Below are 62,358 nucleotides of genomic sequence, written 5' to 3'. Positions count from 1 at the left end.
CCAGGTACTAAACAAATATTCAGTCATTTGGATGAGAGTAGCTCCAACGGGAAAGATAAGGAGATGCTTCCTGGTGACTTCTCCCACATGGTGCCCAGCATCTGCCCTGTGGTGGTGAACCCCTCGGAGCCATCTCACAACTCCCCATTCAAGGGGGAAGACCCTCACAGAGGAGCACCCTGGAGATGCCTTTGTTTTTCCACCCCTCTGAAGTTGCTCTCCTCTTTCTCAGTCTATCTTCTCTCCCACACCAAGATTTTCATGTGGTTTGGGACTTCTTATTGAGTCTGAGAAAATGTCTCTTAAGAAGAGGAAAAAGAAAAAAAAGAAAGAAATTTCGTGCAAATGAGTTTAACCCAAGCAGCGTGGCTCTGCCTCAGTTTTCTTAAAGAGCATTGCTTGGCAAGCAAGAACCATTGCAACGTATCATGCTACAGACTACAGTAGACTCTCCTTTCAAATCTCAAAGACGCGGGTGAGATACCTAATTAACAATGTATGGAGGCACGCTGTTGGTATGGCTCACGCAGGGACTCGGTAAGATATCAGAAGGGGGCTGCTGGGAGCCCAGCATTACATGTTTGAACCTGTTTAATATTCCGAGCCAGATTCTCCGTTCATGTATCTCAGCAGGTCTTTATCGCCGTCCGTGGAAGATATGGTGGTTTTTATTAGATCAGGCCTACATCCATGTATCAAGGAATACACGTGAGCCATTCTGAACCACGATCAATCATCAGAAAACAGGCATAATTATAATTTTATAATTATGAGAATAATTGCAAAAGATTAGTAGTTTACCCAGCTGGAGACTTTGCAAAAGCCTGAAGGCAATTAAGCTGCTATATTTTGAAAGTATCTAATCAATTTAATTTCTTTTCTTAGATAAAGCAGCGTGAACTTCAGTTCACATTGTCGGAGGCGGCCTGTTGGGGGATGAATAAATGTTTCTGGTACATCAACCCAGCCCTACCACAAGTCAGGAAGATTCTTCTTACTGGTTTCAGTAGGAGTTGATCAGGTTCTGTTCAAGGAGAACACAAGACCTGTTTAACATGTTTACATTTACTATTTTGGGCAGGACTGAACTGATTTAACTGCCACCTCAAATCAAACTGACATTCTAAAAACAGGTTGCAGACACTTTTTCAGGTTGGCCAAGCAAAATGCTAAGAGAAAACAGTGCAAATTGATGTAGAATTAGCTAAGAAAAACCTAAAAAATAGGATGGGAGGAATCACTTAAGCGGTGACAGAGGGAGGGGAAAAAAAAAAAAACCAAACCACAACAATACATGCTTCCTAGAAGCACAGGTCATTCCTGTTTCTTGAAAGACTGCCCTGATACCCAGCTGAAGTTTAGTGGATCCAAACTACACTCCAGACAGGAAAATCACAGAATACTAACAGTCTTGAAACAGCACGTATTTGATGACACTATGGGGCACAAATCTCTCCGAGAATATTGCACAAACCTCAAACATGTTCTTGATATTTTTATGGGCTCAGCAGTGGTATAATGTAATTCCTGCATCACTGAGTATGCTTAGAGCCACACCTGTAGGAGCTAAGGGCAATCTAAGGGATAACGTAAGCCTCTCCCTACTCAGGATCAGAACTCTGCTGAATTTCACTCCTTCCCAACCCAAACTGGAATTAAGCAGCACAAAATCCACGGGATCTGTTTCAAAGATCCTGATAGCTAGAAAGTCTTAACTCAATAAAATCTGCTACACTGCTCTCAGAGTGCGACCAAAAATCATAGACTTTCAAAAGTGGGTCTGGAGTATTTCACAGATGCCGAGATGTTCATCAACAGTTTGGGGAGTCACGATCATCTTCTCTTTGCACCCTGGGGAAACCCCAGTTCCTGTGCGGTAACCGGTAACAGGTGCTGGTGGCTGCAGCCTGGACCACGGTGTGGAGAGAGAAGGAATCAGGCTGGGAAAAGTCCAAGAAAGATTTACTTGTGGTTAAAAGCCACATCCAAATCCATCATTTGAGTAGCCTTCCATATGGCACTCTTGTGCATGTGTGGGGTCACCGGCAAGAAGTCAGGGGTCACAGTACCCCGATCAATCTCCTTCGTATTCAGAGTCGGTTCGGGTACCTCTGCCCGATGCCGCACCCAGCTGCATCCTTAAACGCTGCCCCTGCATATGTGCCGCCCTTATGTCTAGGCCACAGTCACACCAAGTCTGACATCTGTCTTTTTAATAAAGTAAAAGCTTTTGGATAAAAGACTCCGCATGCCTGATGGCTTTGCTGTTTGTCCAAGAGGCAAAAGGTGAGCTTCAGAGTAAAAGTGTTTCCCCTGCCAAGACATTCCTTTTTTAAGATTCATGATACATCAATCTGATTTCAATATTTCTATGGTGTATAAAAGCCACCCACCACTCCGTCTCTGCTTCGCAAAGCTAATATGACTCAGATAATTAACTCAAAGACAAAAGATTATCAAGCTACAGGATGCTCACCAGTGGAGTCATTAAACCCTTTAAACACAGAACCATTGCTCTATTGACTGACAATCTTTAAGCGATTAGCTGAATTCAGTTCATGATCTTTTCCATCACTAGCACAAAACGCATGACTGCAGTTTCCCAGTCCTCCTGAATGGCTACATTAGCCTCCTCTGAAGTTTGAATCACAAGGATTTGTGAAGCTTCTGCTGCTATTTATTAAAGTGTTTTATGGTTCATACTATTTCAGGTGGCATACCTGCAAGCAGAGACAGAAGTGGCACTTCTGCTCTAAAGCTGCTTTTAAGTCCTTCAAAGCATTGCTGAATAGGAGACGGAGGGGGGGGAAGGAAAAAAATACTTTTCTAGTAGAGAGTGACTCACAGGAAAATTTGTTTACTGCAACCCACAGCTACCATCAGAACAGCAGACATTTTGGTATAGCAAACCCCCACATTTAGGGCTTTCTCCTGCCACCCCATTGCAGCACCACAAATCAAACAAAAACGAGCGTGGAGAGACATCATATTGATCGGATTCAGCACGCTTATCACTAGTTTGGAGATATAAAAGGAAATCACTTCTGCTAAGCTATGCAGATGGCAAACAGATAAACACAGATAAGGGCTGAGTGTTCACAAAAGCAGGACAAGGACATTCAGCAAATCAGTCCTATACAACAGTTGTACCCGTACAGACCAAGACCAAGCTACGCATCAAGAGGGAAAAAGTGTTCCCTCTATCTAGAGAAAGTGGTGCTGTGGCTGGAAAGCCCGAGACTGGAAAAGAACTAGAGAGGATAATAATGAGTGAACAACACAGCACGAGCTCCCAGTGTGACCAGGGGATCAAAGGAGATCGGGGAAAAGAAATAAGGGGTCGTTCGATACCCTTCCACACACAATGGGAAGGACAGATGTGGAACTCATATCTTTTCCAAAAAGCTTTCACAAAAGTTGGGTAGACTACCAGAAAAGAGCCATGAACAGATCTGAGGATGGAAGGAAATTTCCCGCAGTAAGAAACACCAAGATCAATCTCTTTTGCTTAGAACAAGACTACCACTAACAGCACCTAAGCACTTTCACAGGGAGAAAAAACACAGCGCCAAAAAATCAAGTTTAGTGGAGCAAGGAATTACATATCAGTGGTATAAAGCTGAAGCCAACAAATCAAGTCAGACATTGGGATCGCATTTTAACAGTGAAAATTTTTAACTAGTGGAAGGAATTACCACGAGAAATATTGGATTCTTCATCTTTGATGTCTTCCAGTCAAAGTTCAGGAGTTTCTATTTTATAAACACAATTCAACAGTCCTTCCTCAGTTTGAAATCTTTAAAAGTGAAGTTATATTCTGCATGGCTTTGCATCCTCTCTTCTAGCAACAGTTCACTATATTGGGTAACGTAAGAACCAAAGGCAAAATGCTTGGCCAGCTTCCAACCTGATTTTTGCATCTTTGGTTTTGGATAGAAACAAACTCAAAACATTGATTGTTTAGATCAAATCCAAAGGAGTGAAATGCCGAGGTATCTTCTAGGACATGTTGAAGTGGCACAGAGAAACCAGTGGATGGGTTGTTTAGTCTGGGTAAAGCATCCCAGGGGGACACCAAGAGAACAGAGCATGTTAAAAGAAGGAGCAAACAAGACCACAGCTGGGTAGCAGAAAGAAACTTGCCGGACTATGAATCATAGAATCATTATGGTTGGAAGAGACCTCAAAGATCAAGTCCAACCATATACCTGATGCCCACCATGTCTACTAAACAATGTCTTGAAGCGCCACATCTAAACGTTTTTTGAACACCTCCAGGGACGATGACTCCACCGCCTCCCTGGGGAGCCCGTTCCAATGCCTAACAGTGAAGAAGTTCTTCCTAATGTCGAGCCTGAAGGAGATCTCCTGGTCCTACTGCTGCCAATGGAAACTCTACCTTTGAGTTCAACAGGAACACACAAACATTGCTTAGTTTATCTGGGAAAAAGTCAGCATTTGGACAACGTTGTGATATCATTTATGTACTGCTGGGACAGTTGCCTTATGAGGACAGGAATAAGATATAAAAACCAGAGATACACAACAGACTGGACACTCCTACCTCTTTTGTCCCATAACCAAAGAGAGAGCATTGGATTCATTTAGAAAGACAATCACACTTGTAAGCAATCACTGTAAATGCAATATAATAATTAGCATATCACTATTTGGAATTCATTACTCCATAACACTTAATCAGTTTAAATCTTTGTAAACTCTTCAGTGCTTGCCTGAAATGAGCAGCACCTGCAGTTACTGTAGCCCTGTGTGGGTTTCAGATTAAAAGTATCACGAATGCTATATTTGCAGGTAAAAAAAAAAAAGAAAAATAAAACCACAGGTGGGATCAGAGGGAAATTCCATTCCCTGCAACATATAGCTGTGGATGAATGCCCTGTCATACATCGCTTTGGGGCCTGTCTCCTCCTTCCTCTGCTGATAAACCCAGCCAAGACCACTCTACTGGTAAAACAGGACATTGGGGGAGATGGTCTGTAACCCGTTTGAAGACGTCAGTTCCCTCCCTTTCCTCTTCTAGCAACTGTTCTGGCTTGATGTAAATCTTTGCAAGTGGTACTTTGTGTGTAGCAAGTAGGAAAAGAGTCATTTTTCATTTTCACAGTGCAGCACAACGATATTACCAATTGCAAATTTAATCTGCAATGTGGACTGCTTATAGCTCTACAGCTGAGTCACTGTGATTGCTTGGATCTGCTTTTGTAATTTGGAGAAGGATTTATTAAAAAAAAAAAAGAAGGGGGGGGGGGGGCAGGACTGAACTGGGTTTTTGGGGGTTGAGAAGGAAGGGGGGGGGGGGGTGGGCAGGACTGAACTGGCTTGTTGGTGCTTGGCAAACACCCGAGTCTTTTTCTCCTGAATGGAGGATTAGTGGGCATTAATCCTTCCTGAAGGCAGTATATTCAGCAGATTCCCATGGGGAACGTGGTCCGCTGTGACTACTGAGATGTTCTGCTTCAGAAAAACTTGACAACTGCCCTTGTCTAAGTGCCAGGACGCCTGGAGCCAAGCAGCGATGGGCCAGGCTGTCCCTTGGGAGAACATGGGACCCCAGCGCCCAGGGCAGCAAGGGAAAATCTGCTCCCTCCATGGCTCCACCACTGATGCTGGGGCTTCAACATGCTTGAACCATCCTCAAGAGATAGCTTCTCTTCGAAAGGACAGATCCGCGCATCAGCATCTCACGTGTGGGAGTGCGAGCACAGGACCTACAAGCACAAGGCAGGCTGGCAAGGATTTTCACAACTGTTAACCTATACTAATTTTTTATGCAATTTTCATTTCAGTTTTTTAAGGCTTGAAATTGGAATCCCACAAACTAACGGCAAAGTTGTACTATCAACAAAAATCCAGAATTAAGCCTGTTTTCATTCCTTCTGATTGGAACAGGAAGGTAATATTGTGAGTGTTCAGGGTTTTTTTTTAATAACCTCTCTGTGTTCAACTGCATCCAGGTTTAGTTTAAATATATTGCTCCCTCTTCACCTTCAAGCTCAGATGATGGTGTTTTTTGCTCAATAAGACAGATGTGGAAATTATTCATTACCTGATGAAATACTGGCAGCTGAGGAAATGCATTCATGAATGCTTGAGGGAATTTGTTTACACGCACTCATTCATTGTCAGTGTTAACCAGACCGAATGTCTTTGACTTTACTTCTTTTTTTTTTTTTTTCCCTAAACAAGACATTTGGAGACATTTTGAAGGTTAATTTAACTTTTCTCAAATGTCACCCAAACTCTGAACGATAAAGTTTATCTAATTTCTTTTTCATCCTCCATCACAACAAACTGTTAGCAATGTACTCCCTTAAAAATTCTCTGGGCCAGAACCTCCACAAACCGAAGGCACCTGAAAGCAGGAGCTGAGCTCTTGGTCATGCTAGAATAAATCCCACTTCCTCGGGTTTCTTTGGTTTCTTCAGCTTCACTGCTTCCCCAGAAGATAGTGACAGGGCAGCCAATTTCACCTACACCTCCATGCACTTACGAGGCAAGGATGCTGAGAAAGAAGGGGTAGGCAACCCATAACAGAGCTTCTAGGCCACCGGCTTGTTAGGTCCTTTGGGCAGCAATTCTCCATGGGGTTTGACGCCCATGGACTTTCTCACAGCTACTGGAGCCGACCTGAATCTGAGGTGCCTTGTCCACCAGGTTGGCAGAAAGATAACTATTTATTTTTGTTAGGGTTGTTTCTAGCTAGATCATTTGAGAACCACTAGCATTAGCACACAAGGAGGCAGTGAGGACGTGCTGTGGGGGATAGTTGGAAGCCAAACTGCAGCAGCCCTGACCGATCAAATCCGCACCAAGATCACTGCAAAGGTGCACATATCCATGTGCAAAAATGCCTGTGCCCTGGCAAGCCTGATGAGACACTTCTGCTTGACACAAAACCGGAGGCACCAGGAGCAAACTCTTCACACTACCCAATCTCCTGCCTCCCTCGCACGTAGCGGGGATCCCACCGAGGTCTCAGCCCTGTAGACACACAAAATGAACCGAGACATGGGTGCTCCAGGTGAGACCCGTCTCTGGCTAACCTGCAAGAGAGAGACAGTCCAGCCTCAGTGCCACTTCGGACTTCCCCAAAGTGAGCCATCGCATCTTGCATCGAGCACGTCTGTTACCGGACCAGCACACAAGACATCAGATTAGCTGATGGGGGTACTCCATTGACCTAACCAGAACTTCCCACCACGAATCCTGAAGAACGGTTTCACTGCTGATGAACCTCTACTGAGGATGGAGAAGTTTGGTCCAGAGACTTGTGAAACCTCTCTGCCCCACAATTCAGGTATTACTATGCTTGCCGTTATACACCTTTCAGTAGTCAAACAACAGCAGGTCATCACCATTACAAGAAAAAACCTCAACCTTTCCAGGTTATACAGTGACCTTGAGCTGACTTCTTCCTCAGTCAGTATGGACTGGGGAGAAGAGTGAAACGGAGTGACCTTCCCAACATGTTGTCAGCATCTGTCCCAAGGCGTAGCCAAGTCAGCTTGCCTGAAACAGATGAGGACAGCCAGTCAACCTCAAGTTTCAGTTATTTACACGTTTGACAGAAAAAAAACCTCAATTCTGACAATTCTTCCCACAGCTAATTTCCCAACAATATTTCTTTTGTTGCTGAATGTGACTTTGTTTTATTTGGAAATACCAGCCACAAGGAACGAGCTCTGAGTACAGGAGTGAAACAATAGCAGGAGGCAGGAGGAAGGGAGGGAAGGCATTCAAAGTTACCAGAAGTAAAACCACAATTTTCCAATCAGCTCAAGAACAAGGGTTCATTGACACTTTGACAACCAGCGTTTCGATCAGCCTGCAAAGACTATTTTACTTAATTTGCTGATGAGCTCAGGAAAAACCTTCCTTTTCACTCAGTTCCTTGGCCTAGCGCTAACCACACGTATTGCCGCAGCTTGTGCCATCCACCCGTGGTCCCTGGGGACCCTCCACCCAAGGACATATGGTTATATGATGCCTGCTCTCCTTTGGTGATAGCATAGAAAAATCCTTTTTTTCCAAGTCAACACTAGTCTAAGACGACCGAACGTATTACAAACGCAATAGGGATAGAACAGTTTTGCCAGGATACAGCTTTAGAGGAGAGGCTGATACTGTCTCTGTAATTATGATTACTTAATAAGCATTTAAAGCAGCAACATAATCACTCAGCACTCACTATAACTGTGCCTTGGAATTTCAAAAAATTGATAAAATGAAAACACCAAGTAAAGGGTTGTTGCAACCTATGCAGTTTCCACACGACATACAGCTCCTTACCATTCAAAGACTAATACAATGGGCCAAGAGAGACAGAGAACTTGCCACGGGGAGGTTGGACCCCAGAAGATGTGGATCTGTGCCACAACCACTCCTGTTCCCCTCCCGGGTGGGAAACTGAATCTGAGGTTTGGCAACTCAAAACTCCCGTGGCCCTTGTTTAACTCAGTACAAATGATGGCAACGTGGTTTATCCCCTGCTCACCTGCACTCCTCGGCTGCCAGGGAAGGAGGGAGAGGAGGAAGGAGCATGAGCACATTTCCAAGAGGACAACATCACTTCGCTGGCTGTGTTTTTCAAAGCGAGCCAGACATTGCCCCTCCATGCATCAGGTCAACCTCCGTCACCAGCAGAGCTCTAATTCAGAGGGGTACTTCAAAATACCGCTTTATCCCACCCATTATCCTTTCTACAAAAGGTCGTGCTACCATCTCTCAGACCCCATCCTCCTGCATTCCCTGGGACATTTGCTTCAGGAGGATGAGGTTTAAGAGCAGGCATGCAGGGAAGCTACCGTAACGTGGTAGCGTGCAATAAATTGAGCTGTCTATATCATCGATACCAAATCCACGTTTAAGCATGTGAGTATTTAAACGCAGAGAGGCTGAGCACCGAGACGCCAGTTCAGCCCATCACCTCCCGGCAGCTCCTGCACCGGGGGACCCTCCGCTTCTCCTGCACCCTGCCAGCCCCCAGCCACAGCACGCCCTGCGCCCACGGCAAAACAGCCCCCAGAACGCGAGGGAAACCCTAATCTGAGACCACAAGCCTGAAAGCAAGGGCAGGGACACTCCAGGCACCTCATTAAGAGGCTCCATGCAGGGCTGAAGGGAAAGGATGCCAACCAGACCTCTACAGAAAATCCTACCGACCACCTCTGCCAGCCACAGCAGGGTTTTTTGCTTTGTCACATAGGCTGCGATTTACCCGGGATGCTCAGATTTTCCCTCATCTTTTCTTGTGGCAGCGATGGATTTTCCTACAGGTTTGCTGAGCTCACCGAGTAGCTCACTCACTCGTGTTAATGAAAAGGGTACAAAAAAGTGGCATCGTCCAGATTGGTGCACCTTAACCCACCGAGCAAGAGGGTCAGTCCCACCACCCCGACCTCAGCTGGGAGCAAGTCCCAGGCAATATGAGTAAGAAATGGATTTCTTTACTCAGCTTTAAGTATTAGATACCTTTCTGAAGCAACTTCTGACCTTCTAAAAATGTCATTTTTATTCATTCAAGCAATTTGCAATACTAAATTTTAAATATTATTCAGAGGAATTCTTTGTCCTTTTCAAAATGCTGTTGTATTCGTCTAGGCTTATGGATTTTTTTTTATTCATATGCCCCTTTTTAATTCTATTTTACCATAGTACTGAAAGCAAAGTGCATAACCTTTGACTACACTTTGAATTCGTCTTTAAATGCATCGGTGCATAACCTTTGACTACACTTTGAATTCCTCTTTAACTGCATCACTCCAAGACTTCACTCCACATTGAGCTTGCTATGGGGCTCCAAGACTGTTTCTTTACTTTCTTTAAAGTAGACTTATCTGAGGTAGGAGTCAGGGGTCTGCTTCCCAGCCCCCCTTGCAATTCAAACAAGAGCCCCATGATCCTGCAACGTCCCCAGCCATTCTCCAGGCTGCAGGAGGTCACGGCACAGCTTAGCCATGCCTGGGTGTCCGTCTGCTCTCCAGCGCACCGACGGTGCGATATTACGGATGCAAATACGGCCGTGCAGATTCACACACGGTGGCTTTTCATCCAAGCAGGTAGGATCCCAAGACAACCCCACCTCAGAGATGTATCTGCCTAAACACTCGGGACCAGCACTGCTGCAGCTACTTCGCTTTTGTCATCTGAGCTACTGAGACAAAAAGCTTTGCGCCTCTGTTTTTAATGCCAGCTACAAACTTTAAATCCCTGCCTGCAGAGTCGATATGCTCCCAACCCTTTCACCGCCCCATCCTCATTTGTACACAGGCAGCAACATCACGCCAAGGACCAGCCCAGGGCTGCACGTTTCAGGCTCATCCCTGAAATGCTCCCTTGTCCCAGCCATTAAGAAAGGAGGGGGTTTAAAATCAGCCTAAATCCAACAAAAAACAAAACAGGCTATGTCCAGAATGGTAAAATTCCATTACTTTTGCATTTCCATTTAAAGTGAGAATTCTTTTCTGGGTTGTATATTAGCATTTGATCCGGTTACACAGCATACAGAGAAAGCATACAAGATAGAGCTTCACCCTACAATACAAGCTCCTGCCATAGTCTTCCCTCCCACGCAAATGCATATGCAAAGCTGGTGACTGCTCGGGTAATGACCTATATTTATCATGTACCTTATTTATCGTGTTTATCATGCACTTCCCCTCTTAATCAAAAAAATCTGAATATAGGCTCGAACAGATGTCATGAAACATTCATCATTTTTTAAATGATGGAAAAAACAATGCTGCAGCTTTAACATGGAATTTCTCTCTCTGCAACAGGAGACCTCCCAGGTGCTGGAGGGGATGGGAGGCATTCGGCCGTGGTCCGTTCTCTACCCAGGACACATTCAGAACCTCGCGCTGCTTACTCTCACAGATGCTGAACTTCGACGTCAAAAGCAGACCTCGTTTTTCACAACAAACAAGTCTAACGCTTCAGGATTTAGACTGTGACTTTAACGCACAACAAGTTTACGAGAGGGCTTGCTGAGGGTTTCCAGCCTGCACGTTTCCACTCCGACGCTCATGTTGCACAAGCACTTTAAATTAGCTTTAATTTCAGTAACTCAGTGAGTATTAGCTCAGCCAGTTCCTACATCCAGACCCTCGTGTGGCTGCACAAACACCTTTGCTAACCAAAGGAGAGGGGGTTGGAGGGGGAGAGCCAGCGGACCACGCTTTCTGGCAGCAACAGCAGTTCATGGAGCTGCTTGTGGACCCCTGACGTTAGCTTAGTATCCAGAAAGCAGGCAGCCTTTCAAATTGTCAAAGCTTTCCTACATAATTATCTGGTAAAACGTACTCCGAGGCCAAAGCATGCGAGGGTACGGTGGATGAAAAGTCTGAGCCAGCGTTACACCAACAGCAACCCGCTATTCGGATCCGCACGTGTCCTCCGACAGCAGAGCACACGAATGCGGTTGTATGAGCATCCAGGCACCAGAAAACCCACAAATGTGTCAAAGTTAATCCCTCCGAAACCAGCACAAGCCAAAATTAAGGTTGTGTGTGACAGTTACTTCACTCTTTCTTTCTGCGTGTGGACATAACATGATATAGAACAGAATTACTGCCATAAAATGTATTTCTTTCATATAGCACACAGAATAGACTACCTTAATTAATTGTTTTTCACTAGTTACCTTATTCCAAGAGTTCAGTGCATGGCCACACGCCTTCTTTACTCCACGCTTTTCAGATGTACCGCCTTAGATTTTTATTTTGTACCCATCGTTGCACCACGAGTTTGCACTAGAGACATCAATGAAATCCTCTCCCTGACACCCTTGTGAGGAAGCTCATCCTTCCAGCCCTACAGACACAGAAGAAGAGTTTCACCTCATCTGATCTAAATTTATAGTTTCAAATCAAAGCTCCTGATGGCTTCATGGGCAGCTGCAAGTGCTCAGCACTCTTTACAGCAGATTCCACTTGCATCATTGAAGGGACCCAGGGCTGGATAAGCCTTATTGACCTCTTAATTGGGTTGACTTAATTAAATTATCACCAGATAATAAAGGGGGTAAGGTATGGCTGATGCCATACCCAGCTATCAGCTGTAGGACCAGCCTGCAGTCAGGCTCTGCCGTAAGGAAGAAAATACGAAAGGGTATTGGGAGACCAGAAACTGATGCAGAGCATCTCTACCATTCACCCTCAGTGGCATTTCCAAACTGTGTGTTTCCCTCATCCTCGGTTCTTACCGAGTGTCCTCTGACCCATCAAAAACAGAGTAGCGTGATTCTGTAACGTTGTCAGAAAGCATCTTCTGGCTTTTTTGTCACTTTGTCAGAGGAAATTGCTTTGATTTGTGAAGTTTTCAGTAAAACTTGCATGTATACTTTCTATATTTTCTCGTCACAAGTTTGCAGGAGCAAGTTCCAGAAGGAAATGTTGGCATTTACGGAGTGGCAGCAGCATCCAAAAGGACATTGCTGTTATTTATTTGTGAAATGTAAATAGGGGAGCACAGAGCAGGCAACTTTCCATCGCAGTTGCTTGCTCTGCACAGATGGCATTTCAATCCCGTCGGCCGCACAGAGGGGAGCGTTACCTGTGACACAAAGGCACGGGATGAAGCAGGATGGCAATAAGGGAATGAAAAAAAAAGGGAGAAACACAGTGTGAGGCAATAGGGAACACCGAGGTCCTATGCCTCACCAAGCTGACAGCACCCATGTGCTGCCTAGGAGGATCTAAACGATTTGAAACAATTCTGAAAGCACACCAGCCCAAAGATAAACGAAACAGTTCCACGGGCAAACAGTAATGCCGTGAAATAACATCACTGACCACAAATAACTCAAATTTTGTGGTTTTAAATGCCCCAGACACATCATCTTCTGTTGCAAAAACTCTGAGAGCAGGAGGGGTGATTGCATAGGTTAGACGTTCGTTAAGCACAGCTCTTCACAAAAGCTTTCCAGCTGAACTGCTTCGCATGGCAGAACAGCAGCCTCCGGTTGCTTCTTCAGCGACTTGTCTCCATGGGCTTTAACACCAGGCTTAGCAAGGAAAGAAAAAAATAAAGGAGCCTCAGAGCAGAACAACTGTGTAATTCTTCATGTGGCAGCAAAAAAACAATTAGCAAGCTCTCGTCCTACATTCAAAGCAGAAGAGCAGCTTGAAAAAGTGCTCATGGAGGAGCAGACGATCTTTTTAAAACTAAAAATTTCATTCTTGAAACACTTCCAAGATTTACCATAACTATTGTTACACAGATAGCCTGGAGTAAGCTACTAGTAGGATATCGGTTTCTCTCCCTTCTTTTAAACAAGATCCGGGGGTTAAGTTTTTGCTTTAAGTACCCAATTTTGGGTGACTGCCTCGGCCAGTGTTTCTTTCTGGCAGCTGGGCCAGGACTGCACACCCTAGAATGAAGGCACACAAAATAATTCACGACTTTTCAAAAGCCATTCTTTCACCTCTTTCAAGCTAAAGCTTGTTGGTTATGTTCCCCGTGACTAACAATCCCAGTAATCCCTCATTTTTCTGCTGCAACCTTGAGAAGCATCCTAATTCTAAATAATCTTCTATAAAACTGGTAAAAATAAGAATATTTTGAATGCAGAAGTTACGGCAGGATGTTCTTCGAGTGTGCCTCCTCTGTGCTCTTCCACTTGGTTACCCACCTTAGACAGATCAGCGTACACTCCTTTTGAAGCATTACACCATGATACAGTATACGGCATTTGTCCAAAGCGCTCTTAAATTGCAGTCAAAGTACAGGAAACTTGGTCAGACCACCACTACGACCTAACACAGATGTCATTCCGATTCATAGCAGCTCGAATTAATTCTTCAGTAAAACACACTTCTTTTGCTGATTAGGTTAGTAGCAACATGCTTAGTCCTCACTAAAAACAAATCCAGCTTCTACTCGACCGGTAGTTCAAGACCACACAGAAGACAACACGGCCTGATCACAGCTGCGATACATCCACTTCGGTTCCTATCATTACGTGCGCTCCGTCATTTACGGTGGTGAGCACCCGTGTCACAGAAAGGAGTTGAGATCTGCTCCAAGTGGAATTTGGAGCCAAGAAAGTTATTTTCAGACCATATAGACAAACACAAATGATGTGTGTGTGTTTTTTTTTTCCCTCCAGCTGTGCTTGTCACATTTTCTGTGAGGTCCCGATGGCAACGTGTGCTCTAGGTTTAACCTCGTAATAAGCCCAGGCTCTTTTAAACTCATTAATAAAGTAATTGCAGAGCACTGGAGAATGACGACAGACGACGCTGGCACAGGAACAGGAGCCAACGCGGACAGCTTCCATCACCTGGTTCACTGGCATAAGCCAAGCATTTTGACAAGGTCTAGAAAAAACAGGTCACGTTTGGAAGACACAAACACCTTCTCAAGTTTCAGCTATGCAATTTTCCTCCATTCTGTTCCGTTCAGTTTTATCCCATTTCCCAGCATCGAAGTGAAACCGAGTGAGATGAAATAAAACACAGAAAAACACATTCCAAATACACTCTGACTTTATTGAAACCATGTTTCCTTTCGGCAGTCCTGCTGCACCTTGACATCGCAAATATTTACGCTTTTCAATTTATTTCAGTTGGAAGTTTATTGCTTCATTACTTCCTTATGTGTAAGGACAACCTTACAAAACAAACCATCAGTGCTGACAGGTTTCTTTCTAAATTCAATTACCAATTCCGCTGCACATCGATGGTTCAAAGGAAGGCAATACATGTCACAGGCTCCTAATTCAAAGGTGTCTTTATAATCCTTTTTTATTTCAGGCAAAAACCTAATGGATGAAACAAACCTGCAACTATTCAAGTAAATAGCCAAGACCTCATTAGTTTAAAAATTAGTTACAGACTCTGACAGCACCGCTTGCTGAGTGACAGTTGATTGATTTTAAGCACTGAGGGTAGTAAACTATAAGATTAAAGTGCCGAATAAAGAAGTCGTGGAATACAACTTACTTTTGATCATCTTGTTACCATTTCTCCCTCCTCAAAATATTTATTCCTTTTAAATTACGTAATGACACAAAAATGGCCAAGAAGTATCAAATCAAAGATGCCGTATGCAGCGGCCTGTAGCGTGGTAACTGCAGCTAAAGTCAGCAAGGATCTAGAACAAAGAAAACGAAGGTGAAGGAAAACATCTACCAGTGCTTTTGTACAACTCGTGTTTTGAGTTGAATAGCCTTTGAAATACTTCAGGAACACAAAAATTTCTACGCTACCCAGCTACCAAGATTGATTCCATCTTTAGCTTATTTTTATGAGCAGTGGAAGATAAACTTCTCCAAATACAGATGCATTATATTTTCATAATCAAAATCAAAGAAAAGCAAGGCAGTAACTCAAGCACCATCCTAAAGCTAATGCCGGGGAAAAAAATAGGAGGCATGCTACTCTGGGGTGTTTTCAGCCTTTGCTACCTTTCTTTAGCTAAGAAAAGAAAAAAGCTGGCTTTTTGAAATAGTTAAACTATAAAAGCTAATACTTCAGAAGAGGTCAGGATTTTTTGCAGAACTCTGGCAGAGATATCTACAGCAAACACTAACTGCTCGCAAATAATGTTTGCTAACCACGTCCTAAGACACTCCAGGGACTTGTAGTCAGAGAAGCTGAGCGACCAGTCGCTCAGTAACGTGGAGATGATACTGCTCAGGTGTCTGAACACAGCAATAATCAGTAATGAACGCAAGAATTCGGGGCACCGGCTTTGAAAACAAGCTTGGTCAAGCCTGAAGAATGAACTCGAGTGACTTGTTTCCTCTCCGATGAACATCACAAGGACAGAAGTTTTTCCCTTTAGAAGTTGTCCTATATCAGGCGCAGTGTTACCTTTAAATGAGATCCAGTAAGCATTTTCATATTCTTCAGGCTAAAAGCTGGATCTCATCCTTCCTACTAACAGGCAAAACAACTCCTGCTTGCACTCCAGAACCAGTTTATGCACTGATCATCTTGACAGGGGGAAGACTGGCCGCAGGGATCCTGCCCGAGTCCTCAGCCAGCTACGAAAGCAGTATTATTCATTCACTCCATGTGTTTTATCCATACCTCATGATCTATTGGCAATAAATGTTCCATACATGCTGTAATAGGAAGTAATAAAGTTGTTGAACTACTACATGATGAGCCCACTGAAACAACTGATGATTTCAGACATTATATGAATTTCGTCAATAACGGAGAATTACAGCACAAGATCAGAAACAAGGAGATTCTGCCTAACCCTGTAAGTCCTTTTCTATTCCTCTCCTCCAACCCAACAGGTCAGCTTAAAGCTCTGCTGCGGACGGTTTATCATAACGTTTGACTTTGATTTTGTACTGAAATAGAAGTGCTTATGTCGTATAACTACAGCCCAGAATTTGTTTATCACAGCACTGAGAGGTTTCACTGCCCCAGCAATTCCTGCACAGCTGACCAGTTCCAATTTAGAAGTTCCGCATGCCATTTTATGTCCCTAGTCTTAATTTCAAAGTATAATTATTCCCTAACATCTAAACTTTATTAATATTCAAACAGTAAAGTCTTCCTTTCACACCCACTACCATCAGTTAGGATTTGGATTCCTTTGTCCAGCTGCTGAAACCACCCAGGAGCACCTTCTTCTTTTGGGTTTAAAAATATCATGTTGGTTTAGTGCGGCCCTTCACATTATGCAAGTTAGGTGAAACAACAGGGTTTATAGAAACTACACAATGCAATCTGAAAACACAGGGCTTGAGCCATAATTAGCATTTTATAATTGCTTTCAACAATGCTGTCTTCCAACAGCCTTGTGTTTAAATTCTTCCTTACATATTTGCTTTTGCTGAAGGAGTTTTCTTTACTTCACTCGGAGCGAGTCCTGTGTTGTGGAACTCAGTATCTTAATCATAAAAATCCAAGAGATGCTGACTGATTTAGTTTCACTGTTTAAGCTGAATTGGGAAAAAAAAAAAAAAAAAGGCAAAAGCAAAGGCACTTTTTTAAATGTTAGATGAGAATGATGAAGCGCAAGGCAGTACTGAATAGGACTTAGCATCTTTGTTTCACAAAGGTGCCTCATTTGGTCTCCGTACTAAATATTGCAGTTTGCACAATTATCAAAAGTTTGATACCAAATTGTAATTGCGTCCATTGTACTGAAGAAATCTATTGCACTCAAAGCTAGCGATATTTCAGCTTCCAACAGACAAACCTGTATGATCCAATATTACTAGGGTGTAACAGAAACAGTTTTCAGGTACTTCAATATTCCAGTCCTGTGCCTAAATTACTTCAAGGCCAGCACGTATTTAAAAACAAACTTACTTGGGTTACAGATTTATTGATCAGGAACTTGCAAAGGGAAAAATAACTTCAGTGAGAGCTAAGAAATCTCAAACATCCATTCTCTGGTTCAAGTTGCAGTGATAAGCATAATCTTAACGTGTAAATTGTTGTAATATTTAACCCCAAATTCTTCCCTTTGGAATCAAGAGCAAATTACTGAGATGACAAGATATTTGTAACACCCAATTCAAGAGTTCCCATGTTTTTTCCCCATATATTGCTTTTTTTTTTTACTTCATAGTTTTCCATTACTAGATTTTATCACCTTAGATGACAATCATTACGTGGGTTTAAAACCAGTTCAAAGAGAGGGACAGTATGGTATCCCTCAACATAAGCTGAAAATGTACAAACGGTGTCTGGCCCCGTACTCAGTAACAACAGATTCCTCATCAAAGGAGGAACATTTTTACTAAGGTACATCTTTGAACCTTAACTTTCAAATGTTTCTTCACTCTACAAGTATTTGGGCTTCACTCAAATTAAAAGGAGGCCGGAAAGAGGTGTGTGAGTTTGGTTTAATTATCTGAAGCACTACCATGCATCGTTCAGTTGAGAGTTCAGCTTCAATCATATCTGCGGTGGCACCTGTATTAAACTTAGTTTAACAGACATAAGAGCAGTAACGTCCACCAGAAACATGAGAACAATTTCCATCTTTTTCTTTTTTATTTAACCACATAAGTACATGTCAACAGTTGGCATAAACTTCATAAAAATACAGTACCTTTTTGTGCTGTAACACTAGTCACAATGTTTATATAAAGATTTTTTTCCTGCTTCCTTGAATTCAATTAACATTTTAAAAAGCAACTTCCCAAAAGCCCTTTTTGTGAGAGTTTCCTTATAGAAATTTTTGCAAAATCTATTCTGTAAAAGTTAAAAAGCTAATGCATTTTCAGCCATTCTCCCTCACCCTCTCCATAAAACAGATTTTAAAAAAATAAGTAGTCTTAGAATACTGATCAGCTGTTACACTACTACTTTTATCACAGGTTCCCATTTAATTGATACTATTACAGGCGTGACAGATACTGTTCCTATAGCATCTAATATTGCTAGATGCTATTAGGGCTAAAAAGACCAGTCGTATCAACAGACTGATGTCTGACCAAAAAAACCCAAGCCAAAACAAACCCCAAACATGAACGATACACAGAGAAACATTAGACTTTAGAGGTCTTATAACGTAGAATCACAATTCCTGTGATGCTTCCCAATGGCAATAAACATACAAAAATTCTACCAAGTCAGTTACACGACTGAAGGGAGTCCTTGCACTGGGTATCTTGGAAAGCGAGCTCTCTATTACCTATAATAATGGTGTGACATCAAGATGACAGAAAAACTGCAGAACCGGTCTAATATTGTTGGAGCAATTATACCCACGCAACTGACTATACCCATATCACAACTGGGTTCAATTTCATTTTTCTTTAATGCTGATGATAAGATTCAGGCAGGATCTAATACATGGGGAAAGAAAACAGGGCATAAATTTTGAAAGCAATTTCTTATCAAGTTAGGCGCTGAAGGTCTAGTTAAGGCAGTGAAGGATTTATTTTAGTATCTTTCTAAGGCTATGACATATTTTTCCTGAATAAAGCGTTTTCCCTTAAAAATTTCATGTATATTATGCCAGCTTATTCTGAATGCATAAGAATGCTAAAAATCCTTGGACACTGAGAAGCTAAACTATTGCTCACTGCAAATATTACCCTTATTAGTCTTCTTTTTTAATATCAATAAGATTCCAAGAACATGCACCTAAATAATGAAGTTTCAAGTCTGCCTACAAACTTTTCCGTTTCAAAAGCAAGCTTAAAAGCATGTGTTAAGCGATCCAAAATGACAAATCTTCTTAATCCTCTCAAAGAAAAAAACCCAACACCTATTTCTCTCAGACATGACTAATGAAACTACGTGACTTTTAAAGGGAATTTCTAGTATCACCTTGTCCAGAAGGGAGACGGGTAATGAAACTGATGTGAGAAATGTGATGCCAGATGCTATAGCACCATTCCTTTGTTCCTAGCTGTTAGCACCAAAGCTTTAAACAAACTCGCTTTGCTAAGACATTCTGACAATCCCATTTCACAATATCATTGGTTTTGAGAACGGAGTTACTTTCCATAGGTACTTTTAACTCTTTTTGGATCAGTGTTAAATAAAATGTGCAAACATATAATCATTTGCATAGCAAATCTCAAGGGACTGACCCTGAAATAGAAATCCAAACTGTTAGGTTTAAGATATTTCTATAATCAGAACTCACTTAAAATGGTAAAAAATAAAATACATATTTTTCCATTTTAAGTCTAGTAGAAAAGGTATTTCTGATTTAGAATTCTTATAGTTACTAGTTTAAAAAGTTGAAAGACTGATGGTTCTTTCCATTGAAATGTTATTCCTTTGGAATCTTCAAGACTCTGTAATTGCTGTTTTCAAATACTGTGATGAAATATGGCCTGGAAGCCTTGCTCATAAGGGTACATAAAGGAATTTTGCCACTATTAGCAGGATCTTCGACATCCCAAATTTCAGGCATACTGCAACCAGGCCTAGAAAACATATGAATATGGAAAGAAAAATTAAGAAATGTCATCAAAAACCATACAGCTTGCTGAACTCAGCTTTATAACCTCCCCTATGAATACTTGATTGTGCCATCTATATTTTTTTGTCTTTATACTAGAAATTTTTATCAGATTACAAAATCAATATATATAGTAGTAATTGAAAAAATAATATTGAGAATGTGTAATGTCTGCTTACATAATTACATAATTAGTAAGAACTTATTTGGAGGAGGAAGTATATAAACCAACTCAAATTATACTATATACATTACCAGGGATCCTTAAAACTTCCTATAAAATGGAGGGTGATATGCACACTCCTAACATTTCTAAAGAAAACTCAGGAAATAAAACACCTTTTTTTTAAAAAAAAAAAGTAATAACTCCTTGCTTTTTTATTAAGGCACATAACCGACATCAATTCCCTGTACAGTTATCTTTCAAAGTTAGAATTACTGAAAATTTCCTAATTTTATCAAAGATCATAGCAAAGGAATAGAACAGATTAATTTCTCTTTATTTTAAATGCAAAGAAAATAAAACAAAAAAATCCAAACTAATCATGTTCTAAAGGCCAAAAAGAGAAATTGGGGAAAAAAAAAAGCATAGCTTCTTCTTGAGGACAGCTTAAACGTGACAAAGTTTTCAGTGACCAGCAATAGTCATAATATTTTGGTGCTCAGACTATCTTTTATCTGCACCTTTGATTCATACTAGGCTTTTATTATACACACACACATCTGTTCTTGCCATCACGGAATAATCACTTGTTTCCTTTGTGAATCTCTTCTGTATTTTACACTGAGGTTTAAAAATATGTACAACACAGCTTTTCAGTTGCACACAAAAGACCACAAGGTTGCTAATGTCGGTAAAGTTAATTATTACTATCTGGAGTCACTGGACAAAAATGTATTTTGGACACTTTTAATAAAGCACAGATCAGCATTTCAAAACTGCTACTTGATATGAATCTTAGATTACATATTTGAGCAGCATATCATTCTCATGAGAAAGACAGAGACTACTCACTTTTTTCTGCTTACACACAAGGACTCTTCCAGAATGTAGTAATTCACTCCTAATTTTATCAATTCTCTTTTTACTTCCTTTGCAGGTTTTCGACTGTACATGGAATACACTATTTTAGTTCTGGCCCTTCAAAAAGAGAAATATAAAAGTTAGCTAGCAACATAGCATGAAAATGTAAGCTTTAACTTTAGACTGGACAGGAAGGCTTTTTATTTCACAAGAGAACTAGGCTAAATCAAAGTTTAAATTAATAGTGCTATTTGCTTTAATGTGATTATTTCTTCACAAATATAATGATTCCAAGAACAATGTATACAGCCCTTTGATTTTTCTGTAGCAGGAGACAACTTTGTAAGAAGATCCAGTTACTGTGAACAGAACACGTAAAGATGTCAAAGCAATGCTTTCACCATATAAAATTCAAGGCTAGAAACAGCCTTGCTTGGACTAGAGGTGTTCAGAAGAAATCAACTGCCCAGTCTCTCCACAAAAGGTCATACTCATTGTTCAGACTTTTTAAAATGCAGAGTGCAAGACCTGATGTCTGCCTATGCTGAATCAAGGAAAATCATCACTTATAAACCATGATCCTGTTTATATTACCCAGTACTATCTTCCTTTGATTGTGCAAAGCATGACATTGTTAACTCCTGTTCATTTTCTGATACTCTATTATCTCTAGCTTATTTTCCCCAAATACACCCTGTCCTATATTTCTGTAGTTAGAATAGAATCGAATCTTTCAGTCGGAAGGGGCCTACAGTGATCATCCAGTCCAACTGGATGATCAAAAGTTAAAGCCAGTTAATGCCAGACACAGAACTAAGGACATAAGGCATGTAAAATGAATCCCCTCATTTTCTCCTTTATTCCTATCTATCTGGTTGTTTTCTTGTTGTGTTTTTTTTTTTTAAACAGTTTTACCAAACTGCTAAAAAATGATGCTATGATATTAAAATTAAAAAAGGAAAATCATGGCCTTTTCAGAAAAATCAATTTCAATTTAGAAAAATATCCTGATTTTGAAAATAACAAAGTACAAAACTCAGTAATTCCATTACAAAATTTCAGTTTCAACTAGTTTTAATATTTCAATAATTGGCTACATTATCATGAAAAAAAATGGCAACCAGAGAAAGATAATAGGAATAACAAAACGGGCTATCTTGAGAAAAAGGTCAAGTCTGTCTACAGTGTCAGGAGTAACTATAATGAAGAAAGGATATAATAGTACATATTAATTCAAATTCCATGATTATATTCTGATTTTTTTATATGTAAGTTTGAAGCCGTATAATCCTTTCTGATGAACACAAATACTGAAGAAATACTGCCTGTGTTTTCAGTCTGACTAAAAAAATCAAGTTCTACAGAGTTTTAACAAATTTTACAATATAACGTGATGCCATTCCTAATGTATATTACTGACATTAAGAGAATTAATAGCAAATAAAAATAAATCCTCAACATTGAAATCTACCTTAATCCTGCATCTTCATAGTGAGGATGATTTACAATAGGACGAAGCGTAGACAATTTAACACTTGCCATTGTAGGCATTGCTCCTGCAAAAACAGCATCTGAAATACAGAATGAAAGGCATGTTTGAAATGAAGAATGAAGCAGTAAAAGCAGAGAAGCAATCTTCAAATATCTAAACAGTAATTCTGTAGAAAAACATAGAGAGGGTAGGGTACTCTTTTTGATAATGCCTTACATCAGGAGATGTGCAAATTCACTTTATTTTTTTTAAACTTTGAACTCAATATAAGTCATTAGATAACTAAACATCTAAGAATGGAGATTTAATACCTCTTATTTTTCTTGAATGGGTAGAATAACATATTCCTTATGACAACACATTCTTATTTGTCACTTCTTACACCATTGTTAAATGCGCAATAAAAACTCGGTCCACTTCAGCTTGAAAGTATTTTCCTGCTAAAAAGGTAACTACGTTGTTTCCCACTAGTTTTCTGACATTTTCACTCATTTTAGTAAAAGGACAGGTGCAACCATAGCACACATCCTTCGAATTCTCTTCTAGCAAAACCATGATCATGGACCCACATACAGGACCAGTGTCATTTAAATAAAAATCTATTTTAATTCGACTTTGCGAAAACACTTGTTGAAACATTACATCAGTGGCTAGAAACTCCAGACTGGTAGCATGGAGTCTAAAAAAAGCAAGTTTTGGGTGTTTTTCTCATTTGAGATAGCTTCTGTATGGACAAGTATATGTGACTAAACCATGGCTGTAGGATGGTCCCAAGGCAAAGCCACAGATAGCAATATCTCTTCAGTCATTCATACCAAGTTCTATAGTTACATCCCACAGTAAATGAGGAACTTCATACATTATTAAATAGTTTACCTTGTCTGGTATTGACTTTTATCCACTCTAAAAGTTCCTCCTGTGGCAAGTTGCTAAATTCTCCCATGATGTTCCACTGAGTTTGAAGGTTTGCCGATCCCTCTATTGCCATCAATGCTAAAATAGCAAAGACCAATGTTTTGGGCTGGATTTTACAGAAGAGCCATCCAAACAACTGAAATGCAAGAATCGATTAATTTCTAGACAATTCTGTAATGTTGTACGCAGCACAATTAATTTTTATTTCTCTATAAGGAACCTAACATATATTACAATAAGAAACATCTCTGCTATTGGTTCTCCACTAAATTTCAGTGAGACCTCATAAAAAGTATTCATGTTTACTGAATGTAGGGCATTATACTTGTAATTCTACCAAAAAAAGAAAATTGACTTTAATGTAGCTTTTAAAGTTGTAGTTCAAAAGTCAAATTCTGTAAGTGAAGACGATTCAATAATGCTAACTGCACTTTTATAGTATTTTATCTCCTATTTACATCAAGAGGTTCTAACTGTAGTATATAGATTAGAGATTGTACTGCAAACTTCCAAAAACATATCAGAAAAGCAGATTTTGGGGATATAAGGTTAACGCTGCTTTATATCCTACTCTTCCCTTTCTTCAACTGAAAAAGATAGCCTTTGCATTTTTTCCTAAGGATAGTTTGCTGAAGGGTCTAAGCAAATACTCGTAAGTATGTGAAACGGGTACTTAAGAAAGAAGTAGCAAATTTGCTACGTTGAAGTTTAATTTGAGCAAGAACACTTTATCTCATCCGTATCTGACGTGAACCTTAAATAAGACAAAGTGACAATTTCAAGCAAGGAAAATTAAATCTGAGTTAGGCATATTACTTTTTATTTTGAAGGCTAAAATGTTTTTAGCATGCAAGACTTCAAAACTATACTTCTGGAAAGAATTAATACACAAAAAATACGCAAGGCAATAAGCTCTAAAGAGCTGTGATAATACAGTGTAAACAGAAGTCAAACACTGTTCGGATAAAATTAATAGTCAATAAAATCTTGCAATGGCACAGAAGTGTGTAAATACAGTAAAACCCAGTGTATGTCTCCCTATGCTCAAGCTCAATACACAGCATATTAACTCCTATAATAATGCAATTGGACAAGTTGCATAAAACAAGAAGTTTGCTTTATTTGGGGAATGGGACCTGTGTAACCATATTTTTTGACCGGCAATATAATCTGGTTTATTTTTAACTGGTACACTCAGATTCAGCAATTACACACACAGAATCTGCTTTAGGACAAATATCTGGGTAAAACTATAAGTACTGAGATAGCTACAGGATTAAAAATAGACCTTACCTGTTTTGAACACAGCAAGGAAGCCATAACACATAGATGTGGTGTCAAAAACAGTTTTAGTCTCATGATTAAAATTGCTAGGACACTGTACGCCAACAGCTGCAATGCATGGTATACCAGCTGCAAAAGAAAAAAACCCAAACACACACAGAAGCATAATATTTGCATACTTTTCATTCGTGTCTTAAACATACAACTTCATTTGCAATACAGCTTAAATTATGAGCTTGTCTGAAACAGTCAAAGTAAAGACCTTCATATTTCCCATAGTGATAAGGACTTTCTGTCATCTTCTTTCTAAAGCATATGTAGTATGCTAAGGTATGGAACAACAGGAAGGATAAACATTAACAATAAAACCAAAAGGAGCTGGAGAAATGGCTAGCTATGCAAAAGATCCTGAAACATAAATGGGCAACGACATATGTAAAATTTCTTGTATAACCTCTTTACAGAAGTGAAGTGACCTTGCTATTTAAAATCTAAATTCCTAAGTATGGAATGAAAGAAGCAAATAAAATCATCCTTGGTACTCGGACAACCACAGGCAGCTTGCTTTAGTATTCTCAGAAAAGGTTAAAGAGCATCAGAGATGTCACACACCACTCCTAACTTTTCATCTATGTTACTTGTGGAAGTGCTGTGGTAAATCACAGAGGTATTTTTGCAATCACTGTTTTTATCTAACTGATTGATTACCATACTTTGAATGGCACGAGATTTCGCTCATAGCAGAAAGCACAAAAACTGCTGTTAAGAAAGTTCTCCACTGTCCTTGCTGATATAATTGCAAATAAAGAAACCACATAAGAAATCTGCCATTTAATTATATTTCATAGAATCATAGAATAGTTTGGGTTGGAAGGGACCTTTAAAGACCATCTAGTCCAAGCCCCCTGCAGTCAGCAGGGACACCTTCAACTCGATCAGGTTGCTCAGAGCCCCGTCCAACTTGACCTTGAACATTTCCAGGGATGGGGCATCTACCACCTCTCTGGGCAACCTGTCCCAGTGCCTCACCACCCTCATTGTAAAAAATTTCTTCCTTCTAGCTAGTCTAAATCAACCTTCTTTTACTTTTAAACCATCACCCCTTGTCCTATTGCAACAGGCCCCACTAAAAATTTTGTCCCCATTTTTCTTATAAGCCCCCTTTAGGTACTGGAAGGCTGCCCTAAGGTCTTCCCCCAAGCCTTCTCTTCTCCAGGCTGAACAACCCCAACTCTCTCAGTCTTTCCTCGTAGAAGAGATGTTCTATCCATTTGATCATGTTTGTGGCCCTCCTCTGGACTCACTCCAACAGGTCCATGTCCTTCCTGTGCTGAGGATTCTAGAGTCGGACACTCTACATTTTTTTGCACATGTAGAATTATTTTCATTATGGCGTATTTCAAAACAGAATTTTAACTTTATCTGTCATGTAAAACCCCAGTAAAGGAATCAATCTCCTTGAGTCTAGGTGGGGCAAATGGAAGGTCCAGTCTAATGTCAGTGTCTTTCTGTACTGCTACAGTAAAAGTCCAAGACTCCTCTCTTGCACTGTCACCCCACCATTAGCTAGCATAGTTTTTTGTTCAACATTCCAGAGTTATTCCGGTGACATACCAGATCCAATTTAAGACAAGGGAATAAAATATGCAAATACTTAGCCTCAAATAAACCACGTTATCAGCATCAGACCATTGCAACCTGTATTTCAATACTGAGTATTTGCATTAACATACAAATAAAATTGTGTGGAAAAAGAATCTTACCTCACCATGGTTAAAACGTTCCTCTCTGAATAAAAAACAGAAAATCACATTATTTTTGTACTACAGAAGCACTGGTTTTTACTTTAAAGCCACCTATAGTGGCTCTAGACAACTGAACTAATCCAGTACGCATGAGTCAGCATCGGCACAAATTTTTTTTCCCTGCTATAACAAGCTTGGAAATATATTGCAAAACAGTAACCATCCTCCTCAATCCCTTTATCTATTTGGAAATCTGAAAATTAATATTAGTAGGTTTTTTAATTACTTCCATGAATTATTTCATATATAGAACAACTTATTTAGAAAATGAAACCTCAGTAACATAAAGGAGGCAGAGCACTGGTACCAAAAGAAGAGTCAGTCATTTACTCAGGCACTACATAGACTGGTTTAGGATTCTCAGAAGGAAATTCAAATGTGAAAAGTCAAAATCATGTCTACTTGTTGTTCTCCAAAAACATCTGTGAAGACAGGATGCTGAATCCTGCTCACATCTGTTGCAAATTTGATAATGGCCATTAGACTATGGAAAGCAGGGAAATGATCAGTGATAAACTAAAAACCAAACCAAAAAAAACAACCAACAAAAACAGGAAGCAAAAAGGTATGCCAGGGAAATGATAACATTCAATTGGACAAACTGACTGCTCTTGAGCACAGCATCAGCAAAGGATGCCAAATGGCTGCGACAGGTAGAGCATGTCTTACAGATATTTAGAAAACAAAATTAATACAGTTGGGATTCCTTCCCAAAGATGAAACTCAAGTATCTTTATAACCTGGAAAAAAAAAATGGGGAGGAAAGAATTTGCATTCACTATTTATAGGAGAAAACAGGCACATAAATAAATACTGGTTTAAGAACAGAGCAGAAAAATAAATTATTAAATAGAAAATTTGGAAGTAAGAGGGTTAAGATGTCTAAAACTAAGTTCAGTAGTTAAACTTAGTTTTAGATATCCTATAAAAATACCACATATAGTACATCTGAGCCATTCAGTTACGGAACTATACATAATTTACCCTTCAAAAAGGACCAACACAATGTAGAATTCTGAATTATTTAGCATCTAGCAAATCAAGTAAACTTCCAGCAGAAAATTGAGGTTTACACTAAAAAAAGGCAATATTTACCTTTCATATTGGCCTGCCTGAGATAAGGCCCACATAAGATACTCAATTGCCTGAAGAAAACAAGAGCCAACAAAAGGTATGAATAAACTTTCAAAAGCATTCTAAAGTAGTTTCAACATTTGATAAATTAAATTACACCTGGGTCCAAGATAAAAGACATGCAATGTTTTAGCTAAAAATTCTTTTTTGAGGATGTTTAATTAGCCAGGCAGTTAGCAGTTATCCCATCTGGTCCTGTATAAGCTGTAAGTTGTTTTTACACAATTATACATAATCAAATTTACAAAAACAGTTATAAACTTCAGTTATAAACTTCAGTTTTAGTACTCACTGGCTAAGTGACAGAAATTTTTTTGGCACTTAACATCAAAGTAAGTTTTACCACTGACTCAGATTTTTGCAAAGGTCCAGTCCTATGTAAAGAGAATACAGAATTTTAAGCCAGTATTTTTGAAAGCCTGTATTTTATCTAACTGTATTGGCTTTACATGGCAAGGTTTTGGCAGCAGGGGGCTGCAGGGGTGGCTTCTGTGAAGGAGGGCTGCAGAGGTGGTTTCTGTGAGAAGAGTCCAGGGGCTACCCCCATGTCAGACAGAGCCAGTTCCAGCCAGACTCAAAACAGATCTACCACTGGCCAAAGCTGAGCCTATTAGTGACACCGGTGGTGCCTCTGTTGATAACGTGTTTAAGAAAAAGGTAAAAAACACTGTTCAGCAGCTTTAAAAGACAGCAGTGAGAAAAATGGGAGAGAAATAACCCTGAAGACACCAAAGTCAGTGAAGGACAGGGAAGAGGTGCTCCAGGCACTGGAGCAGAGATTCCCCTGTGGAGAAGACCACAGAGACAAAGGTTTTCCTCCTATAGCCCACAGAGGACCGGAGAGGAGCAGATCTCCACCCTGCAGCCTGTGGACGACCCCACGCTAGAGCAGGCAGACATGCCCTGAAGGAAGCCGCAACCCATGGAGAGCCCAGACATGAGCAAGCTCCTGGCACGAACTGCGGCTCGTGGAAAGGAACCCACACTGGAGCAAGTTTTCTGGCAGGAGCTGCAACCTGTTGGGACCTAGGCTGAAGCAGTCCACTCCTGAAGGAGTGTACCCCGTGGAAAGGACCCACGCTGGAACAGAACTGCAGCCTGAGGGAGGGACCTACTGAACCTGGGTAGGGTAGGGATAAGGGGAAGGTGGTTTTAGTTTTTTGTTTCTCACAATCCTAGTCTATTTTTAATTGACAATAAATTAAATTAATCTTCCCCAATTCAAGTCTATTTTGCTCACGACAGTAAATCAGCGAGTGATATCCCTATCCTTATCTTGACCCATGAGATTTTTCAACTCTTTTCCCCCCGCTGTCCTGATAAGGATGGAGAATGAAGCATGGCTTGGCAGGCAACTGGCAGCCAGCCGAGGTTAACCCACCACACTGCCTGCTTCCCATTTCAAAATAAATAGTGACCCCTTCAAAAAATCTAAAAAGTAAATTCAAAGTAAATGTGATTCATTAAACCAATCACTTACCCTTTGGATGATTACCCCAAAAACCACCAGAACAACTGGTAATAGCAAAGTCTTTGTGTACCTTACTGGAGTCTACAATGGAAATAAACTGTATTAATTGCTTTCCATTCACCTATAATTACTTCAATGGTCATTTTAAAGAAGACTTTATAAAGAGTTCTTCCTCAAGTAAAGTGTAAACGTAAATATTCAACAAGAACAAAGCAAGCTTAAAGAAACTCAAATTTAAACTCCACCCAGCAATCACACTACAGGTCATAATACTAGGGTCACTAGTAAATTATTCCCAGTTCTTTGGCAAGCCATCCAAAGACTAAAAGTAGATTGTATCTCATCTGAATTTGAGTACTATGGGTAACCTGTAAACATTCTAAACATGTATCTAAATACTGATGAACTAAAAAAGTCCACTAATGCCACGTTAAGAAACCTCAATGCTCTTCTGTAGTCTCAATCTACCACACAAGACCTCAGCAGCTCTCACCACGTTTTCCATATACTCAAAACCAGTTCCTGACAGCCATGTAAAATCTTAAGTTTGCAGAGCTGTAATCTTTCATTCATCCCTGAGCAAGCACTTCTTTCATTCAAGCAAGCACATTTCTTAGATCCAAAATCAAAACCTTGTTTTGTTTTTAGCTCATTTATAAGCAATAAAAGCAGTTAAATTTAGCTTAAGTTCATTAAGGTGTCTAACTGCACAAGTAAGCACTTGAACTTGTGAGGGCAGTAGGAGGTTATGGCTCTCAGATGTTTTAAGTTATAAATTAAGATAAAACAAGAAGTTCCCTCTTCCATAATAATCCATTTTGATCAAATTACCTCTTTTTCCATGAAGTCAAACTCTGCAGCACAGGTATACATTAATGTATCAAAATCCTTGTAGCCAATAAATTTAGATTTCAATATATTTCCAATATGAGCCTGGTAGAATATACAGGGAAAAAAACCCGTAGTAAGCAAAAACTGTCCTGCTTTCCACAACAAAGCAGTTTAAATGTATATGAGAAATATTTGTAATTAGAACAGAAGTTTATTCCATTTACAATATTGTTATAAGAGCACCAAAAAATCTAATTCCAGTATATTAAATGACATCTTTAAGCATAACACAGATTGGACTGACTTAAATATAAAGCAGAAAGCAGCAGAAAAAGGGTGTCTGCAACTGGGTTCAACAAGAGTACTTTTGCATACTCGTATTTTAAGATATGAATTTCCCGTCTTCTGCCCCGTGATGCACATCTGCAGATAGGTTTTTAACAGTAGAATATGATAATAAAGGGGCTGAAGTGAAGCAAGGAGCCCTAGTTATAACAAGCATTTCAAAACTGTCCTAAAAATTAGCTTCAGAGGACAGTGAACTAAGAAATCGAGTAAATAAAGATGTAGGTATTCAAAATAAACAAAGCTCTATAAATCCACTCTTAAAAACAAACACACAGAGCATTTCCTAACTTAATAGTAAAAACATCTGTCTTTTCACAAACTTCACTAAAAACATCTCAAAGTGATAATACATAATGAACGAGAAAGCAAATACGCAATCCCTCTCCCATTTCTACAAAATAAATCTTGGAATTTCAGGAGAGTATATCAGTAAGATGCTAAAATAAAAATATTAAGAATTAAACAATTTTTGAAAGACACCAACCAGATACTCAGGTAAGAGAACTTACATCATCAGCTATTCCAAACGCTAAAGAAGTTAGGTATTTCAAGGTGACTGTCCCAAACAACCAGGCACATCCTTCAATGACCTTAAAAAATATATTCAGAATGAAATAAACATGTCTCAACAAACTTTTAAAGAAACCTTTTCTTTTTTCAAAGGCTTATTAAATTTAGCTACTAGTTACAAACTCCTATGTTATCACCAGTAAGTACAGTAATTTCTAACCAATTACACTTTCCAAATTTCAGTACACTGCAGTGTTTTAAGTTTTTTTGTATTTTCTATTACAGCTGAACTAATTTTGTGCAACTGATTTCTATTATGACCGTACTGCTGCACATGAAGTTGTAGCAGAGGAGGTACCAAAGTTAACTTTAAACAGGGGCAGCCTAACTGGCAATTCCATTTTCCCACCAATAGCCTCTCCATATTATCAGGTTGTACTACTCTGGCAATTCAAAACTTTGGAGGAATTTGCTGATTTATAGTACCTTCTCAAGATAATCTCAAGTTAGAACTTAAAGGAAATATAAAGAAAGTACATACAATTGCTACTTTTAGTTACTATCATGTTTATCCCTGTACCAGAAAAATTAAATTCTTGGCAATCTAGTTTAATCTATCTAATTCTTTTAGAAAACTGGATCAACTGAATAGGACAACCTGGTTCAATATCTTGTATCTGGGACCAGCAGCAGATTCCTTCAGAGAGAATTTAACAAAATACAAAATGACCTTTATCCTAATGTAACCAGGGATTTTATGTGACAACCGGTTGCACTCAATCATCTTATTTAATGGCTGCAAATGAACCTAAATACCTAGGAGGTATCTAATCCTTTTCTGAATGCCTTTTTTTTTTTTTCTTCCACAGTATCTTTCTTCTCTCTTACAAGCTTATTGCTGCTAGCATAAGGGGCACTAAATAAACTGTAATTATATCTTACTTCTATTCACTGGCTTTGTCATATTTACCTTTATTTTACAAGATGTAGAATTCTAACCTATTTTAAAAATCTCAGCTATTTAGCGATTCTACATTAATTATCTTCATACTCTCTATACTTAAATTTGATGGTAGTACATTTTGGCATTTTGGGAAAGGCTTTTTTTTTAAGACAAATTGACTGAGACTGCATGCAATATTTATGATGCTAAGTATGAGTTTACAAAACAAAAAAAATAATTTCTGCTTTCTCTGCAGTTCCTTCTCCATGACTTCCATCATGTATTTTCCTTTTTGATACTTGCTTAGTAATGAATTGATGTGTTCAGAGAACTCTTCATAAGAATAAAAGATTTCTCTGCTGAGTGGCCAAGACCTTTTGAGAATCAATTATTTTATGTATACACTTAGGGTGATGATGGTCTTCTTTTGAAGACTTACCATTTAATCCCACTCTTTGTTTCTTACCTTCTAACATTCACACCTTATCGCATGGAGCTTATTTTCTTTTCTAGTTCCAGATACGTATCTTCCCCCCAAAGTTCCTAAATTTCAAGTGCATTACATTCACCCACACACCCTTATCTATATCCTTCAAAGAAGTCAAATACATTTGCAAGGTATGACTGCACATGCATACAGCCTTAACAACTTCATCACTATTCAAGTTTTTATTCCTTTACAGAAGTTAGACTTACTGGTCTGCAGTTCCACAAATGCCTCGGATTTCCTTTTTAAAAACTGACATGAGATTTGCCTACACTCCCATTTTCCCTGGTACTACAGCTAACTGCATTGGCAGGTTATACATGCACTGCAGTTTGAGCATTTTTTTTTTAATTCCTTTATATTCTAACTACTGTACGACAACTCCATGAATTGCATCCAGTTTTGCTAACAGGTTACCCTTCATTTAATAAGAAGGCTTGTCTTAAGCCAGGCATAGTCTTCGTAGGCTCCCATTTCAGGCATTTTACAAATTAATGTTACATCTTAAGCAGTAAGTTGCTTCTCATGTTTTCTGCAATGTTATGTTTTATTTGTCATAGTTTTGGGAGTGTCCTCCATGTTTGGACATGACATCTACTGCCCTCAAATCCCACCCACACACCCTACAGTGTTTTACTCTGACTTGCTTCCTTATGTAATTATAAGTTGTTTGCTGTTGCTACAAAAAATAGCCTAAAAAATTATATAGGACACATTTCAGTGACTAGCTAATGCAGTACCTTAATCTCCATTTCTGCAAGCACTGTTAGCCGTCTACTTGTCTTTTCTAAATTGTCCTTTAAAATAAAGGGATTTTCATACAGATCTTAAGTTTTGTAAACATGCTGAAGTTGGTATTTTAAAATTAAACGTGTTGCCTTTTGAAGGCTCTTTCAGCTTTCTGATATAAATGTATTTTTATGCCCTTTTTCCTCCTTCAGTAACATAAGACTAATTTCTGAGAATACAGACAATTTATTAAAGGGAATAGTTCAGCTATATTTCTTGATTTTCATCTATTAGAAATTAAAGCAGAAGTTATTTCTGTATTTCACTAAAACAAAAAAAAAATTGTAGTTCTTTTCTGACACTGAAAATATATGGAATTACTTACCCATATATAGACTTCTCTTCTGCTGCTTTTCAAGACTTTTGGACTCAATTCAAGAATTCCCTAATAATAAAAGTGAATGTACATTTTCAGGTAACATATAGTAACAAGATATTCCAGTACCCTGGATGAGAAGTTTTTTTTTTATTTTGGTAAGCACCTATTGTACCACACAGCTATTTATTAAAAAATCATCCATAATTAATACGACCTGAAATATGAATGAATATATAATATTGAGATTTCACCCTGCACTGGCAAAACATGTCAACAAAAACACCCTCTTACTGCATTTTGCAGTTTATATACAACTAATGGAAGACCACTCTTCTCTTTAACAAGTAAGATTCTGCATTACACAGTTCTAAGCTTCTTTAAATCACAGCCAATGGGAAACTGAATTATGTCTGCTTCCATGAATGACAAGAGACATCTGAAGCAATAAATAAATTACTGGCAGCATAATGCAAACAATTTTCAAACACGGCAACAGAGTATGGGGGGCGGGAGGAGTTACTGGTAGTTTCCTGTTTCACATTATGTTCCTCATTTTATGACACAAGGAAGACTCATTTTAAGCTAATTTGATGAACAATGTAATTAAGAAAAACTGAGAATGAACTTAAAAGCTTCCAGAAACCCAGTCCATATGTGAGACTGAGGACACTATAAGCACCCAAATAACAGACAATAAATATTTTTTCCAAAGCAGAAAACAGGCAAGAAACACAATGTATCTGTACTTACTATACAATTACAAAAGCTGCTACAAGAAACTAGAGTGGGTTTCTAACAAGCAAACAACACTACAGCTAATACCAGTAGCCAAGGCAGCTTATTGTTAGCATAAGTGAGAAATTATCACTCTTTTGCTGATGGACAAAATAAAACAAAGAAACAAAATCATTGAGATCAGTCCAACCTTCTAGGTCAGACAAAAAGAATCAGAAATGGAGATGATTTTTAGTATGCTAAACGAGATCTGTTGACGCAACCTTATCTCCTATTTCTTATGTATATAAAACCCTTAAGAAAAACTACATGAAACTGAAAGAGGTTGTTTTTCCTATTTAAGGAAAAATTAAGATAATGAATGATGAGATGATGAGTCTTCAGTGAATAACTTCACTAACATGGCAGTATGACTCAGCAGTTTCAAATAGTCTTAAACCATTGTTATATAATGTTTTTGTCATTTGTTCTGCATTTGCAGTTTCACCATCAATAAAGAAGCATTTAAAACAAACTCCTCCTTCCTTATGTTCTTGTTTTACAATTACACTGGTCAAAATTTGTGGTAAACTTTATATATTTATATCTTTATAAAAAGCAGAGAACTATAAAAAACAAGAGAACTGAGACTTAACTGAATTTCTCTTATGAAGAGGTCTCGGTGTAAAAACATGATTTTTTAAATTACTATTTACCCGTTCTCCAAATATCTTTAAGGCCTAATTTTGTTTCTCATGTGAAAGATTTCTCAACTGTCTGGTAATGTAGCAGCTTCATATTTTACATCAATACATACATAACAGTATAGCATTAGTCTTAGCATATCATATGATTTTTTCTTAAACAACTTACCCAGATAACTACTAAAGATGCAGCATAATATGATGTCAATAACATTGAATTACCAAACATCAGAATAAAACATACTACAAGAGATACCTGAAAGAGGAAAACAAAAATAATTAAATTTAAAATAGAAAAGGTAAGAATTGCCCAACTATAGAAATTATGTTGTCAACAGCTTTAAAGCTACATACTTCACAGCAAGTGCAAGCTTGATACTCAAGCTTACAGAATTGTTCTGAAAACACTGATTATAAGGACTTTATGGCAATAGTGTAGACTATTATGTTAATTTATATTTTAAAAGTACTTATAGATAAAAACATTTGATCATAGGACTAACTCATCTTATGTGATACAACACCTACATTTCTTTCAAATTATTGTATTATTTTTCTACCCTGTTTGTTATCTTTCAGAATCCTGGACAAACATAAAAACGTTGAATAAAATGTTTGTTGTCTTCTTTCTTCCCAACTGAGCAGCATATATTTAAAACATAATCACCACCAAAGTCAAGGAAGCAGAATTCTGACTGTTTGATCATATACACTTTACTGTATGAGGCTGAAAGTCAAGGCTGAAATACAAGTTTTATCTGCCATCCTGATCTCCTATTGTGCTTTCTTCTTAATGAAAGCAAGCTGAATTACATTTTCTAAACTGGAGAGCAAAATCAATGATTGATCTCCACTGTCTTCTATATGCAGGAATAAGGAAACATAATGCAGTTATTTGTAAAATACTTGTGTACTCCCCATCTCGTACAGTTAGAGCTTCATTTTCCACAGAAAAGTGAGGGGGGGGAAGCAAAAATTGAAAACACCACAAAACAATGACTGGCAGTTTACCCAGCCTCATTAAGCTTTCTCTGTAATGTAACACGATTATTTATCTATCTGAAAATAGGCTTTTTATGACACTTTGGCACCAAAACTATGATATAGCTATTGACATAAGCCAGAAGGCTTAAGTATTTCATCCTGTTTCTGTCAAAAAATTTCTACACCAAGATGCTTATCTGCAAATTTTCCTGGTAAATCTGACTGGGAACAAGCATTTGGCATCCCCAGTTTATATTAGAAATGAGCTGCATAGAACTTACTACTGCCTTTAATTTATCATTTACAGTATTTCAAAATATATTTGAAAACATACGAAATACAATTTAGTTCAAAGCTTCTTTCCTGTGGTAAACATTCTCTTTTTGCCTACTGAGTTTGCATAGTACAAATTTAACAAAAATGTATTTTTAAAGACAACCATATTTCTTCAAAAAAGTTGTTTACATCTTCCTGTATATTTAAAACTGTAATCTAGCTTCAAAGAGTAAAACTCTTGGTGGCAACACTTGATCAATATCTTAACCTCAAAAATGAAAATCAGATACGATATGCTGAAACTTACATGCCTTTTACTTATCTCCTTCCTCTGTTGACTTTCTCACCCATTTTTGAAAATAGTTTTTCCTCAGACTAATATTTTATTTTCTTTGTCCTCTTTCCTAAGTATCTCCTTAAATAGTTCAACCACAACACCTTTGCATGGTCAAGATTACAGTAGTCTTCAAAACCCAATTTTAATTGGGGTTCTTCTCCGGCAATGATAAAGAGTCTATTCTCCAACTCTGACTTACTAACATCTCATTTTTTTGTTTCTGCTAATCTACAGCATAAGATTAATGCTGCCTTTTCAACTTTTTATTGCTCATGGTCTATTACTTGGTATGCTTTCTAGTCTGCTGTTTGAGACAGTATCTTCCAGTCCATGGAACGAAGACAGACAGAAAGGAGACACAATTATTTCCACAAATCTTTTAGGTTGGTAATTTTTCTGGAGTTCAAAAATTCCTGTGCACCACAGGGATCCTAGTTTCTGACACTGTGATATAAATTTACATAAGATCAAATATTCAAATCCAGGCCCCTCCATCCCTTATTATTGCATCTTTTCAACTATCTGGCAAATAAGGAAAATACTTTAGATGAATGGCCTCTTTTGATGCTCTGACCTGTTTGAAGGGATTTAAGTTTTCAAAAAAAAGTATTACCATATGAGCAGAGAGTATCTTCTGTAATTTGCAGGAGTCAATATAACCCATAATACACACAGCAAATAGTGAAGCTATCTAGAATCAAAAGCGAAAGATAAAGTTAAAACAATTTGCAGTGGTGTACTCTTTCTAGCAGATTACACATTCGTACAAAAAAGAGGTTATTCAAACAATCCTTAACTTTATTGCTACTTTTTTTTTTCTAAGTACGTACTTAGGCATTTCATAATGGTTCTTTCAAAAAACCTATTGCGGTGCTCTGAATAACAATTATCTAACATATTCAAATATTTAAAGAAATAAGTATTCAGCTTTATAAAAATGCAAGTCACCAAAACACAGCACTAACGCATCATCTTTCATCCTCAGATGTAAAAAAAACCCAAAACCATAACCAAAAGAATTATTCATTAACCTTAACTTTTCAGCAAATTATGGGAACATTCTTAATTTGCTGCTGAGGAAAATGAGATTCACTGATTAGGCAACTTGCTAAAAGTCACATGGGAAATTAATGACATTATGAATTTAACCTGTAATTCAGATTTCAGGCCCAGCATCTTAAACAGGTTATAGTGATGAGTTTCTCACAATATTTTACAGAATTTAATGGCTTCCTCTTCTGCAGTTAGAAAACTTGCATACCACAGCATATTACTGATTGTTCAAAACTATCAACCCAAACTAAGCAACATCTGCTTCAAGACAGACAAGTGAAAAGGTAGAGACATAGATGGATTTCCATCAACAGGCTACACTTCAATCAATTTAAACATTACAAAAGTGTGTTGTATGACCATATCCTACCGCTCACATTAGCATTTACTATATTCCAACATTAGCTAAAGTTACATCAACTCTCCAAACTCTCAGACAGTAAGATTATGCCACTACTCACAGGCTCATCAAAATTAAATAGGAAATCATGCAAAATCATGCCAGATATTACATGCCATGCAAACACTGCTCCATTTGAAAAATTTGGAATAGCCTAAAGAGGTGAAAGATCAATGCCTTTTTTATTTTTGTACTTCAATATACAAAGTTTTTTCTTGTTCTGCACTTGTTCTAATGTACTGCTCTTAGGCTGGAGGCTGCTTTTAAGGGAAAAGTAAATTTTTTAGTTCTAGAAACAGAATACTGAGTGGTGTAAATCATCAACTTTTAAATTTAAGACTAGAAAAAATATTGATGTGATAAATGGTGTGAATCTTTCCTGATAGCAAGAGTGAAATCTGGCTAAAAGGAAAGCATCAGTACAGTTGTTAATTCAACGGCTGTCTATACAAAGCAGTCAATTGGCCTAGACAAGATGAAAAGGCTATTTAGAGGTGAATATGGTCTTACCTGTGTTAGAAGAACAAACTGAGCAAACTGCCAGGGAAGCATGAAAAAGATATTAGAAACACACAGTGCAATCAAGCTTCCTGTATTAATATTCGGAATCCTTGGAAAAAAGAGACAGAATAGGCATCAGTAAGCAAAGTTCCACAGGTGTTTGCATATTATTGAAAAGTACAATAGAGAATGCAATGAAAACAGTTACCTTTGTTAGCTAGCAATATTGATCAGCTACAAATAACACTGCTGAAGTATATTTAATATCCATTTTCCATCAGTTTCCAAAAACAATACTTCTGATGCTTAATGCTTCTTAACTACCTGATGAGTCACTCACTACCAAACAAGTCTTCTCCTGGCAGCATATAATATAGCAGGCCAACCTACGTCACTTGCAGTGGTGCACCTTCTTGGAACAACTCTATAGTCAGGTCACAACCACTTACATTTCAGCTAAGATGACACCTGTTCTCAGAACAGTCTGCATTTGAAAGTGACCTCACTCCCCTCTCTCACATTTCTTCCATTTTTACATTCTGCAACTTTCCTGTAGGCAATCCTAAGTGAGGCTTCAGGGCAGGAGACAATGACAAATACAGGAAACTCACCTTTAACTGAAAACAGCCCATTCTCTATGTCCGGCTGTAAGTGCTATTTATTTAATCCTGTGTTAGCCTCGAGTTCACTTCAGAAACATGTCATGTTTCAAATTTCACTAAGTGGCCTCTAACAGACAAAACCACAATAAATACTCTGCTGTAAAACCCAAACCCAACAGATTACAGCAGTCTCACCAAATTCTGTAAAATTTTCTTCAGCTTCTTTTACAAAGCCTCAAGATTACCTTCTATTGGAAGTCATGCTGAGTATGAGTCTAATGTATTAAGTAATACATTATACAAATGTGATACAAGTCATACAAATAATGGAGAATTTAAGTTCTAGTCTCTGTTTCAAAGATAGTTCCTATATCTCATTGGAATACTGCTATACATAAAACAGAGCTGCTCTTGAAGCAGGAATTTTAACTGAGAAACAGAAAGTTAAAATGTTTTATCCCCTTCTGGGAACCTCGCTCTGAAATGCTTCCATTAAATACCTATTTCTCATCAGTAAGCAAGCCCAAGTACTATTTTATGTGCCAAGCTTTGAAGAACAGGAGTGAATCTATCTAATCAAGAAGTGTCACAATTATAGGTACAGACTATACGTGCTCTGCTCATCCTAACTTAAAGTGTCATTTCCTCATTTTTTGTTTGACCTCACAATTTAGCATTAAATGCATAAGTGTCTTTCTAATATGAAATCAGCAACCACTCTACAAAACTATTTCTCAAAATATTTTTCTAGACAGCATGTATCTTTGCTTCACCTAAAAGCCACAAGTTACTGACGAGCATAAAATATTTTTGGTTTAATCATCAATAACTACAAATCAGTATGACCTAATAAAGGAAAAACTGGGGTTACCAGTAGAAAGTTCAGCTAAATCATAAATACACTGCAAATCTGATGCAATGGAGTTGGTGGAAAAGCCCTCAAGTATTAATGATCATGCTTATTCTTCAAAACAGAGGCAAGACAGTAACACAATCATGTTGCAAGCCAGAAAAAAAACACGGAAAAGCGGGGCTAATGAACTCAAGAGCATCCCTGCATTAATGTAATTAGGCTGCTCTAAATCACTGAACTAGTTAATTAGACTAGTTAATTAGTCATAGAAAACTGCAAGAACATACTAGCTTATGGGTGCCTATAGCATCCCCCGTTGCATAGCACAGGCTTATTCTAAGTGCAACCAACATACCACTCTCCAAGAGGGACAAAAGCAATTGGTGGCATATCAGCTTGTTTCTCATAGGAAGGAAGTGACATCAACCAAAAATTCTGATTTTTAGTTTAAATACGTATTTGCCAACACAGTAATTCGGATATTTATTTTAGTCATGTCTTCAGGTTGCAAAGTTTTTCCTTTTAATAAGTAATATGACTGCAGTTCTGGTGCAGCGTCTGCAATTTAACAGCCACAGGAAAGTTTCTATGTTAAAGACATCATTGCCACAGCACAGAGTCACTTAAATAAGTATTTAAATAAACGTCCTGTGACATTCAATTTTTTAAATCACTGTAAAGAGCTAAGTATAAATTGAAAGGTACCTGAGAATGTAGGTCAAAAACAACATCTGAAGCACAAGGAATGGGTATGAGAAACTTTCACGAAGAGGTGGAGTCCACATGACGCGAGTGCACTAAAAATAAGAACTGGGTTAGATGATAACATTTGCTGCTACATTTCCATAAAACAATGCCTTTATATTTCAAAATGAATGACCACAGATACTTCAATAAAGCAAAACCCAAGCTACATGAGATTTTACTCAGAAACTTACAAAAAAAAAAAAAACCAACCACACAAGCCAGGAAGCAGAAAGGAAGAGGAAAAAGGAGGTGGCTTCCAGACTTGAGGTCTATGATGCATTGTTTAATTAAAATAGATCACTGCTTTTCCAAAATTAAATGTGGCAGCTACAAAACATCCAAGAAAAAAGCCAGGACAGCAGCTGCCTGTCCCTGCTTCTGCTGAAATTAACAACTCATTCAGGTCATTAAAATTATTCTCAAATTAAGACAGTGACTTGCCACACTTAGATGGAGAAAGTGTGTGGGGAGAAGATCTGAAGAAGAAAGCAACATACTCTTCGTTATGCTAGAATTGTCTAGGTTATAAGCATTTCACATTTCTACTAGCAACAGCATAGGAAGTATAAAATCTAAAGCTGCCCTCCAAAACAGGCCAGTAAAATCAAACACACAAAATTAAGCTCTTGCAGAGCTTATACTAACATATATTTCGCTTTTTAACCCTAATAAAGCAAATCATAATACAATGAAGTCAACTGAATAGCTTTTTCATTAATTTCTTGGGGTTCATGTGAAATGGCTCAGCTATAACTGTCATCTCCAGTGTTTATATTCAGCTCTTTATAAAGTGCTTGCAGATGGCACTAACCATCAAAAAAATAATTACAACTTTACAGGACAACTTTGACATACAAACAAATGGGTTCAAAATGGCTATCAATAGATCTGCACTAAAAAATGGAAGTTCTTTACAACTACAGGACAAAAATGTAGTTCACCTTAACATAGACCATAATGAATCTATGACAGCTTATAGGATGCTGATGCCAGGATGTTCCTTCTCTTTTGTTTCCTGCAATCTTAAAACCATTGTTTAAAATACTGTTCTACCAAAGAAGTTACTAGAATCAACATTATACAATTCCTTGCTTACTGTCTTGCTATTTCACAAATATGTTAAATTAATAGTGTAAAATAAATGCGAAGTACAGAAGCCCACCACATTAAACAGTCCTTGCTGTCTAAAAGTACTCTAAAAGCTGCACCCTGATTACCATTAAAATAAACCTTTCCTAAATCTATATACTAATGTGCTGCCTTCAGCTGACTGTGCAGATGTGATTAGTTAAAATTATTTTTATTAGCAATAAATATAATCACGATTATTCTAAAACAGTGTAGTCTTTTTGATTATTTTTCAAGACTACAGCAACATTTATTTACCAAATCTTTTGATACTGGAGGAGATAAAGACAGCAAAGAAATGATGTGCACATACAACCATAAAAAGAAATCACTACCTCAAAAGTGGATTGACTAATGTAGCCCATGCTATTTTTCTATATTTGGAATGTAATACTAAATTCAATCATCTGTGGGTCATTTATCAAGGCTGTAAACTAACTTTGCTGCAGGTATAAATACATCAGATCTGTCTAAGCTTGAAATCATTAAAACACAGTAGCACAAGCACAGCACAAAAAAAAAAATACTGCCTTAGGATCACCAGCTCATCACCAGAAGGCTAATCACTTTTACATAGCATTAGATCTGAGATACCAAGACTTGCAGATCAGGCTTACTCATGTAGCTCAGTCCTATCCTTCCAGAAAAGAAAAGCAAATTTTTAGCAACTGGCCTAGCTGCACTGTATGTACTGTTGAACCACATGTAAGATGACTTCCACAGAATCAAAGGCATATCAAAGAGTTAAATAAAAGTTTTTTTTATACACACATGTGCATGCACACCCCTTGCATGTGATTCAACAGAACGCACAGTGAAGCCAGACCACCTACATCCACGTAACTACATACATTACCGTAAGTCTATATACACAACAATATCAAACGATTCTGACTTACTTCATTAGGTACAGCACAAACACAAAGAGCCAGCTGAGATCTAACACTGCATCTCTGCAACTAAGTCCTATTGCTCTCCAGAAATCCATACAGCTGAGTCTGATCAGGGTCACCCTACTTACGCTCTACCTAAGCCCAGACTACATCTGTGTAGAGCTACACAGACCTAATTTCAGGCCATTCTGCAAAAATACACATATTATCTGTGTTCTTCCCTCAAGTCAGGTCACCCAGTGCAAGGGATAAGCTCTCCTACAGAGTGTCCTACAGATAGGAGAACTGCCTGTGCCATAGTGAAATAAATGCTTCTTTTCAAAGGTAGTACTAGCAATAATAAAGTTTTCAACTTGCTCCTTTCTGAAGTTACACTTTATCAGCTAGCAAAGGATAAAACATTCACTTCACTTCAGAATGCCATTCAGAAGAATGGAAATCCCTACAAAACTTTGTATTTACTCTCTTACAGCACCAAAAAATTGCGAAACTCTAATGTTCACCTGGTCTGGACCCCAGGCAGTTAATATCCATGGGTGAAAATTCTTCGTAGAAGATACTTAGAGAAAAACATTTCAAATGAAACTTAAAAATAAAACAGCTATTTCAAACAGATTTTTGTTTTATAAGAAAACTGTCAAAGCTTACTACGACTAGAGCATCTTTGATTCTGTCATGTGCAACCACATGCTTACTACTCAGACTTTTCTATCAAGTTTAGCTCAGTAAAATAAGAAAACAAAACATAACTTTAACCCTTAACAAAATCATAAGGTAGCTAGTTTCCATATAGAAAATCTTTACAGTAGAGCTGCATTTTAAGCAAATGCTTATATGTATACATAAAATGAACATTAAAAAAAACCAGAAATACTGCCCAAGGATATCAGAATAAAAGCCATAAGTTTTCTTCCAAAGTATGAAACAATGACAAGAACAGCATTAGCTGGGGACACAGGCAAATGTTCTAAGTGACAGTTTCTTTCTTTTTCTCCTGGAATGCAGCTTACTAAAGAAGTTTAGCATTGGAATTCTCTATACACATATACTGTTTCTAAATTCTGTGTATCCTGACTGTAGTATATCTGTGCTACAGAGGCTTCCTTGCTTTTTTTTTGTGTGTGTGTATTCATGAATCTCCAGTAAAATACACAGCAATTTAAAGAAAACTTCCTACACTTCTGAAGCTTATTTGTGTGGTACATGTAGCTCAGTTATGTCTGGAATGGGCAGAAAAATAGAATATTTTGATGTTTTGAAACTTGAAGTCATTGTGCTACTAAGATTTCAACCTCAGGACCATTTTACAATATATTTCCTTTCTGATTTTTTTTTTCCCAACATCTAAGGTGACACATTGGACTGTGCTATACATTTTCAAATCATAGCCTGTTTTGCTTTCAATGATGTCTTATTCCCTTTAAATTCATCCCCTAATAGATAAGCAACATCACTATCTTTACTGAAATGAGAATTAGCTTAAAGTTAAAAAAAAAAAAAAGGCAGGGTGGTGGTGGTTGAGAGGGAGACCTACCTCTCCATGGTTGAAAAAGAAACACATCACGGTAACAAGGCCTCCTAGACGGCTCCCACTGTGAAAAGAACAGGAAAAATTGGTACAACAGAATCTCGTAACAGTCAGTGCTGCTTAAAAAACGTGAAGCAGCACTTATGTACAGCTAAGTTTAGTGGGGGTGGGGAATGCTTTCAAGCATCAAGGGAAAGCAATATACAGCATACATACAATATTAAAATACTAGTTAGTCAGCTAATGTTTATTTCAGAGCAGACCACTCTTCATGTATCAGCTCTTTTCTGTAGAAGACCAATTTTAATGTAAATAACTTGGAAAACAGTTATTTCACTCCTCACAAATTTTGGTTTAGATCATTACATCTAGTGCTTCATCCGCTGAACCCAGAGATTGGTCTTGAGAAGTTTCAAACTTTTTTTTTTTTTCTTTTTTAAAACACCAGGCAACATAAATGGAGTATTTCTTCCCTAAGATATGGAGCAGAAAACTTTAGAACTTGCATTCTCAATCACCCAACAGCGAATTTTGGTCTGAATCTAAGATTAAGTTAGGGTAATCAAATCAAGCACGTTTAAGGGTTAAGGATATCAACTGAGTGCTAAAACAATCTCCAGGAATTCTGCATTCTTGCATATAAAGCTCAACATTTCATTCCACAAATTCTAAAAGCATCAACACTGAAACTCAAAATGACTAAAAGAATGTACTTAATATTTAAAAATGTTAGTCTTAGAAACAAAGCAAACTAGAAATTTGCAAAAAAACACCCGAAACCAGAAACAAAATTCAAGGTCTATGCTAAAGGTTAACGTTGTAATAAAGCCTTAAAGTCTACCATACAGAAGTCTTAATTGTATTATGAACACTTTAGAGCTATCAGCCTCTGTAAAGGATCACTACTTTACCACATGAGAAAAGATCAGTAAACAGGGGAAAAGATCAGAATAGGGAAATGCACCTTGTCAGTATCTTTTCCAGAAAAGGAACTGAACAGAGCCTATTTCACAGAGGGTTATGTGTAGTGTTGAGTTAGACTGGGTAACTTCTAACGGTGCAATGCTATCATGTAGAAGATACATTAGTTAAGCCTTTCTACGCCAATATAAAAGATAAAGGATAACTCTTTCCACTGAAACTCCCATCCCATACCACAATTGGTGAAGTACATGCCCTTTGGTTGGAACCTACTTCTTCCACGTTTAATACAGAATAATCTAAATTTAATAAATAATCAGCAATTTTTAAAAGAACTGCAGATGACCTGAACAGTTACACTTTGTCCAGTAGAGTCAGCTCTGGAATACTGAAAGAACTAGGCTTTTGACCCCCTGGGTACAATAAGCTGAAGCTTAAAGTCATCTGGGAAAATGCTGTAATTCATTGTTGATCAACATGCAAGAAACAAAATACTGAAAAAGTACTGTCAGAAGGAGATAGGGGAAATTTACTGGTAGTTCCTCAAGACGCAGTATTTGACAATCAGCCTAAGCATTCTGTCCCGTGACTACAAGAATCGAGAGGCAGGGAAGGTTGGGGGAAGGTAGAACCTTACAATTGCATAAACTACTTATCATCCAATTGCCATTCCTTTGTCCATTAAAAAAAACAACCAAACAAACAAAAAAACCCCACAAAACTAAAAAGTGTCACGAGTTCTCACCACATTGCTCCAGTTACGTTAACAGAGAATGCTCCAGAGCTTGAGACTAACTTGCATCATATAAGAAGATTCCAAAGTGCATTTCCGTAACCACAGACCATACACAGAGTGCTAGGGCAGGAACATACTATGTCTGGCAATCTTCTAACCTTATCAGGAAATTGGTTAAGGGAGCTAAACTGCAAAAACTAGTCCTACAACAAAAAACTAGTCCTATAAAAGCAACTAGCCTTCTGCTAGCTTAACTCTTTGAACAAGCTCATTATAGAGTACAGCAAGCACAGATGTGAGAACGCATGCTAGCTTGGAAAATAATGATAAGAAAGTGGTCTTCCACTATCCTATCACCTTCCACCACTAGTCAAAGTTGCAGAGAGACTAAAAGCAAACTAAGGCTGAAATAAGAAGATTACACGTTCTATGAATCTATAAGGAGACAAAAAACCCCTAGAAAAAACAATTATGTAAGACTGAGATGATTACTGCTAACAAATTCAGGAATGAAAAGACAGAAAATATTAGATGATGGTTTCCCACCATCAAATGAGTCAGGCTATGAAAAACCCTTAGCAGAAACAAATCAGCTTCACGAAGGAGACTTACGCCAATTCACAAGATTACCAACTGCAATGTAGTAGAATTGCATTACTCCATATTCAGTGCCTTTTAATTTTTCACATCTTACGGAAAAGCCTAAATATTCTGGCTTGCTTTAACTAAGAGGAACCTTGGAACAGCCATAATGACTAAGCAGTCATCTAACTATGAAGATTCTTCAGAACAAATAAATAAATAAGATCAAAATCCTACCTGCAGGAAACTTCATAGTTGCTTGGTACCTTTCATAACCCCAGATAGCTAGTGGCTTACATCTTGAAAGAACTGCATTTATATTCTAGTCATCTTGACTACCCGCATTGCAGATCATTTATATTAAAAACTGAATTACTATCAATACCTGATAGTTATTTACATTCAACACAGCCCAAGACTAAGGAAACTACTGAGAAATGAAGATCTTACTGATTTTTCAATTACATTAATATATAAAATGTGGGTTGCCATACACCTCCCTTAAGAGAAAAATGACATGTTAATGACATGAATATTCAAAGTTGATCTACTTCCTCAAAACATGAGACATTAATTTCCTATGTTAAGGGGTACAAACATAGACGCTTTACCCCCAAACACCTAATAGTCGCACTAGGCAACTTCCTCTGTCAGCTCCTGCCATGCACTATTCTTCATTTCAACTACTAGCACATGCTTCAGAGAGAGTAGACAAAAAACCAAGACAGTGGAGCCAGGGAATGAGGGGGAAAACAATCACATCTCTCACAGGCAAATGCAGCAGCCTTTTGCTTTTTTGCAAAACTCTCAAATAAAAATAGAGGGAAACAGAAAAATATTTCCACTTCTGTTTTTCTACTGAATGCGGAGCCTATTTTTGTACGAAAGTGTATTACAGTTCCTGAAAGTAAAGGATACTGAAAACAGAAATTCATAGAAAAAGGGAAGTATATACATATCTCCAAAACAATGCATTATCTCAAAAAATATTTTGCCTTCTCAGTAAAGTTAAAATTGAAAGACATGCAATACGACTTGAGGCAAAGCATTGGGAAAATTCCAATCTTGGTTAAAAGTATACTGTCATTCAACTTTTGTTTAAAAATGAGTTACACTGGTAACTCTAAGAGCAGAAACCGGTCAAAAGCCATTTGGAACCTGTAGAGCATTTAGTTTTATCCACAACCCAGTGGTATCAATGAGATATCACTTCACTGAAATTTTCCACATTTTCTGGCATCATCATTTATTTTAAGCAAAAAGCATCTCTGTTCTAGTAATTTTTTAGTGACAATATATATGTAATAAAAAACACTACTACTGTACAAACAAATAAGCAATATCCCATAAAAATATTTAAGCATTCACTTTTTCAAATTTTGTATAAAAACTGACAGCTAGTACCAACTAAATAGCTCAGTTTCGACTGCCTTACCTGAGGTATGTACCATATATGAAGAACAGTGACATCATTAATCCATTCAAAAGAAAAATCACAGCAACATAAAAGGACGCAGGGTCTCCCAACCCTAACAAACAAACAGTTAACATATGTTGTTAAATACAGAAGAAAGATCATATTGCTTATAAACCACCATACAATCAGTATCAATCACTATCATACAGCACACAGCATTCTACCTTAATATATCTACAGAAAGAGACAACAACAAAAAGTTAATGTCACCAAGGTCATTGTGGAGATTCAATCCAAAGACTACACTTTGGGGGGAGCTGAGGGGGGGGGGAAAGACGGGCTGACACTGGGGCATTCAGCAACCAAACAAGCCAAGGGGGAAGCATTAACTGTGAAGAAGAAACCTGCAATGTATAGAAGGCATAAGCATCACTAAGAACATTCTCTACAGACTACGTTTTGAATTCAGAGAGCTTTTTAGGAACAGGTTTGTACTCCCTATACTCTCACTTCCCAGCTCTTGCAGGAGTAAATCCACCTTTAAACATATCACACACAATGCTCTTTGCTTTCTTGGTTTCGTTAGAAGCCAAGAGATTTTCCAATAATGCAAGTCTTTCAATTTATTCATTCACAAACACTTCTGTGTTCACACTTCTGTTGTTAGTCTCTTTCCCATTACTTCTTTAAACCCTCCTGGCTCTAATCATTTCAGCAGTACAGCATAAAAAGCCTTATTCATTATAGAGAAGATAGCAAAACTTCATAGTTTTGTATGCAGAAATGATTATCCAACATTGCTGAAAATACAGCAAGACACTTCTCTAAAGTAAGGTGATGATACGCTCAAACAAGGTAGTCTCAATAGTTGGTTTGTGTTGGTTTGGTTTTGTTTTTACTAAAAACAGGAATGAAAAGTTATACATTTATTCACTGTTTATTGCTTCTGACAAAATTAGAGAAAGTGAATCATTCAGGCTCTGAAGAGAGGTCTTACGGCCTTTGTGCAAAGGAAAAATACTAATTTGTCACCACACAAAGTCATTTTAAATGATAAAACGAAAAAACCTCACAAGCTACCATCTATCATTCAGCTTTAACAAACTGTAGAATACCTCAAAAGCACTTCTCAGCAAGGTATTTTTATCACATAATACTTACTTGACAATACTTCAAATATGGAGAAAAAAACACTCAAAAAAGTGGCACCATCCAAGCTTTGGTATCAAAATCAAGGTGTAAGATTGAAAGTCTTATGCTGAATAGTAGGCCACAAGAAGAAGAGGATTCTTCCCAGCAGAATCACTACATAAGATTTGTCCAAAAGGGAGCCTTGTGGTTACCTTTTTTCCCTTCCTCCCCACTCCTGAAGTTTTAGTTAGGGAAGGGAATATAGAGGGTAAGTTTTTGAAATGTAGGAACTTAGAATGTATTGGGGATTCTAGAGAAGCTACAAAAATTGAATACATGTACAGTGGCCTCCAATTATATTTAGGGCATCTTGGTCTTCCTAACAGTCCAACATTATGAACGCTCAGACCACAGCTGTGAAGTTTTGAAGTGCAGTATAGGAATTCAATCTAGGTAGGAGGACCTATCTAACAAGGAAAGCCCACATTCTCACTCCTGGTGTTCTTAAAAGTATCTTTTTTTCATGCTTCTCACTTATGTTGTGAATCTGCCAAAAACACAGGCTTAGCCAAATGAAAGCATGTCAGCAATAAAGACACAGGAGTGTTTATTACTTCTGAAATAGGTAAAGCCACAAGTATTTGCTTCTAGGAAGAAACTAGAATACAACACAACTCACCCTCACAGCTTTCAACAGGACTAAGCCCTTTCCCTCTGTTTACAGTCCAACATGTCTTTGTTGGTACACCAAGGAAATCCATAGTGGCAGTATATATGCGGTACCAGCTGGCCAGGACCACCTAGGTGGAAAACAGGATTTAAAGTTTCTGAAAAGGAACTTCAAGATTAGCTCTATGCCCAAGGTCAGCTCTCATGACAACTGGCCCTCACTCAGGATTCTTTTTAAACTCAGAATTTATCTCATTTTTCTCAAAACTTAGCATTTTTGACCATAATTTCCTAAAGGCATCCAACATAGACCAAGTGTTCATTAATAGACTAAAATTATCCCTGCTTTAGAACAGAAATAATTTCACGCATCAAACTGCAGTATTTGAAAAAATTATGTATTTCATCACCGTCTGGAAGGTTCCCCATTTAACTATCTTTGTTTATCAGCTATTAAAATCTCAGATTTTGTTGACAGAGGACAGTTAGCTAAATTAAATCCATTAAAACCAATTAATTTTTTTTCCACCTGGCAAGAATATTAATGGACTAAATCTTCAGGGTTTTTACTCAGATGAACTTTGATAGGTTAAATTTAAGCATGCATTAGAAAAGGCTTCAAGATGCAATGTAAGACAGCATTTCCACTTTCCATGCAAAGGTCATCATGTTCTTATAACAACCACCAAATTAAATCAACATCTGACACAGAAAACATCAGTACTTTACACACAGCAAAATGATGACTCATCTCACAGCAAAGTCACTTGTTAACGTTACCAAGTTATTCTGTCAGGATATGACTGACTTTTTACAGAGTTCATAAATGAGTAATGTGGCCATTCCAGTTGAGCTGCCTTAAAAGTTATAACCCAGGGGTTCCCAGACTGAAAATATGTTTCACCACTGCAGTATTAGCTATGTCAGACCCGTGTCACAGAAAATATGAACAAGAGGGACGATTCTCTCTTGTTTCCCTATTCTTTCCCCAATTAATAAAACTCTTTATGTCACTTCTATCTTCAAGAAAGGCAAGAAGGAAACACACAGAATCACACCTTGATCTCTGAGAATGTGATGGAGTAAATCTTCCTGAAAACCACTTCCAAGCATACTAAAGACAAAAAAGTGACTGGAAGCAGTCACCATGGATTTACAAAGGGGAAATCAGCCTGCCCAACTTCATAACCTTCTGAGATTACTGCCTTGGTAGAAGAGGGGACAGTTGTGGATGTGTTTTTTTTTTTAATCTGGTACCAATTCTGTTCTACGTCTTAAGACTAGATGACGGCACAAGAGAATATCCTCAGCAAGTTTGCATGTGATACAAAATTGGAATGAGTGGTTGATGCTTGTGCTGCCATTCAGAGGGACCTCAACAGGCTAGAGAAATGGGCCAACAGGAATCTCACAAAAGGGAAATGCAAAGTCCTGCACCGGGGAGGACCAACACCATGTACCAGTACAAACTGGAGCTGACCAGCTAGAAAGCAGTTTTGCAGAAAAGGACCTCTGAGTCTTGGTGGACAACTTGCACTTGAGTCAGTGATAAGCCCTTGTTGCAAAGAAAGCCACACGTATCCTCATTTGTATGAGGACAAGAGATAATCCTTCCCCTCTACTCAGCACTGCTAAGACCATATCTCCAGTGCTGAGTCCAGTTCTGGGCTGCCCAAGACAAGAAGGACATAAAGATGACTGAGACAGACTCTTTTCGGTTGACAAGAAAAAAGACAATGAGCACAAATTGAAATACAGGCAATTCTACTTATACATAGGAAAAAAATTTCTCACTTTGAGGGTGGTCAGACACTGGAACAGGTTGCCTAGAGGCGGAGATATTCAAAACAAAACCAGAGATGGCCCTGAGCAACATGCTGTATTTCACCCTGCTTCGAACAGACTGTTGAGACTAGATGATCTGCAGACATCCCTTCCAACCTCAGCTGTTGTGCGATTCTATAATTTGTTAATTTTTAACACCAGGGCTCCAATCATCATGGCTTGCTTCATCTGTGGCCTTTACACTCTCACAATCTAAATCTTACATATTTAAAATACAACTACATCTTTCTAGATCGAGACTCCCTGCCTCAATATTGTGTCCTGCAAAGTACATTATCCTGAATGCCTGGAGGCTTTCTGAACATCTGTGCCCTTGCACTTCTAACTGTGCATGTGTGCATACATGAACCAGACATCTGCCCCATCTCCAGATAGGCAAGAACAGGACTGAGGAATCAAATCCAAACCTCTCCTCTTATCACCTGAATGTGGTTTGTACACTGCCAACAGAATGCATATGGCAGCTTAGAGACATCTGTCTAGCATATTTGCATCACCAGCCCTGAAGCTGAAATTACTCTAACAAAATATCTGAACCAATGTTGCACGAATAAAAAGGTTAAGTTAACAAATTAATAACTTTTCTGTCACAAGCACTTGTGTCTGCTGCAGATGTTACCACACACGAATATTCCCTAAGAGGTACCAGGTTAGGTACTTCACGCAAAACACAGAAACATTTTTTGCCAAAAGCTACTTTACATGAAACAGTTAACATGGGCATAAAAATGGAAGCAAATCAGTAGTACAGAGCACAACGGCGTTTTTTTAATTCCTACTGTTCCATATCAGATGAGGTAGTAAATGCAAAACTTGGAAAACAAAAGACTAACTCTCAGAGCCAGGAGATCTCTGTGGGCCGAGCCAGTCCTTTGCTGTAAAAGAACTTGCAGAAAAGTAAATCCCTTTTACTAGTTGCCTCTGAGTAAGCATTTTAACTTCAACTACATGGGTCTTTGCAACACTCATTACTCCAACTCAAATTTCCATCATCACCGCCACATACAGAAATATCAACTGTTCTGTATCAACGAACAGTCAGAGAGTAAACTTAATGCATTATCTCTCTGCCATTTGGCATCACGGATCAGATGAAAACACCACTACAACTACTGGAACAGTCTGACTATGCAGCAAATACCTGGAAAATCAAGACTTTATTAGGACTATAATATCACACAACTACAAAGACTGACTTGTTGCTTTTGACAGATTTTTTTTTTTTTACTGCTTATATTCATAATTTACACAGGCGATGTAGCAAAGGTGAAGTGAGTCCATAGCAATTCTTTTCCTTCTTTTGAAGTTTTTATGGCTAGTACCAGCTGAATATGCAAGTGAAGTATTCTACTTTTCTTAATGGGTTGAACAACCTGTTTTGTAACTGGATTTCAAGGCTATTTTTGATGCTATTAATTTTGAAATCCATTAAACAAACAAACATTTTATTAAAATTCAGCCTTAATGCTACTATTGGGCTTAAAGAGCTGGAAAGATCCTAAAATATCAAACAGGAAATGAAACACTTGCAGAAAACATGACTGGATACTGAGTATCAGAAGGAAAAATTTCACTGCCGACAAGCAAATCCACAAGCGTCTTCCCACCACCCAGCCTTACTATAATCCTAAGTAAAATCAGAGAAATTTGGAGAACATACTTCAAATGTCAAGTTGCACCAATTGACATTTTTATAGATGTCATTATGTGGAAACACGAGTACTCCAGAAATGCACTTTTTAAAAAAAACTATTTACAGGAAGGCTAGACATCAAGCAGTACATGACTGAAAGGAGCAGAGGAGACTATTTGTCTGCTTTGCATGCCCACACAGGCACAGAAAAGATGAATGAATTCATACCTTATCACCAAGTTCTATGAGCCAGTATGATCCTAGAAAACTCTGAATGAACAGACAAGCCTACACATTTTGCACAGTAATCTACCTAATCTTCCTACAGAACATCAGCCACTGTATCAGATTGCTCTTGTTTTGATTTCATCATCTAATTTACTGATGATTCTCTGAGGGCAAGTTCATCTGACCTGTTACCTTTGATTTTTGCAAGTCAGACTATAGCTGAGGTCAATAAATCTTTCTCAGCTAAAGAAAATAACTTCACAGTATTCAAATAAAGCACATGTTCCAAATGTTACATTTCTAGAACTGCAATCCCAAAACCCCAAATGAGCCTAAAACCAGTGACAAGGTAACAAAAAGCACTCATCTACAGCATTTAGTACTTCCAGAGCAAGGAATAAAGAAGCAAACAAAACCACCGCATGCAAGCTGTATAAATACATGCATGCCGAGAACTCTTACACATATAGTTCCAAAAGCAGCTCTGCTCTGACAGAGCAGGAGAATGAGTATAAATGCTAGTACCCAACAATTACAGCCATTATTAGTCCTTGTTTCTCCAAAAAAATAAGCTGTTGCTGACACATGGAGTTACAGAAATGTACATTAACCAAAGGAGTCTTCCCTTTGCAAAGTGTCTTGAGACACACTGGCAAAACCGTAAGAGAGAGAAAATGAAATATTTTTGTATTTAAAGACACATTCTTTTTAGTGACAAAAAAGTATAGTAGGAACATAATCTAACCAGGTAACAAGTCTAACATCAAGTATGTACAAAACAACAGCAGTCAGCCTTCTACAGAGGAATTTCTGCAACATGTAAGTGAACTATTACCATTCACAGATTTTAGGGCCACAGTGAACTGTGACGTGTTAGTTCATTGTCCTACATACAAAATGCAAGCCAAAATAACCTCTTAGTACCTGTATCACTGCAGGTATTATTGTCACATACTACTGATACTTCAGACATCATATTTCCTGAAGTACACAGTGTCAGCAACTTACTTGTTTTCAGTGAAAAGAACAAAGAGAAGTAGTATAGAGTTGGATTGCAACTTTAGGGCACAAAATACTAAGCTCTAGAAAGCATTCACATTTGACTGGACATGCCTGAAGTCTGAGAATTGATCACAATGTATGAAGTAACCTTCTCATTTTAAATCTGGAACTAAATTACGGTATTTAAGCAACACTTTGTTAGTCACTGTATCTTTACAATCATATTTTCCAGAGTAACATTTCTTACAAATTTGTAGTCAAATCTAAAGAAATCAAAGATTTATCAGAAGATATTATTTTTAAAACACAGCTCACCTCTGGGTAAAGATTGAACCTTTGTAAGGTGTTAATCACTAAAGGATATTCAGTTAGTCTGTCATTCATAATTGCCCATACTCCATTCCAAAACGATGGTGCCTCAATAATGATCTTGAAGTAGGAATAATAAAGACCCTACAGGAGAGCAGAATCATTATTTATGATTAAAGAGGTCACTTCCGCTTCATGAACTGCCATATACAAGCTTCGTTTTTAAACCAAATTTTGTACTATAACAAATAGGACAAAAGTATTCAAGACGACTATCCAGTTTTTCAGCTCTCTTCTATTAGTGCCACTGAGACAGGCAACGTGGGTTTCCTTCCACTTTGTTTCATAGCACATCTGGAAATCTCCCATTTGGGCTCGTAACTATCCACTAACACAGTATTTCATAATTCTCAAAATAAAAGCAGCCAAAAGGTGTACACGTATGCAAACATTTATTAATTAAAAAAAAAAATATTTTAAAAAAGTGCTGCATAACAAGACTACGATTGAAAGTAAGCTACAAGGTACTTCTATAGTTCTGTATTTTAGGTCCTCTAGAATCATATTTTTAAATTATATTTTAAGTGAACTGTGAAGAGATATGTTCATAGTGATCAGCTGCAAGACACACAAATACTCTGCATATAAAAGTGTAATGCACATTAGTTGCAAGATATCAACATATTTACTTATCCAGAAGGTATTAAGAAATTTTGGAAAGCTCACAATCACAAGTTTACAGACAAAAGTTTTCCAATCACTGAACTGTTACTGAAACATAATCTAACCATTTCCGTGCGAAAAGCCATTTCTCTTTCTAGCGTTGACAGGTGAGAAAAGTGACGGTCATTTTCAAAAAGAGTTGTTATGTGATACCTGTTAAAAAATAATAATTATTAAAACTGAATAAAGAGTTTTAGCACCTCTACTAAGTCATACATACCAAGAAACAGCTGCTAAAACATTCAATGAAGACCCAAAGCTTACTTACAAGCTGTTATTTTAATTTACTCATATTCTACCAACATTCTCCTCTATTAAGATTATTTTAAATGGATAAAATAGAATTTAACAAATGCTCTATGGGTTCCTATTATGGAATTAGTTATAATACTCTAATGCATTTTAACTTCAGTGCAGACACTTAAGGATCAAAAGTTTAACACTATTAAAACTATCAAGTCTACATATCAGGAAAGAAAATTCAAGTATCTGACAAATGCAAAGAACCACAGATTAAAAACTGATGAAAATAATGGTGCACATAAGTAGTTTATGTTTCTTCCACAAAAATCTTTCCTGACTTGTATTTTAACACGGTTATCTGCCATTATATATAGATGCGCTTACTGTCAAAAGCGTATTTAAATAAAGGTGCAACCATAGAAAAAAATAATCCAGGAACAATGCAAATATTTTTGAGGGCAAAACTTGCAATTTCCAAGAGGAGCTTCATCTCCAGAAAGGATGGAAAAAGAAAGAAACAGAGCAGTGCACACGACTCTGCTTTTGAATAGGAATTTGCAAGAAACAAACTACTAAAAATCAATAGGTCTTTTTGAGCTAGGAAACAAAAAAAGAGTGGCAGAAGTTGTTACTTTTTATCTCTGCAAAAGCAGCTGGTGAAAATCACTACAGAAGCCATTCTATTTCAAGTCTACACTACAAAAAAGAAGGGTGAGTATTAGGATGGAAGCTGAAACACAAGTATCACATTGACAAGAAAGAGCTGAAAGGCCATTCTTCTGTACACAAAGAAAACATTGGCCAGACTTGTCTGAAGAGGTTAGAGAAAACACGATGCAAGACTAAGAAATTAAAACAGAATCTAAATAAGCAGAACATAGGAGAAAGTTGAAAGGATTTACCTGGACTTTCAAAATCCACTGAGAGTAAAAAGCTCTATGAGTGGAAATGCGCCTGAATTTGTATAGCTAAGCAACAATTTTCCACCTGGAAAGCAGGCTTCACTCTTCACTGAACAGGCTCAAGAAACCTTTCATGTCAGCTTCACAAGAATGGAATTATTCATCTTAGAGACAACAATTTGGTTTTGAGAGGAAAGACCTAAATATAAATTATCCCAATAGCTTGTCTAAATATAAGTGATATTTTTATTATTTTAAAATACCATTTTACTCTCAAGCAATAAATTTAACCTTACCAATGTAGGACTCCTGCAAAAGCAGCTGTAAAGAAAACAAAAGGTGTTAAGTTACTCAAATAGTTAAATAATTCAACATGAAATCATATTCATTAAAGTAATTACAGAATTACTCCAGAGATGCACAGAAGGTCCTCAGCCTCCAGAGGAACAGAAGAATAGGAATATCTGAATTAAAGCCTTTGAAAATCTGAAATTATGCTGATGGTATTCAGCAATAAGCAATGTTGCCACCTATATCCTGCATCACTCAAGTCAATCCATCAGGATCTAACACACTCATTTTGTCTATCAATAACAAAACTGAATTATAAGCATTTTTTTTAAATAAGCAGAAATATTTTTAACATTTTGAAAATATCTACCGTGACTGTTCAGTCAACTCTGCTCAGATTTTGGCTAACACACAGATCATGCTAAGGCCCGATGTATGCTAGGAGTAATGCTGTTAGTTCAAAACAAGGGCGACAGACGGGCAGGACCCAGTGGCCAGAAAGGGCCCAAGGTCAGTATGCAGCCATTAGCACGGGCAGCTTGCAGCCATTATCCTCGCATATTGACTGCCTGGCAGTTTCCTCAGAATCTGCTAACTCATGGAAATGGTACAGACCAAACTTCCAAGCTGGAAGGTATAAATACATCAGCTTGCCCAAAAAGTTTTGAAGCAGATCCAGCAACAGCTGGACTGCTGATACTTTCGTGCTTCCCAGCATGGTACAGGGGACACCTGCACCATGATGAAAGAGAAAGGATGAGCACTCCCACCGTCAGCTAGGTAACTGGTTTGCTCATAGGTGCACAAGTTGTTAGTTAGGAACGAGTTACAAGTTAGGAGAAACCTCCTGCCTTAAGTGACAAATTAATGAATTTCCATGTTAGACTACTCCTTACAAAGTTTGTCATGTTTGTTTTCTTTCCTAATGAGCTCATAAAATAAAGCTGAATTTACAAAGTACATTGTCCTGTGAATTTAAGAGATCCAAACAGACTGTGACAACCAACACAAATCTAATTGAGACTACAATTGCTAAAAAAGGCAGACTGCACATAATAATATTCCATTTGTCCATTGGGAGACTAACTGCACTGTTGTCACGTAGGTGCAGAACAAGGGAGGCAATCTGAGGGACAAAGGAAAAAGACAAATGATGATAAAGTGGCGGGTGAACAGTCTAGGTCTCTGACTTCTTGAGCACGACAAGATCCACAGAGAGCAGAAGCCACTCCATTTTGCTTGGGCAGCATTCACAACATATCCAGAGCTCACCATGGAAGCAAAGCCAGCATGAGCAAGGGTCAAAGGGCAGGCATTTAGAGGCCACAGCACTCATTCTAGACTGAAGGTGTCTTGGTTGCCCTCTAGGCACACACTGGCTCTCTGCCACAGAAAGGTCAGGTAGACTGGTTGCCTTCAACCCAAGAAAATCTTCAGGGTTACTGAAGAGCCTTCTTATTCACATAGGCTATATGGAGTAGAGAGAAAGTGGAGAGGTCAACCACCCTCCCTGCTTACCCCCAGCGGAGCCCGGAAGGTGCTCAGCACCGCGTCCCTCTCCAGGGTGCTGATCCGCACACACCTCCTACAGCTTACGGGCTCGGCCCTTGCCTCTGCCACCACAGGGAAGGGGTCAAGTCGCTTGCACATAGGTAAAATGTAAATCAAATGCCTGCACACTGATGCAGAACACGGTCGGAGAGTTAGTGAACGCATGTGTGTTCAGACTGCAGGTTACGTGCGTATGGTGGCCTGTTTCTGGAATGCAGCAGGGACTAGAGAAAGAAAAACACCTTTGAAAAAACACTGAATTTGTGCGGAAAATGAGTGGACTGAATGTACGGATCATGCCCTAGTATACATTCCTAAACCATGTGTTCCTCCAACACAGAGCCTGGAAGTGCTGCTGCTGGCAGTACTTGTTATCATTGTCACCACAGGTCATAAATGTAGTTTGTTGCATTATGAACCTCAATTTTAATATTAAAGTTCTGTATACAGAGATGTGCAAGGTGAAACTGGCTAAGACAGGGAAAAAAAAAAATCACCTAAGGCAAAAAAGACTTCTAAACTGCCGGCCTGCACAATTTAACATTCATCTCAAGTTACATACTTCACGTAGTAGTTGAGGTTGTACAGTACCACACTGAAACTTCCTTAAGAGTTTTTCAGCTCCACTTTAGTCACTGAAGTAGTTTTCTCAAAGAGAAGCCTGAATTTCGGTTAGACAATGAATACCACAAGCTTTCATTTAAATCTTTACATTTTTACAGATACTTTCTAGGAGAAAAAAAAAAAAAAAAAAAAATCACCGAAGGATTGCTCAATCACATTAAGTGGATTTAAATATCTTAGGAAAGTTTCAGGAGCTACACTTATTTTTATATTAAGGATATTTACATTAGTTCTCACAGAGAGCTGCAAATTCCTTTTCCAGAAAATCAGACATGGATATGATATGGAATTCCAGGTAAGCACATCAGCTATATCAGCAACACAGCAAACCATATTCCATAAACAAACACGTTTTGCAGTAATTGTATGGAAAGAAACAGAGCAGTCCATACCTTTCTTAGTTATTACTTATCGAGTCTCACATTTGCACAAGGCATTATTTCATTTGTCAGCAACATTTCTAAGATTCCCAGTAAGATTAGATGCTGAAATATATTTACATATACACCCCCCCAACTTTAAAAGAAAATATATATAAAATTTAAGACAGATTACATGTTAGGTGACAATATACAGTAAAGTCAAAATAAATGCACATTAGCTACCACTACTGCTCGTGATCTCAAATCCATGGGCTTCCAAATAAGCCAAATATGCAGTATTTCATTATTGCAAATAAATTATCTATTAATATGGAAATTACATTTCAGATTCAAACATACCACTTATTTCATAGAGAAAACTATATTTAAACCTGATTCTTTCCTTCAGTAAATGTTTTATTTAAAGTCAATGCATTAAGTGTAAATACATTCAAAGTTATTTTGGAGAATTTCATACACATTTTTATAATACTTCACAATATCACTCTATATAAAATGAAGACCTTTTGTAATCGCACAGCAATTCATGTAATTACTCACTTTTCAAGAGACAATGCACTTAATTCATAGACTTCCACTATGAGTCCAAATCAGCATTTTTTAACAGACTGCATCCAGACTTACATTAAGCTAGTTTCTGATGGAAAACAAGCAGATCAGCTCTCTTAAATTACCATCCTTTGATCCCGTTAATGTCCTTACTGGGAAGGGAACGAAGGAGAGGAATACTAGAGCCCTAATGCTACAAAGACTCATACAGCTACTATGTACTTGAACTTGCAGATGCCATTTTCTCACCCAAACTAAGAATTCCTAAAAGCAAAGCATACGATCAGATTTTTGCAGACTAGGGCTATTATGTAAAATCTGGTAGTTCATTCTTCAGATTTCCTATTTTTGCCTGTGTTTCTGTTCTAAGAAAAGCAATATGAATGGCATATAAAAAGCATTCTAATTCTGGAAATTAAATACTGAAGAATGAAGCCATAATATATAGAACTCATTTACCAAGAGAACAACAAATACTGAGATACTGTAGGGCAACAGGATGGATGTGAAACGTATTAGAAACTGATTAATACTTTCCAAGTATCCCCAAACTGAGTCGGTAGGAATACAGCAGAACTGGGAACAATGAGGAGCGTGCAAGCATGGACTACTTCTGCAGCTTAGTCAAGATGTTTCATTGTGAGATTCTGTGCAATCTAGAAAGGATGACTTCAAGAATAAGGCCTCAATTCAATGGTCATTTAAACCCCCCAACATAATAGGGCAAAGTGTTCTATGAGAATGTCCTTGAAAATCTGACAACTTTATGGTTGCAGATAAATAGGAGATAATTCTTAAGAGAAAAAAAAAATCCACATGCTATAACAAAACTAGCTCCAACTGTGGGAGTCTGTTTTCAAAATCCAGACCTTAAAGCTTAAGCAAAACAACAACAAAAATTCAAATATCACTAAAAGTAACCAAAAAACACTATTTCATATTTAGTATAAGTACATTCTTTCCTACTGCAGATACTGTATGCTATTACATACTTTGCTATTAAGGGTTTACTCCTATTAAAAATATAAATAGCTCCCTCAAGTATTTAATTGCTTATCTGGGTTTCACAGCCAAACTCAAACTCCAGAAATTATAAAGCTCTCTACCTAATCTGCTCTCAAATTTCAATCAAAGGAAAGCATTTTTCAATTTTGACCATCAGTTTAATGTTTCTATGTCATTTGAGTAACTACCAGTCTAGGAAACGCTGAATAAACACAGGTAAGCAAAGCAATTCAGGAACAGTTTATTACTCAATTAGTTTGTAAGCTAAGGGCTGTTTCCCTGCTACTACTTTGCAATGTAATTCATCAAACTGAAGAAACTCCCTTTGGCAACAAGAACTACTGGTGGTGTGATTAATAGCGCCAGCATCTTTGGAATACCCTGACAGTCTTTTAACACAATACCTTTAAGAGTACATCTAATTGCGCATCTGACAAATACGCTATTATTTAACATTTGTTAACTTTAGGAATGCATTTCTTATTTAATTTTGCAAATACTTTAGGTGCTTTTTCCAAGACTGGTCATTAGCCATTTTATTATTTACTCCAAAATATTCCCAAAGATAACATCAGAATTTACAACCCCCTACAGTTGTATGTTCTTCCACCCGTAATCCTTCCAAAACAAGTTGTTTTGATTACATTACTTATAAGAGTTGTTTGTTGTTTTGGTTTTTTTTTTCCCTAGAAATTAATGAGTAGATAGTGGAAGTCAATAAACATCTGGACAATTTTTTTTCTACTAACATTCTGATACCACATTAACTGCTACAATAACAGCTTTACAAAAGTTATCAGGTAGGAAGTTGTTTCCTGTCCCTTTTCAACATAAGCTATGCTTTTTTGCTTTTCCAAGTTATATTTCCAAACATATTTTGATACAGTTTACAACTCGAAAGGTAAACAGTATTTTCCCCGACATACTCCTTCTACTTACCCAGAAGTAAAGTGAGCCATATCTTGCTATCTGCTTTTACAATGAAGGCCTTTCTGTCACCAACAAATACTGTCAAAAGAAAACAAATACCTTAAGCATCAATTAAGAACAGCCTCTGTAAAAGGAAATCTGTTCAAACTCTGCAGCATTAGTTTTCCGTAAAAATCTTGACTAGACTTCAAAAATGCTGAAAGAAATTTCATACAGCAAGTTAGTAACCACACATAAAAGCTTTAAACATCATAGATAGCCCATTAAGGTGACTGCACTAATCATTAGGTTTTTAATTCCCGAAGTAACTTTTACAAAATAACTTGTCAAAAGAGGATTTCTGTGTAGATATGTTATTGACAAATTTGCTCAAAGAGAAAGTCAGCCTTTTAAAGAATAAGCAACCCTCCATCCTTTCAGAAAAGCGTTATCAAGAGATAAGCTGGTCATGCCAACACTGTAAGCGGAGCCTGTGAACACGATTAGAGAGGCTGTTTTAACAAGAGTTAGCTACGCAAACAGCACATTTTCCCGTCTCTCCCCCAAAGGATGCTAAAGCGGTAAAAAGCCCTTTGCTCTCCCTTCGCCCCCGATTCTCACCGATACCAGTGCGGGTCTCGTCAGCATTTATTTATTTTTTTTCTTTCTTTCTTTTTTTCAAGCCTCCTCTCATTGTGTCAGACTGGAGGACGGGCAAG

At 37.9% G+C, this 62,358-nt stretch overlaps 1 protein-coding gene across 1 annotated transcript; it reads right to left on the bottom strand.

The window, feature by feature from the left end:
• Positions 1-19,014: 19,014 nt before the first annotated feature.
• Positions 19,015-61,738, bottom strand: LOC104155886 (probable C-mannosyltransferase DPY19L1; the record flags this gene model as incomplete). The annotated part of the gene is made up of 22 exons (XM_009701234.1): positions 19,015-19,879; positions 20,930-21,055; positions 22,410-22,509; positions 23,307-23,481; positions 24,639-24,758; positions 26,393-26,417; positions 27,530-27,579; positions 29,049-29,120; positions 29,871-29,972; positions 30,728-30,808; positions 33,273-33,332; positions 34,854-34,940; positions 36,895-36,972; positions 38,245-38,344; positions 40,396-40,487; positions 43,993-44,050; positions 47,661-47,754; positions 49,453-49,573; positions 54,466-54,603; positions 55,248-55,335; positions 56,624-56,648; positions 61,670-61,738. Coding segments are annotated over 22 exons (2,018 nt in total), but the record flags the coding sequence as incomplete, so codon positions are not given.
• Positions 61,739-62,358: the final 620 nt, after the last annotated feature.

Source organism: Cariama cristata, unplaced genomic scaffold, assembly GCF_000690535.1.
Source record: "Cariama cristata isolate BGI_N322 unplaced genomic scaffold, ASM69053v1 scaffold16335, whole genome shotgun sequence".
Lineage (NCBI taxonomy): Eukaryota > Metazoa > Chordata > Aves > Cariamiformes > Cariamidae > Cariama > Cariama cristata.
The sequence above is the reverse complement of the archived record's forward strand: the minus strand, read 5'-3'. Positions and strand labels throughout refer to the sequence as shown.